Source organism: Epinephelus fuscoguttatus, linkage group LG14 (genome assembly GCF_011397635.1).
Source record: "Epinephelus fuscoguttatus linkage group LG14, E.fuscoguttatus.final_Chr_v1".
Taxonomy (NCBI): domain Eukaryota; kingdom Metazoa; phylum Chordata; class Actinopteri; order Perciformes; family Serranidae; genus Epinephelus; species Epinephelus fuscoguttatus.
The window spans coordinates 4143477-4215565 of record NC_064765.1 but is presented as its reverse complement, the minus strand read 5'-3'; the positions used below and the strand labels follow the sequence as shown (position 1 = coordinate 4215565).

At 39.6% G+C, this 72089-nt stretch overlaps 1 long non-coding RNA gene across 1 annotated transcript; it reads left to right on the top strand.

Moving 5' to 3' along the window:
• The first annotated feature begins 19124 nt into the window (after window positions 1-19124).
• LOC125900898 (uncharacterized) lies at window positions 19125-25309 on the top strand. Its single transcript, XR_007450896.1, has 3 exons — window positions 19125-19183; window positions 19960-20021; window positions 24447-25309. It is a non-coding gene; the product is annotated as an uncharacterized LOC125900898 (long non-coding RNA).
• The last annotated feature ends 46780 nt before the right edge of the window (window positions 25310-72089 follow it).

Sequence of the window (72089 nt, the reverse complement as noted above, 5' to 3'; positions counted from 1 at the left end):
AATTTTTGTGGCTAACCTGAACTATTTGCAAACATTCCCCACACTTGTTTTAGCTGCTAACCTGAGCTAACATTCTACCAAACTGTTTAACTGCTTACCTGAGCTATGAGCTAACAGTCCACTAAACTTGTTTAGCTGCTAACCTGAGATATTAGCATATGTTCCACCAACCTGTTTTAGCTGTTAATTTATTGTCTATCTCTTTATAAGTTGGAAAATGACCGAAATAAGCTAAATTAACTGTTTTAGCTGCTAACTTGATCTTTTAGCTAATGTATTGACGAGTCTTGCACACCGGAGTCTTGATTCAGAGTGTTTTTATTCGTGGTTTTTTCCACATATATCACTAGGATGGCTCGACAACCTTACGCTACTGCCACCTACTGGTGCAGTGGTATAACAACATGAACCGATACGGCATGTATTTCTCATATCAATACAGCTAACCTGCCACCAAACTGTTCTAGCTGCTAACCTGATGTTTTAGCTAACATTTCACCAAATGTGTTAGCTGCTAACCTGATCTTTTAGCTAACATTCCACCACAGTGTGTTAGCTGCTAACCTGATCTTTTAGCTAACATTTCATCAAACTTTGTTAGCTGCTTACCTGATCTTTTAGCTAACATTTCACAAACTGTGTTAGCTGCTAACCTGATCTTTTAGCTAACATCCCACCAAACTGTTTTAGCTGCTAACCTGATCTTTTAGCTAACATTCCATCAAACTGTTTTAGCTGCTATCCTGATCTTTTAGCTAACATTCCACCAAACTATTTTAGCTGCTAACCTCAGCTATTAGCTCACATTTCACCAAACTGGGTTAGCTGCTAACCTAATCTCTTAGCTAACATTACACCAAACTATTTTAGCTGCTAACCTGAGCTATTAGCTCACATTTCACCAAACTGGGTTAGCTGCTAACCTTCTTTTAAAAATCTTTTTTAAATGCTAAAAAACATTAACCTTCTGCTTATTTATTGTCAACCTATTGAGTATTAGAGTTTGAAAATGACTAAACTAAACTGAACTAAACTACACTAAAGCTAGCAGTCAACATTCCTGAGCAGTGTTGCCAATTTCTTTTCCAATAAATATAGCTAGCACTCGCTTTGAAAGGTAACAAAATATCAGCATCATTTTTTAAAAAAAATAAAACAGATAACATGCAATGAACCATAGCCCTGTCTTTTTTTCTTAACCCAAAATTTCCGCCTTTACTCTGCATACTATATATACAATAACATAAAATCCGTGAGCAACACACTCAATTATAAACAAAACATTATACTGTAAGTCTATGTATATATATTTCTCATTTCCTTTTACATGCTCTTTACAATCTTTTTTTTTTTCCACATTTCCTCAATCAGTCTTTTTGGTTTCTCTATCTGCCTCTTAGGGCATTCTCTCAGTGTAGTATCACTGCTCTTGGTTTCTTTCATGCCTGTTTCCTCAGACAGGATTATCACATCCGGTTGTTTTGTCACATTTGGTTGTTTTGTCATGTTCAGTTGTTCGCTTTGTCCTTGAGCTGCCATGTCCTTGGTGTTATTATCCATACTCTCGATATTCCTCTGAGGCACCTTGAGCAGGTGTCTCCTGTTTCGCCTTAGTGTCAGCCCATGCTCTGTGATGACCTCATATGACCATGGTGTTGTCTCTTTAATCACTTTAGCCAGTGGTCCCCACTGTCCATCACATCTGACCCGCACAATTTCCTCTTGGGCTGGGGTTTCAGTGGCACTGCTGTTCTGTTGTAAGCGTTGATCTGACACTCTTTAGGAATGCTTGACACACTGTGCTTCATCCTCAGTTTTGCTGCTGGTCCTCAGCTTTGTTTTCATGAGCATCTCTGCTGGTGAAAGTCCATTCTCCAGTGGTGAGGCTCGGTAGTTAAGAAAAGCCAGATACGGGTCCTCACAGTTTTCTATGGCTTTGGCTCCGCCTTCCCGTTTGATTGCAGGTAAAGGGGGCTTGAAGTTATGTGTTCAAGACCATAAGTCTCTGCAAACTCCTTGTAACTCTGGCTGCTGAATTGAGGCCCATTGTTACTTATCACAGTGGATGCAACCCCATGTCGTGCGATTATGGCCTTCGTGTGTGCAATTACATGTTCTGCCGTCGTGGTGGACAGCTGACAGAATTCTGGGTAATTGCTGTGGTAATCAGTCACAAGTAGGTAATCCTTGCCTTTCAGCTGAAATAAGTCCATTCCAACCTTTTCCCATGGCTCTTGTGGTTTATTAGGTGGCGCCACTGGCTCCTTAGGCTGTTGATATTGATGTTGCTGGCAGACCTCGCAGCATTGCACCAATGTCTGAATGGATGTCAATGTCTCTATGCATGTTCGGCCAATACAGAATATCACATGCACGTCTCTTACACTTTTCAATACCCAAATGTCCCTCGTGCACTAACTTCAGTATCTGTGATTTCATGGAGGTGGGGACTACTATCAGTGTGCCCTTTAACAGAACCCCGTCCACCACAGATAACTCATCCTTAAAGTGCTGGTATGGCTTGACTAGTTTCACTTTGCCAGGTAAGCTAATCTGTTTGATCACACTCTTAAGTGTTTCATCCTCCTGAGTTTCCTTAGCTATTTCTGTCCATTTTGCTTTTGACACTGGCATTTGTGTTCTGACATAATCCACATGGATTTGCACATCATCCTCAGTAGTACTTTTGTCATGCTGTAAACTGGCCCTGCTTAATGTATCAGCTACTATTAAGTGTTTGCCAGGTGTGAACTCGAGCTTCAAGTTGTACTTTTGGAGACGTAGCATTAGACGCTGTATACGCGGTGGCGCATCTCCTAGTGGTTTCTGAGATATGGCTATTAGAGATTTGTGATCTGTCTCTAAAATAGCTGACCTCCCATATACGTACTCATGAAACTTCTCACAGTCGTACACTGCCCCTAGTGTCTCCTTTTCTATTTGTGCATAATTCCACTCCGCTGATGTCATAGTGTGGGAGACATATGCTTTAACCACTCCCACTCATTCACATGCTCTGTGGTCCACTGCCACACTGTGTCTGTCTCTAGCAGGCTTCTCAATGCCCTCATGTTTGATGATAAGTTAGGAATAAATTTCCCTAGGTAGTTTACTAAACCTAAGGCTCTTTGCAGGTCCTTCTTGTCTTCTGGTATGGGCATTTTTGCTGTAGCTTGGATGTTCTCTGGGTCCGGCTACACCCCACCTTCTGATAGATTTTCCCCCAGGTAAGTGATGTCACTCACACCAAATTGGCACTTCTTTTTGTTCAGTTTTAAACCTGCTTCTTGTGCTTTGTTGAGCACTTTTTGAAGCCTGACATCATGTTCCTGTTTCGTGCGACCCCAGATTACCACATCATCATTGAATACACCAACCCCTTCTATTCCATCAAACAGCTGCTGTATAGTTTTGTGGAATACTTCGGGGGCAGAACTTATACCAAAAGGTAGTCTTAAGAAACGATCCCTCCCGAATGGTGTATTGAATGTGCATAACTTGGCACTCTCTTCATCTAGCACTATTTGGTAGAAACCAGATGAGGCATCGAGTTTGGAAAAGTAGCATGCTCCACTCATAGCACTGGTTATGTCTGATTTGGTTGGTAACCTGTAATGCTCACGCTGAATCCCTTTATTTAAATCCTTGGGATCTATGCACAATCTTAGATCACCATCTGACTTTTCTAGTATGACTAGGGAATTAACCCATTCTGCTGGCTCATCAATCTTCCTGACAATGTTTTCTTCTATCAGGGTATCTAGCTTTAACCCAGTTATTGGCTTCTGCTGTCTGCTTTTGTGTCAGTTTCTCTGTGTTAATGACATGGACTCTTTTATTAGTCCTAATGCTATGCAGGCTTTCAACCCCAGTAGTGCTTGCCTTTTCCCATCTACAAGGAACAAAAAGTACATTCATATTCTTACCATTGCAAGATAGGTTAGCTCTACACACTCCCTTTGTAGGTATAGGCTTATCATCATAAGTTCTTAGATTTATCTTTTTAATCACGCACTTTGGGCTTTTTTCTCAGTCTGTAAAAGTCTTTCATTGGCAGGATATTTACCTGTGCCCGTGTGTCCAGTTTCAGTGAAACATCTGTGCCGTTCACATCCACATGTGCTATCCATTCGTCCTCTGTAGTGCTCTCAGCATCATTCACCAGGTCGACGTAGATTGGAGGCTCCTCTTCCTCTTTGTCACTCTCTTTATCCATTAGCTCGACTGTATCCACGAAGAACGGTGTCTCATCCTCAGCACGGCTGCTGTCACTCTTGTTCTCCACAAGCTGCACTTTCTTCTTTATGAAGCAACATTTGGTGAAGTGATTTTTACCTCTGCACTTTCTGCAGTCCTTCCCGAAGGCTGGGCACTGTTTAGGCGTGTGCCTGTTGCCACATCGATTGCAGCCCGCGCTCTCTTGCTGTTGAAGCTTTCTCTTTCCTTTCAGCTGCACAGCATCCACCTCAGCTGTTTCGGGCGCGGCGCCGTTGTCAAAAGTCTTTATTTGCATCCTTGTGCTTTCAAACATTTGGCAAATTTTTATTGCCTTCTCTCACGTCTAACGTCCGTGTCTTTAAGAAGTTGCATCCTCATGTTCTTGTCCCTCACTCTAATCACTATTTGATCTCTGATCAGGGATTCACATAATGTCCCGAAGTTACACGAATGACTTTTTAGCCCTAAGTCCATGACATACTGTTCAACTGACTCCGACTCCTTTTGAAAACATACCTTTCGTAGATCATTTTTCCTCGGTGTGCAGTACTGGTCAAATTTCGTTATTACAGCCTCATAGTTGTCTTTTTCCGCGTCCACAAAATCAAACGTGTTGTACACATCCAGTGCAGCGAGTCCTGCTACCGTTAGCAACAATGCTATTTTCCACTTTTCTTCGTCATCTTTTAGACCGATAGCAAGAGTATACAGTTCAAAACTTTGCTTGAAAGCTTTCCAGTTTTCATCGACATTCCCAGTCAACTTTAACTCGTCTGGCTGACGAAGGGAGTTCATTTTCTCTTGGTACCATGTATTGACAAGACTTGCACACTGGAGTCTTGATTTAGAGTGTTTTTATTTGTGGCTCTTTCCACATACAGTATATCACTAGGATGGCTCGACAACCTTACGCTACTGCCACCTACTGGTGCAGCGGTATGCATGTACTTGTCATATCAATACAGCTAACATGCCACCAAACTGTTTTAGCTGCTTACCTGATCTTTTAGCTAACGTTTCATGAAACGTGTTAGCTGCTAACCTGATCTTTTAGCTAACATTCCACAACGCTGTGTTAGCTGCTAACCTGATCTTTTAGCTAACATTCCACCACACTGTGTTAGCTGCTAACCTGATCTCTTACCTAACATTCCACCAAACTGTTTTAGCTGCTTACCTGATCTCTTAACTAACATTCCACCACACCGTGTTAGCTGCTTACCTGATCTTTTAGCTAACATTCCACCAAACTGTGTTAGCTGCTAACCTGATCTCTTAGCTAACATTCCACCACACTGTGTTAGCTGCTTACCTGATCTCTTTGCTAACATTCCACCACACTGTGTTAGCTGCTAGTCTGATCTCTTAGCTAACATTCCACCAGACCATGTTAGCTGCTTACCTGATCTTTTAGCTAACATTCCACCACACTGTGTTAGCTGCTAACCTGATCTTTTAGCTAACATTTCACCACACTGTGTTAGCTGCTAACCTGATCTTTTAGCTAACATTTCACCACACTGTGTTAGCTGCTAACCTGATCTTTTAGCTAACATTCCACCACACTGTGTTAGCTGCTTACCTGATCTTTTAGCTAACATTTCACCAAACTCTGTTAGCTGCTAACGTGAACTTTTAGCTAACATTCCACCACACTGTGTTAGCTGCTAACTTGATCTTTTAGCTAACGTTTTACCAAACTGTGTTAGCTGCTAACCTGATCTTTTAGCTAACATTCCACCAAACTGTTTTAGCTGCTATGCTGATCTTTTAGCTAACATTCCACCAAACTGTTTTAGCTGCTATCCTGATCTTTCAGCTAACATTACACCAAACTATTTTAGCTGCTAACCTGAGCTATTAGCTCACATTTCACCAAACTGTGTTAGCTGCTAACCTTCTTTTTAAAAATCTTTTTTTTTAAATGCTAAAAAACATTAACCTACTGCTTATTTATTGTCAACCTATTGAGTATTAGAGTTTTATAAGTTTGAAAATGACTAAACTAAACTGAACTAAACTAAACTAAAGCTAGCAGTCAACATTCCTGAGCAGTGTTGCCACTTTCTTTTCCAATAAATATAGCTAGCACTTGCTTTAAAAGGTAACAAAATATCAGCATCATCTGCCATCAGTATTTTATGTCAAACTGACATTGGCATTAGTTATGTCCAGACATTGAATTTCAGTCCCCCGAGGTCACAACCTAAATTTAGCCAAATATCAGTGACTAACAATGCTGGTGGCCCGCTGGGTGAAATGTTTACTTTGGGTTTACCAGTCAAATTGGTCAGATATTTTTGGGGGGTGCCCCAGTATCCCTCCAGGTCAAGAGCGTAAGGCTGAGTCACAAAGACCGGCCTGTCTGTCACTATTAATAAAGCGTTAAAAAAATGCCAATTAGTTAATAAATAAATGCTCAAATCTTTCAGACATGAAATATAAACTATTATAAAACCATCAGTAGCCTGTCTGCCACATTAGATTTGTCCATCATCCATTACCTACCAACTGGATCTACACTGTGTTTTTCCATAATGGAGAGAACATTCATTTCTTGTTTGATTTAAAACGAGACGCTGAAATAATCTGACCACAGAATCAACACCAGATTAACATCCAGAGAGTTTTCAAACAGAAAAGTCAGACAGAGGATCAGCAGTAAAGCAGCCGGTCGATGTGACACAGAAACCAACAGCAGATATAATGAGGTGTAATATAAATCTGCCAACACACACCAGCAGCCTCTGCTTGCTCTATAGTACTGGCTGACTGTGTGTGTGTATGCGTGTGTGTGTGTGTTTGTGTCCCTGTGTTGTCGTTGTGTTTGCCGACTGTATGGCTAAACAAGGCCTGGTGTGTTTAAGTGTGTATTTTTAGCTAAGCAGGGCTCAGTGTGTATCCTGTGACCAATATGGTGGAGTACACCAAACACATACACAGAGATACAAACACACACACGCAGATATTTACAACAGTTAAACAGTTTTTACACATTTAAAAACACATTTTGTCTTAAGATCCAAAATAATCTGTAAACTTTAAGCCTATAAGTAAAGCCTATAAGTAGTAGGGAGTTTATTTTTAAATTAATAGTCAGATTATGGATTTATTTTACGCTTTAAAACATCCTTCCCTTGCAAAAAAAGCACATGATGGCTGTCATGTAGCTCCAAATTTGTTGATTTCTAATTATTTATTTAGACAAACTGAAGGATTAAGTAGCTTGTTCCTGTATGAGCTGAGAAAATTCCACTCCACTTGTGATTTTTGGATATTACAAAATGTAAAACATCACATTCACACATGCTGAAACAGCAGTTTCATATTAAAATCATACATAAAACGACATTAAATTATCATTAACAGACAAATGTGGTTTATCACACATGTAAAACAGCCTTTCACATGTGTTGGATTCACACACAGGCTTTATGTGGTCTGGGACATTTTATATGAAATATGTTTCACATGAAAACATGAATTTCACATGTGCTTGTTTTATAGGGGAAATTTAAAATGTCTTATATTATAGATTTCCATATGTAAAATGTAGAGTTTTATGGTTTTATTATATAACCATGTAAATATAGTTCCAAATATATGTTTTATATTATATTTTATAGTATTTATCTATTTGTAATGATTTTCTATTACTATTTTATTATTTATTTTTGTCAGTATTATATTTATTTATCCATTTTTTACTATTTTATTAACACAAAACATAGCAAAATGAAACAAATAAAATGAAGAAACAAACAAACATTGTTTTTAGACATTCCGCATTTAAATGATTAAATTTCACGTCCTTTTATTTTAAAATAGATTTCTAAACTATATATTTCTATAGCTTTTGCCAATTGAGCTCCAAAATTAAATTTGTAATTGGTATTAAAATGGGGAATGACAATAGGAATGAAAAACATTGCAGAAAAATACTAAATAAATGAATAAATAAAATGAGGCTATATAAGTGTAATTTTTAAGAGCAGGATTGTAAAGAGCAGTGTGCATATCTGTCTGTTTTATATTCTATAAAGCAAATATAAATATAATATATAAATATAAAACTAACACTACAGTGAAAGTAAAATGTGCGTCTGTGATTTCTCTGCACCGACACCATAAACTTTGCTCCTGTAAATGGAAACAGCAGGTAAAACATTTCAAACTCCATCAGCAGCTCACGGACGCCGCAGGTGCATGAAGCCATTTCATTAAAGGGACATTTCGCTTTATTTCCGCCCCTCCTGCTGTTGGGCTCCCCTGTGTGTCAGCAGCAAAGAAAAGAGAAGAGGGTGGTCCTCTGCAGGCGCCGACACTTCTCCTCCTATAGACTTCCTGTTGTAGATTCTTTACTGTAATTGAGTGTAATTATAACAGTGTGAACACATCGTGAATGGAGTCGTTGGTAATGTATAAAACATGTGCTCTATTCAGCAGCATATCACTTTTACAGATATGCGGCCTATAAATGCTGTGACACATCAGGCCATCAACACTTTGATTACTCTGTACTTTATATCATGTAGAAAGATTTAATTGCTTTATTCATTTTGTTTCTGTTTCTGTTTCTGTATTCAATCAATCAATCAATCAACCAATCAATCAATTTTATTTATAAAGCCCAATATCACAAATCACAATTTGCCTCCCAGGGCTTTACAGCATACGACATCGCTCTGTCCTTTGGACCCTCACAGCTGATAAGGGAAAAACTCCCCAAAAAAACCTTTAACGGGGAAACATAACATTCATAACAAGTAATCAATATAATATGAGGCTATTGATCTATGGAGACAAAAATCATATGTAGCAGCTACAACAGTCTGAAGAGGAGGGAAACAGATAAAGGACAAAATATAAAATAAGAAATGTGTATATTACAATATTCAGGCAGTAAACATGAATTCAACCACGGCTCCTACTTTTTCAAATCAGTGTTGTGTTGTAACCTCAACAGCAGCTACAGCCTTATTTCCATAGTTAAATAATAATATTGTTTGACTTAGAATATTTTATAAAACTAATATTTATAAAATAGGATTAATGTCTAATATTTGATGTTGGTCAACAGCCTGTAATTAATGACAGCCTTATTGCATAAAAAATAAAGTGATGACAAAACAGTAAACAGGAAACAGTGACAGATAATTGAGAAGATTAATAAATGTATAAATAAATAAATAAATAAATTACCAGTAGAAGCTTTTGGATTATTTATCCAAACAATCCAAATACCCATAATTTAATTTTACATGAATTAATAACCAAACACTGACAGAACCATTCAGCAGTTTAATTTTACACAGTGATGTGTTTTACCTAAAAAATGTGGCAATTTTCACACATATTCACACAGAATTTTAATTGATATTAAGTAATTATCACCCTACAGAAATTTATTTAACTGTCATATATGTAAATATATATAAAAAACCATATATGTGACAGAGGGAGTAATTTGTTTAATGGCCAGTTAAAGTGTATAAAGTATAAAGTGTATTAAAGTGTGTATATATATATATATATATATATACACTTTAATACACTTATATATATATAAATACTGTCAAAATACATAATAAAAATATATATAAAAACATCAATATCAAAAACATACATCACATATATATTGACAAAGATACAATTTATATAAATATACAGTTTAACTATTTCTGTGATATACCTTTAAAATTCCCTTTTCTACCTTTATTCTTCATCTTTTTTTAAGCTTTTTTCTTTTTAAACTTATGACCAGAATTTTGTAGTTTTATTAAGTAGAAATTGACAATAATGGCATGTTTACAGAGGCCTTCATTTTGTTTCTTATTTTCTTTTATAATTCAAGTTTTTATTGGTTTGAAAGGCTCGCTACATGGCATACACATATTATTTCACGGGCATACAACAATACAAGGCCCGTGTTTTTTATAATATGGAGGTGGGCTGCAGTACATAAAGAAAAATTAATAATAAAGTCTTTATATGTCACACACATGTCCGCATACATCACTCCACAGGGTCACACAATCACAGAGCAGTATGTTGTAATACTGTTTAAAATGTCTTAAATTAATCTGTGTAGTTTCAAATTTTCAAGCTGCCACTACTTTAAGAGCTGCAGAATTTTAGTTGCATCATTAAGTCGAGACAGAGATCCTGTATCTTGCAAATAACTGGACCAATCAAGCCCTCAGAAAGATATTTGCTTTTATATTCTTCCTTGAAAACCATTTTGCTGAAGCTTTTAATCTGCTGGTAATTAACTTAAAATATTACGACTAAGCTGATGGTGTCATTTTATTTGATAGCTGATATCATCCAGCTCTGATATGAAACCGAACCATCCACAGCTGCAGGAAAAACAGCTGGCAAACTGTTGGATTTTGTTTATCAAATATATATATGGAGCAGGTACATTTAAAACTGGTTGTGACGGGACATTTTGGTGACCGTTGCAGCGCCTGAACTTCTTAATTCACAACTGAAATCCTGTCTCTTCTGACGAGCAGCAGCGTTTCCCTCTGCCAGCCTTTGTCTGCGGTCTATTTTCCCTCTCCTGCCTCTCTGTGGGGGAGGAGGGGGGAGGATGGAGATGGAGGAGGGTGATGGGTGGTGGTTTGTTGCCCTCAATATGTTGTGATGGAAGACTTGGTTCTCCAGAAGGAGCGTCCGCCTGGCCAGACAGGGACCATCATTGATCTGTTTGGCATCAGGCGTCTCCACAGTGCTGATCAGGCTGCAGAGAGTCGGGCTCTGTTCACACTGCAGCTGACAGTCCACACACACACACACACACACACACACACACACACACACACACACACACACACACACTCGCCTCTCTGCTGCTCATCATGCCCACATTTAATGTTGATCTGCTGCGTGTGAACAGCAAAAAGCTGCACAGAGTGTATGGAAGTGACGGTTACACGGAGAGGTGTCCTGATATATGAAAACAGAGAGGATGATGGGAAGCAGAGCGCTGTTTGCTTTCCAACAAGTCCTCCAAACTAAACCATCAAATACACAGTCTGGCTTCCAAAGTGACCCACAGGAGCGTTTTCTGACAGAAAGCTGCAAAAACATAACTGCAGTTTGGCTCCTTTTCCAACACCACTGAGGCAGAGACGACTTCAGAACTTCAACACCATGGCAACAAGCGTGTCCCAGCCGTGTGCAACACTTTTAAGTGTTCCCTGGAAACAGTTTCAGTTGTTGTGTGGTGCAGCACGTTTCTGTTTTGCTTTCTGTATTTGCAGCTTTGTGTTGTAAATTGGTGAAGATGTTGTCTTAATTTGCAGTGTGCTGAGCCCTCAGGGCCACCGTAGTTTTGGGATTTGCCACCTGTATGGTTTTGGTACCTAAAACTACTTTGTTCATGGAGTTTGTAACCACTGATGCTTTTACTAGTGTGTCCCTGTTTTGTTTGTATGAAATGTGCTGATACTTTTATGCTGTTCCACTGAGCCACAGGTGGTGGCGATAACATGCTAAGACAACCTGGTCTCACTCTGAAGTCGTCGAAATCTGATCCTTGGGCAGTGACTTGCGGAGTCAGACACTGACGAAAAAACTGTCCTTTAATGTAGGCATGAAATGTGGCCACTCGCCATTGTAGTTAAATGCAGTCAGCAGCGTCAGGGGAAACATGGCAGGACAAGGGCAAAAGTTTAGGCGGCGAAAGTCTGATTAGGGCAGGAGCGGTGGTGATGGGTCCAACAACCACCGACTGTCACCCGGGAGGCCAGTGTTAATGGCGTGTAACATTATAAAGCCAAACCCTTTTTTCCTAAACCTAACCATGTTTGTTGTTGAAGGAAAAAAAAACTTCAATTCATGGTGTTGCACCAACGTAGTGCTTTTATTTTGAAAGAGACTGTATGCAAACTGTACACTTCCTGTGGAAACAGAAGTGTATTTTGAAAACAGACAACGCATGTAACAGGCTGCAGTTGACGCGGCGTCCCAGAATGTCAACAACCAACAAATTTTAATGACGGACGATAGTTTCAGACTCAGTGTGCAAACGTGATTGACACAACGTGAAGTCGTATTTATTTTTAAAAGGGTTTTTCTCGAGAGACGTGTGATTGGAACTGTGTAAACTCTGAGACATTTTAATGATGTCCCCACCATGTTTTTTCTCTAAACCTAACGTCTGTAACTGTATGTTAATTAGGTAACTTTACCTTAAGGACTAAACATCATTTGTGAGGTGCTAGTTTATAGGATATCATACAGACTTTACTGTGTGCTTTTTCGTCGGATATCATATGAACTGTTCTATGAGGCTACACTGCTATACGACACTGTGAAAGGAGCCATTCTGTATAATTAGTACTTTTACTTTTCATACTGTAAGTAGATTTTGTTGATAACACTTCTGTACTTTTACGTCAGTAACATTTTGAGTTCAAGACTTTTACTTGTAATTTAACTTGGAGTACTTTTAGAAAAACTTAGAAAAAAGTATCTGAGCACTTCTACCACCACTGTACAGCCTTCTTCTTTTTAGGCCATCGGCTCGGCCTGGTTTTACTCCCAGGCTGTCGAAATATGCCGCATGGGCAGTGACACCCTTTAGCGTCTGTTTGAGGCGTACCAGGGGTCACATTTATAAACATTCTCTGAGGCCTGGAAGAGGTGTACGCCACTTTCCATGTGACAGTTGTGATGCACAAAAACAGACTTGATGGGAGAAACTTTAACCCATGCTTACAAACATTTTGGAGACGGGACATTGATGACGCAGATGGTGAGGTGGAACCTTGGTTGAATAGTTTTTGGGGCACACCATTTTTGGCTTTTGTTCGTACATACATTTTTAGTATGGATCCTACACACTGTTTTATAAACAAGACGCTTCTAACCAACTCCAATAAAGACCCATCCGTTTCATTATTAGTTGAGCAATGAGCAACGACTGTAGGATACATAGTGAAAAGGTCGACCTTGGGCAGCAGGAAGGAAGGTGGATGGCCCCAGCAAGCACAGGACATTGACTCAGGAGACCGGTGTTCATGTCCCATATGAAACTTAAACTCAACGTTGAATTATAAAAATATACAACCCAAAAGGCTGTAAATATACAATACTTCATGTTGTGTTGAAGTCAGTTGTGTAAGAAGATGGAACGAAATCCACCCCATTGTTTTCTATGTGGCTGACGCCAGGAAACGTAATGTGTCACTCTTAACAAAAGAAGCAATTTAATCAAATTTCCCACTGAGCAACGTGGCCAATCTGAAGTATTGCCATTTTCAGTATCTGTAGTTTTCACAGCAACAGGGTCTAAACTATTGCAGTTTTCTTTTCCTGTGTCCAGGTGCAATTACGAGCTGAATCAGAAGTCACGGCAAAAACTTCTTTTGTTGTTCTCAAACTAAAACGTCCAAACCTGTGTATAAAAAATGTTAGTGCTTCACTTGGAGGGAACAAATGCTTTTTCAGACATGGCTTCCAAACAAGTCTCTGGTGATATTACTGTGCTCTTCTTTGTAAAGATAAATGTTTCTGACAGTTCAGACCTGCAGCGATGACGGCTGTTTTGTCTCAGTTTAATGCTGCTTCCTGCGATTGTATTTATTTGTTGTGTTGAATTGTTTTAGCTCCAGTTTGAAGTAGTTCATGTTCAAACAGAAATATCAAAGGACAGAAACTCCAAAATCATGTATTTAGCAGTAAAAATCAGACAGTCTGTGGTCTGACAAATCACCAGAGGTGGGACCAAGTCATAGTTTTGCAAGTCCCAAATCAAGACTGACAAAAGTCCCTAGTTAAGTGCTGAGTCCTAACCTTGAGTTTTGAGTGCTACACAAGTCATAATGCACTCATCACCAAATTCAATGCCATCTTACCAACAGAGTAATATCTAATATATGTAATTAAAAAAAAAAAAAAGATTGCCTTAAGAAAAATAACAATTTTGTCAAAAAGTTACCTAGCTGTTAAGCTAATGTTAGCTAAGCATTAGCTTGCTAACCATGGTAATATTTGCTTCAACTTACCTTTCTTTGTGCAACTTAAATGTCAAACAAAATTAGACGTTGCTGCGTCTCCATCTGTAATTTACTGAGCCGACATGTTTTGCATACTTTTATTTGTTTTTCGTCCTCCACGTAGTTTTTGTGTGCAAAATAACTAACGTTTGATGTCATTTTTTTTCCAACTGTTGCTCAGTAATGTAATGTTAGTTCTTTATGGTTCGTTCCTGCAACTTGACTGGATATTGATTGGTTCAAACAAACTGGATCTGGGGAATTTAGTTTGGACTTGCTGGGAATGAATATCGTAGATTTAGGAAATTTATTTGTGGTGCATTTTTGGGACAAAGTGGTTTACAAGACAAACTCCAAGTTGAGTTGCAAGTCGATTTTGTCAAGTCTCAAGTCATCAAATTCGTGACTTGAGTCTGATTCGAGTCCAAGTCACGTGACTTGAATCCACACCGTAAATGACTTTTTGAACATGAGACAAGAAAGGCTGGGGATGTGTTGTCTGGGAAATGTTAATTGGGGATGAATACACTCCAAATATATGATCAACCAAAAACTCATAAAACCTAAAACTGGGATCCTATGATCTAAAACAATACAGACAAAATCATAGATATCAAAAGTAGAAAGGTATCTCTCTGTACAAAATCACAACCAATGACTCAGTTCTTCAGGGGTGGAGGAAGAAATTAGATCCTTTACTAAAACAAGAGTACTAATACCACGCGATAAACATACTCTGTTACAGTAAAAGACCTGCACTGAAAATGTTCCTTCTGTAAAAGTATGTAACTATAATCAGTACATTGTAGTTAAAGTGTTAAAAAGATCAAACTGTCCCCTGTGACTGTTGTTCTATTGAATATGATGTCATTGGATGATTCTGACTCATGTATTAATGTAAAATCAGGATTTTATTGTTGTAGTTGGTTGAACTGGAGCTCATTTTGAATTAAGTAATTATTATTTTCATCATGGATTAATCTGCTAATTATTTTCTCATTCAATGGACTGATTGTTTGGGTTAGGGTTATATAATAATAATAAACATTATTAAGAGAAAGGGTTTGTAAAGCTGGAACATGAAAAATGGCATCAACCACCGAAATATGCTTTTCTATTAATCGACTAATCGTTTCAGCAAAAATCTTTGTAAGTAACAAAAACTGCCAGATTAATGTGGCGGAGTAGAAGTACAAAGTATGAAAAAACTTAAGTACCTCAAATTTGTACTTGAGTAAATATACTTACATTGCACTACTGCCCATAGGTGTGTTTTCTGTAAATCTAAATATAAATTCCCTGGTCTGGTCTGATCTGGTTCAGTTCCCAAGTCCTGGTTCCTGGAGGTCTGTCTGTGACCGCAGATGACCATGTTTCACCTCCCTGAACTGCCCACCTGGCTCCTTCTGCAGGAGGCCTGGATTTACCGACCATTAAGCTATCAGGAGCTTTTGTTTTGAAAATATTTCTGTGGCTCTTTTTCCTAATTGCCTGTCAAAATCGACTTAACCATCGTCGGTGTGCAGAAAGGAGAGCCGCATATGCCGTTCATTAATTCATACCAGCTTCTATTCAGCTTGGATTTGGGTTTCACAACCTGCGGATAAAAATACGCCAACATGTTCACATGAGCGCTGAATGATTTAAGGGGGAAAAAATCTGCTGTTTTAAAATCACACTCGACTTGTAGGGCGATTTATTTTATTATTTTTACACTGCAGTCAATCAGCTGTAACGCTGCTGCTGCTGCTGCTGCTGCTGGTGGTTATGAAACAGCTCCTCATCAGTTAAAAATCAATCACACACAAAAGCCTTCAGAATATAAAACGGGTTTGGTGTGAACGTAGAATCCAAAAGTTGTGTTTTATCTCCTGAAGGAAACAAATTTAACAACTGCAGTCTTTTTCTGGGTCATTCTTATTTTTACCTAGTTGACTCATGACACAGTCACAGTGTCATAATAATCATGCTAATCATGCTAACAGGCTAATTTCTAAAAGTATGTGCTAAGTTCAGAATGCTTTTTTTTGCCAAGTGGGCAGGTTTGTGGTTTCCTGTCTCTGTCTGTAAGATGATCAGCTGGAGATGGACCTCGCTGGGCCTGCAGAGGAGGGGACCAACGGGATCTCTGTCTCTTCGTCCATTAAATAAAACCATTAGACACAGATCTTCTCTGAAACAAAGCAGCGCTCAAGGATCAATGCTTCTGCAAGTGAAAGAACAATCTGTAAATAAAAAGCTAATGTTTGTTTTCAGAATAAGAATCAGCGTTATTGGCAAAGTAAGCGTGTACACATCCGAGGAATCTGACTCTGACAACACAATGGAATTTGTCGACAGTCAGAAGACAGACAGATGGTGAGTATATTGTTGTTACATGTGACCCTGCATGTGTAAAGAGGTTGTAACAATTGTTTTAAATTAGGTGTTTATCATGTCTGTCTTTTCAGCACACTCTCACTCCGACCTCGTCACATGTCCACGTTTGGTCCTGGACTTCCCACATGCAGATACGACGTGCAAGGTACCCTGGGTGCACTGGATGTTGGCGTTCTGGGACGCCGTGTCAAGTTCTGCCTGTTGCGTTCATTGTCTTACACTTGCGTTTTCACAGGAAATTCACCTTTTACATACAGTCTCTTTCAAAATAAAAGCACTACGTTGGTAAAACAAAGTGAATTTTGCAGCTGGGCGCCCTTAAACTTTAACGGCTAACATATCACGCCAATGTTAAAGACGACTTTTTTGTCATTGCTGGATTTCGACGACTTCGGAGTGAGACCAAGTTGTTTTTTTCAAGAATTTTTAGGACATTTAAGGAGAAAAACTTTGGCCTGCATCTTTATGATGCATTACTGGAACACAGGTACATTTGTGTAATGAATGTTTTCTTTTGCTTGATGACCAACTTGTGTTTGTATTTTACAGGAAGTAGTGTGAGTGTCTCTGCAGACTACAAAGGAGGAAACAACAAAAAAGTTATAGAGTGCTCCAGGGATGATGTGTTTCTGCAGGCTAACGTGATTAGCCAGTGCTTGGTTTGTCCATTCTGGTTTACTCTAGAAACATGGTGGGGAACATGACAATTTTCAGAAACCTGCCAGGCTTTGAGGCCAATTTTCGTAGTGGCAAAACCGTGCTACTGCAATTTCCGGGGTCTGTCATGTGATGCCCTGTTACCCAAAAAGACTTTTCCTGGCCACAAAACAAAGTGTTTAGGTTTAGGAAAAAAGAATAGAGTTTGGCTTTAGATTCTAACAGAATGCAAACACCGCTCTCCCAGGTGAAAGTTGGAGTTTGTTGGACCCATCCAGCAACTCTCCCGTCCACCCTACTCAGACTTATGCCCCCTTAACTTTCATTCTTGTCCCGCTGCGTTGCCCCCTGACGTCGCTGGGCGCTGTTAACTATAACGGCAACTGGCCATGTATCATGCCAACATTAAAGGATGCCATTTTTCATTGGTTTCTGACGCTGCAGGTCACTGCCCTAGCGCTGGATTTGGACGACTTTGGAGTGAGACCGTGCTCCTAAAGTAGCCACAGCATGCAGTGCAGCTGAATTAGCTAAAGCTAAAGAAGCACCAGGGTGTTAATAACTAGAGCTAAGGTAACTAAAAGACCCTAGCTAGCTAAAGCTAAATTAGTGAAAGGGTATTAGGTAGCTAAGCTAAAATAGCTAAGGACATTAGCTATGTAATGTAAAGTCGAGAGGCCTGGTAGTTAAACCTAAGTAGCTAAATGATGTTTGACAGCTAAGGTTGGAGCAGATAGTGGACACCAGATGCTAAAGGACATCAAGTGGCTAAAGCTTAAGAAGCTAAAGGATATTAGGTAGCCAGAGCTAAAGCAGCTAAAGGACGTCGGGTGTTTAACGCTGAAATACATGACAAACAGTAAAATGTGAATCATCAGCAGCAGTTTTGCAGGTTTCTGCTCGAGTTAACCGGAGCTGAAAGAGGAGGCAGCTCAGAGTATCAGTGTCACTCTGCCTGGAGCAGCTCTCTTCATCCGGCCCCTGTGCTCTGACATACTGGGACCAGTGCCAGCGCTGGAGGACATGCTGGTTTTAGCAGCTGGAAGATGTCCTGACAAGTATGTACAGCAGCGGGGAAACAAGCCGACAAGATGACGGCCTGTCAGATGGTGAGTTTTTAGGGGAGGGGATGGAGACGGTTAGATTTAGGCCCCGTCCACGTGACCTTTTGACCGCTCTACGAAATCTGCCCGCCCACGCTAGAATGCAAGAACGACTTCAGTAGGTGGCGATAACAGCTACGTCAGCTGGTGTCAAATATAAGATAAGAAGAATCTGAGCACACGTATAGTGATCTTATTTTCTTACCAAACAATGGTAGCTAATTATTTCTCTCTGCTACTTGACCTGAGGTGCCATGAAGTGCATGTTGCTGACCTACCTTTGTAGTAGTTTGACTTCAGTTAAAGATCTGAGTACGTCTCTCAACAAGTCAGAGAATAAGCAGAGGCGTTTACCCAAAATATTGAGAGCCTTAAGACTCAACTGTTATTATTGTTATTAGTGTAGAAACATTATTATGTGATGGATTCTCAGATTTCTGTATCAGCAGGGAGGAGGCTGCAACATGCCTGAACAGAAATGTCATTTGTTAAACACTTCAGCGAACATATCACGTAACACACACACACACACACACACACACACACACCTGCATCCCAGGTTAGGGAGCTGTATGGTTCTGTGTGTCACTTCATTTTCAATTAATTAATTGAAAATGAAGTGACTAATTATCCAAACCTGCTCTACCTCTCACTTACTGTTCAGTTTTACTCCCCTCCGCCTCTCCCACCCTGTCCCTCTTTGTGTGGTGGACTGACTGGATTACTTTCGGTGTCGGAGCAGAAACGAGGCGTCATGTCACGGATTAACTCCCGAACTGACACTGTTTAGTCAATCAGAGAAGAAGATGAAGAAGAAAGGTGTGGTGCTTTATGTCATGTGTTTTAATGAGGGACTGTTCCTTATTTATGAGAGGGGAGAGGGTGGTGGAGAAAGGGGGGGGGGGGAAGCATGCTTTAAGGCATGCTTTAAATTATCATTGGATTTCCAAATTTTCAATGTGTTTGACGAACAAAACCCATCAGGTGCACGTTCAGTCTCAAATGATTTGCACTGTTTTGCTGCAGCTTCTGGGTTGAACGACACGTTTCCTCAAAATGGTGTGAAACGATGTGCAGCACAGTTTGAGGTGTGTTTTCTCTCATTTGGTGGGTGTGTCAGAGGTGTTGCTCAATCAGCAGCGACATGTATATAAATAAAATGTCTTTTTTGTTGTTTAGAATTTACAGTTACTTTGTCAGTGTGAACATACGTTTATTTATTAAGTTTTACTCCTTATTTTTCAGAATTTATGCATCAACATCTCTCAGATTTTACATTTTATCAGGGAAATACGTCAAATTACAGAAACCAACTATTGTCTATTATAATGCCAATATAATGTTCAGAGTTCAGGAGAATTATATAATATTTTACAGCATGTCTGACAGATCATACTGTATGTCCTTCAAACACTGTGTAACCTGTCGTGTAACATCTGTGGAAAGTGACACCTCAGCTTTGTTCATCTTTTAATATTTAGTGAGCAACAGAGTTGATTGGCTCCACTTTCATCAGATAACAATAATGAGACTATTTGGTTAAGAGTTCATTTTCTTTCATTTTGATTTAATTTTAGATCTCTTTTTTCTTAAAGGACACACCGCGCTTTGGAAAGCAGAGCTAAATGGTAAACAAACATGGCAGCACACCGGTAAGGTAAGACAACACGTTTACATGTCGTTTTCTATATGTTCTCTGACATTTATCCTAACGATATGAGGCGGTCTTTGTGGAAAAAAAGCTTGTTTAGTGGACTAACTTTGCACTTGAAGGTTGCCCGTTCACTTACGTTTTAACAGGTCTGACGCTACTATGCGCCCCGGCTGTATCTAGGCTAACGGCTAACATGCTAACTATTATTTTTATGTCACTAGTCACTTGAAACAAATTTAGGAGGATAGGAGACAGGTTGAAATAAACCGAAATTTCCCTTTAACAGCACTCAGGAAATGCGGCGGGACAAGAACGAAAATATAGATAGGGAAAATCCAAATGGGATGAGTAGGTAAGGTGGGTCCAACAAACCCAGACTTTCACCCGGGAGAGCCGTATTTGCGTAGCTACAGGGAGGGTAAAAAACATAAAAATAAAATACCCAACACAAAAGAAACAAACAAAAAATGAAGTCACACTCCAGCCACCACCTCCTCTGATTAATAAAGATCAGGAGCAGGTTGCACAAAACACCTTAAGTTAAGGTTTTTCTTAAAGTCCTAGTTAAGGTTTCCCTCAAAACAAAATCGGTTGCACGAAACACCCTTAAGTCTTCTCTTTAAGGTTTCCTTATGTTCACTTAAGTATTAATGGTTCTCTCTTTGTCTAATTCTTGTACTAAAGGAATCTCCACAGTGACAAAAGACCTTAGCAACCAAAGTAGAGTAAAAATAGAAAACTTAAGGTCCCTCTGACTCTGTCTTAACTGCACCATGACCGAAAAAAACGAACACACCCTGAGGAGAGTGTTCAGCGACCAGGAGAACCCACAGATACACTTTTGGTTTTACACTTTCTTTCGTTTCATTTTCGTTGCTTCTTCCTGCAGTCGTTTTCTGTTTTCTGGTGTTTGAGGATTAAATTTACTTTGTAGTTTGAGCGTTCTATGATTGTATTCCTCCAGAAGTTTAATCTTCCCCTCCTCTGACATACGTGATTTTCTTGTCTTCTTTTCTTCTGCCATTTCTTCACTATCTGCCTGTAAGCCGACTTGGTGAGGCAATAACAGGCGTCACAAGCGTGAGTCTAAACAAACAAACAAATACACACACAAACAATCTCTCTCTGTAAAATCTCTTTCAACACAGTGATTGGGATCAAGGGATTCTGTGCAACTGTGTAAGTCCCTCAGCTAAGGAGAAATTAAGCCTTAAGGGTCACATTTAAGGTGTTTTGTGCAACTGGTCCCAGTCCCTCATGAGTCCACAATGTTGCTGCCTGTCAAAAATAACCCGGTTTCCATGGCATCAGCTTGATCATTGATTATAGCCTCTGTGTTTAAACAAGCTGCTGCGATGGACAGAAAGTGCTTCATAGTAGATATGAGACAAAAGTCTAAATTGGGCGACAGAAGCGTCTCTTGAATAACCTGTGCTGTCCTGCTGATGTTAGCATTTAGCTGAGAACTAGCTGTGCTCATGTAGCTGCAGCTGCACAGAGCTGCTGTCATGACTGTAGACCTTTTAATATGATGATACAAAACTCCTGAGAGATTCACATGATGTCTGTTATTTGTGATCATCTGATATCACTTTACTCGTCTGGTTTTTCACATGTTCATGTTGTAACTCGCTGCCGCCATTGTTAACGCCGAGCATTTGATTCCTCCTCTATCATGGAGCGGCTTCCTCTCTAATCCCGGGGTCACACTATCTGTGGGATTATCTTCACATGCTGCACACAGTATTATCCTGGGCTTTTGTTGCACTTGTTCTATTTTCATACACTTTATTATTGTTTGTACACGCTGCATTATCTTCAACACTCTCTGTTTGCACTGTACTCGGGTCTTATCAGTATCCAGTTCTCCACCGCTGCACACCGTCCCAGTTTGGGATAAGATGAACCTGTAGTGATTCCCAGAGGAGAAGTTCAGATGTTGCAGCAGCACAAGAACACAAATATGTAAGAATATTAAAATAAAAGATAAACAGCTGGTAGGTATGAGGTTTGAGTCATAGCAGAGGTTTTAGCATCATGTTAACAGTGTACACCAGAATAATATTTACTGTGATCAGGTAATGATACTCAGTATGAGGTATGATATATAGCATAAGTTATAGTATAACATTACAGCAGTCAAACAGTATATCAGATGTAATATAGTGTGTTACAGCACAGTACAGTAAAGTGTAATATACAAATACAATAGAATTTAAAGCCTTTATTGTCATTGTACAGAACATAAGCCGTGTTTTACATCAGTGCATAAAAAACATGGAAAAACACGACAAAACAAAACAACTTTAGCGAACAACCATCCAAGGTCACGTCACATGTTCTAAAAATTTAATAACTAAAACAAATACATACAGCGCAACTTGCACTCTGAGTATTTATTGCACCAGAATAAACGTAATTTATCATTTATGACAACATTTTTTTTCTCAATAAGGCTGGGACGGCAATGCTGTAAAAATGTGTAACCTATACACACACACACACACACACACACACACAAAATTTGATTAATAAAAAAAAAAAAAAGCATTCCATCAACTAAAGTGCGTCATACATCCACGACCTGGTGCCTTCTCCTAAATTTTGGGGAGCCTTGATATTGTTGGCTAGTAAGCAGTGGAGTTTCCCTCCCTCGAAACAGAAACGTAATAGTAGGTGGACAGATTTCTTTGCTTTCACCGTCAACGCTGCAACGTTTAAGTACCAAATAACCATAAATAGCTCACTGCAGAGGAGCCACCTTGTGCTAAAATATATTAATGAATGCTAATGTAGAACTGTTAGTGATACAAACAGGCAGATTAAACCTTAAAGGCTGTGTTACTTTTATTATAAAGCACAAATATGCATTAAGGTGGATCAAAGTCTTGACTATTAAACCTTGTAATGTTATTTTTTTATAGCATGATGGATGTCAGAGGTGAGATCTGACAGAATTGACATAAAGTTATATATTTATTAACGTCACAGCAGCTGTAATGAGGAGTGATTCAGCCATTTTATTTTTCAGAGCTGCTGAGAGTTTCTTAACGTTAAGCAAGAACAAGAACAACAACAAAAGACTCATTTCTAAACCATAATTCTTTTTAGTTTGGATTTAGACAGGCTACGAAGTTGACCTGTCATGGCTGAGACACTCCTGATAGCAATATTGTTTAATGATTTTATTAAAAAAAAAAAATAGAAATCTGATCAGTACTTGAGCAACTTTATTGCCTTTTTGGAAACCAGGAAATGAGACAGGAGTGTTTGGGATATAGCTAACGTCTTTTATTCCTGATTAAATTATGTTTTTGTAGAAATCTTACGGAACTGACAAAAATCTGGGACAACATTTTCATAAAGGCTATATTTTAAAACAAAGCCGATTATATCAGTACATTTTGACACAGATGTTATCAGTACATTATTTAGTTTTAGATTTTAAAGGCTTTTAACAAATTTTTAATAGTTTAAAGTTGTGAATCTTTGTCTGGGACGAGGCTGTTTTCCGACACAAGGCAACTTTGGAAGTTAAGAAATGGAAGCAGATCAAATTATTTTTTAAACAATATTTATTCTGTAGAAATAAATCCGTTGAAAAATAATGTTTCACCCCACAAACAGAATTAGTCTGTTGATAAGTTATAATTTTAAAGATTTTACACTTTAGATTTGACTGAAATAATTTTTGTTGCAGTTTCTTCCAACAATGGTTTTCTTTTTTTCTGGTATTTGGGGATTAAATTTAGTTCGTATTTTGTACTTTCTATGATCGTATACCTCCAGAAGTTTCATCGTGTCCTATCCTGACTAATATGATTCTTTGTCTTCTGCCATTTTTTCACTGTTTAACTATAAGCCGACTTTGTGAGATGATAACAGGCGTCACAAGAGTCCAAACAAACAAAGTCAACTTTAATGGTAGGACATGATTTCTCAAGAATGGGTAAATTATTACATTAGTAGTGTGAATTATTGCTTTAGAATATACGTAATTATCGCACAACATCATGTAGTCTTGCCCAAAAAAGTTATCGTGTGGCAAGACGTCTTTTAAAGCTTGTTGGAGTTAAGCATTCTTATGGCACAGGAAAGAAACTGTTCTTCAGTTTAGTGGTGTGTGTGTATGTGCTATATTGTAATACATTTATAATAACAATATAGTATATTGAGAAATAGATGCTAAATATAATATATATAGATTTATATCAAAGTGTATAAATAAATGGGTCCAGCAGTGAGTCAGTGACGAGGGCTGTGACATGAGTCCCCTCAGGAGTCATAAAACTTTTATCTAATCTCATCTAATCCTCTTTTTTGATGAGCCATCTTGTTGTGTTTTCATGACTGAGATGTTCTCTCCTTCTTCTTCTTCTTCTTCTTCTTCTTCTCCCTCCCGTGCCTTCCTTCCTGCCTGTCTGTCAGCCGACGGAGAGGCGACAGCAAGTCTCCACGCCGTAAACCGATCTGCCTCGGAGAGAGCGCGAGGCAGAGCGGGAGAGGATTCCTGATATGGATCTACCTCAGAAAACTCAGCCAAACAAAGCCTCACCTGTTTTCACCGCCCTGCCTTGTTCCTCCTCCACCACCTCCTCCACCTCCTCCTCCTCCTCCTCCACCACCGCCGCTGCTGCTGCACCACCACACTCTGAATCCACTTTGTCAGTTTGTGCATTTTCTCTCTGGTTTTGTTTCCGTCGGGGATTGTGGAAGCTTTGATACACAGAAATACCTGTTAGTAGTTGTCGATCCTTTTTTTTCCCTCCCAAATACCTCCACCCTCCCCTTCGCCTCCACCGGAACAGAAAATTACCCCATTTACCCTCTTCCATTTTGGGTGTCCCAAATCGGGGCCCCCGGGGCAGATCCCAGACATAAAAGTTAGCATTGAGGAGCCGAGTGTCCGATATCAGTTAATGTGAGATACAACTAATTAGTCCATTATCGGGCCCCTGCTCTCACCGGCTCATAAATTGGAGCCACTCAAAGGTCGTTTATTATTTATCAGAGTGGGTGAGGGAGGGGGCAGGAGAGGGGGTAGGAGGAGGAGGAGGAGGAGGAGGGGGTTGATGCTGGTGCTTCGGTTTGCTTGTTCAACATATCAAGATTAGTTTCAACTAGCCCTGTTGGATGGCTGCAGCCTGCAAACACCACACACATGCACGCACATTTTATCACACACACACACACACACACACACACACAAACACGCTTCTTGTGGCTGCCCGGCTGCAGGAGGCCGACACAGATTTGATTCAGAGCAAACTTTGTGTTCAGTTTGTGTCACAGCAGAAAATTCAACGTGAAAGTTCACTGAGAGGTCGGTGTACAAATGTTATGGATGAATTATTAATGTGTCATAAATGTTGTATAAACAGCTTGTGGAGCATGCGTCTGTTTTGTTAGAAACAAACAAACAAACAAACAAACAAACAAACAGCAGAGGAAAAGGGAAAACTTTGAAAATACTTAATTGCAAGTAAAAGTCCTGCATTTCATGTAAAATTAAAAAAAAGTATCATTAGTAAAATGTACTTCTGGTGCAGTGTAATTCCTGGGAATGATAGCTGATAGTTAAGTCTCATTCCCAGTGCTTTGGGTTGGTGGTTTGAGCAGACTATGAATCCCAAAGTTATTGGTATTGGTCGACTTGGGAATTAGTTCAACTGTCTCTCTCCAGAATTATCAACACATTCTCACTGTGACCTCGTCACATATTGACGTTTGGTCATGGACTTGATACAACGTCCACGGTACCCTGGGTGTGTTGGTTGTTGACATTCTGGGACGCCGTGTCAACTTCAGCCTGTTACATGCATTGTCTGTTTTCAAAATACACTTCTGTTTTCACAGGAAATGTACAGTTTACATACATTGTCTTACAAAATAAAAGCACTACGTTGCATGATGTTTTTTCCCTTCAACAGCCAACAGACATAGTTACATTTCGCCAACACACGCACGTGGTTGGGTTTAGGAAAAAAGAATCAGGGTTTGGCTTTACAATCTTACAGCAAGTGAACACCGGCCTCCTGGGTGAAAGTCATTGGTTGTTGGACCCATCCACCACTCCTCAAGTCCACCTTACTTGGACTTCCGTGGTCTTAACTTTTGTTGTTGTCCCGCTGTGTTTCCCCCTGACACCGCAGGGCGCCATTAATAGCAATAATGGTGATCAGCCGCATATCATGCAGACGTGAAAGGACAGCTTTTTACGTCTGACGCTGGAAGTGACTGAAGAAGCGTCAGTTTTCGACGACTTTGGAGTGAGACCGGGTTTGAATTATACTAAACCTTTAAAGCTGAATGAAACTGAATTTTATGTGGTGTTACACATAACAACTGCAGTGTTTTGATGTCATCATATTTCTCTGTAACAAAAAACATCGTCGTCAAAAACATCATAAACAAACATCATTGTACAGTATGTCTTCAAGAACGTCATAAAAAATATAGTATATTATGTTGTCAAAATCTGTCAAAACGACATAAAAACATGATTGTATAGTATGTTGTAAAACATGTCAAAAAAGGGTCATAGTATAGGACGTCATCAAAAAAGTTGTAAAAAATGTCATAATATATATATATGTCGTAAAAATCGTAACATCATAGTGTAGAATGTCCTCAAAAATGTCAGAAATTTTATAGTACGTCCTAAAAACATAAAAAAAACCCATCATGTTTAGTATGCCGTAAATACATGATAAAAATCATCATACTATAGTATGACGTCAAAAACGTCAAAAAAATCGTCACGGTATAGTATGTCATTAAAAATGTCATAAAAACGTCACACTGTAGTATGTCATCAAAACATTATGAAACACGTCATAGTATAAAATGACGCAAAAAAGTATGTTGTCAAAATCGTCATGAAAACGTCATGTATGTCGTAAAAACCTGATTAAAAAACGTCATAGTGTATTATGTCATCAAAACATCATTAAGAACGTCGTAGTATAGTATGTATTCAAAATGTCATAAAAACGTCATAATATAGTATGTTGTCAAAATCGTCATAAAATCATCATACTATGGGGTGTCAGTGGCTGAGTGGTAGAGCAGGCGCCCCATGTACAAGGCTATTGCGGCAGCGGCCGGGGCTCGAATCCAGCCTGTAGCCCTTTGCTGCATGTCATCCCTTATCCCCCCCCCCAACCCCCCCCCCCATGCTTACCTGTCCTGTCCATTAAAGGCAAAATGGCCCAAAAAATATCTTAAAAAAAAACAAACATCATCATAGTATAGTATGTCGTCAAAGTCGTCAAAAAATCATCATAGTATAGTATGTCGTCAAAAATGTTAAAAAATCATCATAGTATAGTACGTCATTAAAATCGTAATTAAATCATCATAGTATAGTATGTCATCAAAAATGTCAAAAAATCATCATAGTATAGTACGTCATTAAAAAATCATCATAGTATAGCATGTCGTCAAAAACGTAAAAAAATCCTTACAGTATAGCATGTCGACAAAAGCTTCAAAAAAATCATCATAGTATAGCATGTTGTTAAAAACATCAAAAAGTCATTATAGTATAGTATGTCACCATTATCATCATAAAAACGTCATAGTTTAGTATGTCGTCAAATACTTCAAAAAATCAAAACAGTATAGTATGTCATGAAAAATGTTAAAAAATCATAGTATAGCATGTCGACAAAAACGTCAAAAAATCATCACAGTATAGTATGTCGTCAAAAATGTCAAAAAATCATCATAGTATAATACGTCATCAAAAATCATCAAAAAATCATCATAGTATAGTATGTCGTCAAAACTGTAAAAAAAATCATGATAGTATAGTATGTTGTCAAAAATGTTAAAAAATCATCATAGTATAGTATGTCATTAAAATCATCATTAAATCATCATAGTATAGTATGTCATCAAAAACGTCAAAAAATCGTCATAGTATAGCATGTCGACAAAAGCTTCAACAAATCATCATAGTATAGTATGTTGTTAAAAACATCAAAAAGTCATTATAGTATAGTATGTCACCATTATCATCATAAAACCGTCATAGTTTAGTATGTCGTCAAAAACTTCAAAAAAATCATCATAGTATAGTATGTTGTCAACAACGTCAAAAAATCATCATAATATAGTATGTCATCAAAAATGTTAAAAAAATCATCATAGTATAGTATGTCATCAAAAACGTCAAAAAATCGTCTTAGTATAGCATGTCGACAAAAGCTTCAAAAAATCATCATAGAATAGTATGTTGTTAAAAACATCAAAAAGTCATTATAGTAAAGTATGTCACCATTATCATCATAAAACCGTCATAGTTTAGTATGTCGTCAAAAACTTCAAAAAATCATAACAGTATAGTATGTCGTCAAAAATGTTAAGAAATCATCAAAGTATAGTATGTCGTCAAAAACTTCAAAAAATCATAACAGTATAGTATGTTGTCAAAAATGTTAAGAAATCATCATAGTATAGTATGTCGTCAAAAATGTTAAAAAATCATAGTATAGTATGTCATTAAAATCATCATTAAATCATCATAGTATAGTATGTCATCAAAAACGTCAAAAAATCGTCATAGTATAGCATGTCGACAAAAGCTTCAACAAATCATCATAGTATAGTATGTTGTTAAAAACATCAAAAAGTCATTATAGTATAGTATGTCACCATTATCATCATAAAACCGTCATAGTTTAGTATGTCGTCAAAAACTTAAAAAAAATCATCATAGTATAGTATGTTGTCAACAACGTCAAAAAATCATCATAATATAGTATGTCATCAAAAATGTTAAAAAAAATCATCATTAAATCATCATAGTATAGTATGTCATCAAAAACGTCAAAAAATCGTCATAGTATAGCATGTCGACAAAAGCTTCAAAAAATCATCATAGAATAGTATGTTGTTAAAAACATCAAAAAGTCATTATAGTATAGTATGTCACCATTATCATCATAAAACTGTCATAGTTTAGTATGTCGTCAAAAACTTCAAAAAATCGTCATAGTATAGCATGTCGACCAAAGCTTCAAAAAATCATCATAGTATAGTATGTTGTTAAAAACATCAAAAGTCATTATAGTATAGTATGTCACCATTATCATCATAAAACCGTCATAGTTTAGTATGTCGTCAAAAACTTCAAAAAATCATAACAGTATAGTATGTCGTCAAAAATGTTAAGAAATCATCATAGTACAGTATGTCGTCAAAAAATGGTCATAGTATAGCATGTCGACACAAACGTCAAAAAATCTTCATCGTATAGTATGTCATTAAAAACATCAAAAAGTCATTATAGTAAAGTATGCCATCATCATAAAAACGTCATAGTTTAGTATGTCGTCAAAAACTTCAAAAAATCATAACAGTATAGTATGTTGTCAAAAATGTTAAGAAATCATCATAGTATAGTATGTCGTCAAAAACGTCAAAAAATCGTCATAGTATAGTATGTCGACACAAACGTCAAGAAATCATCATAGTATAGTATGTCGTTAAAAACATCAAAAAGTCATTATAGTAAAGTATGTCATCATTATCATCATAAAACCGTCATAGTTTAGTATGTCGTCAAAAACTTCAAAAAATTATAACAGTATAGTATGTCGTCAAAAATGTTAAGAAATCATCATAGTATAGTATGTCGTGAAAAATGTCAAATAATCGTCATAGTATAGTATGTCGTCAAAAATGTTAAGAAATCATCATACTACAGTATGTCGTCAAAAAATGGTCATAGTATAGCATGTCGACACAAACATCAAGAAATCATCATAGTATAGTATGTCATTAAAAACATCAAAAAGTCATTATAGTAAAGTATGTCATCATTATCATCATAAAAACGTCATAGTTTAGTATGTCGTCAAAAACTTCAAAAATCATAACAGTATAGTATGTTGTCAAAAATGTTAAGAAATCATCATAGTATAGTATGTCGTCAAAAATGTCAAAAAATCATCATAGTATAGTATGTCGTCAAAAATGTTAAAAAATCATAGTATAGTATGTCATTAAAATCATCATTAAATCATCATAGTATAGTATGTCATCAAAAACGTCAAAAAATCGTCATAGTATAGCATGTCGACAAAAGCTTCAACAAATCATCATAGTATAGTATGTTGTTAAAAACATCAAAAAGTCATTATAGTATAGTATGTCACCATTATCATCATAAAACCGTCATAGTTTAGTATGTCGTCAAATACTTCAAAAAATCAAAACAGTATAGTATGTCATGAAAAATGTTAAAAAATCATAGTATAGCATGTCGACAACAACGTCAAAAAATCATCACAGTATAGTATGTCGTCAAAAATGTTAAAAAAATCATCATTAAATCATCATAGTATAGTATGTCATCAAAAACGTCAAAAAATCGTCATAGTATAGCATGTCGACCAAAGCTTCAAAAAATCATCATAGAATAGTATGTTGTTAAAAACATCAAAAAGTCATTATAGTATAGTATGTCACCATTATCATCATAAAACTGTCATAGTTTAGTATGTCGTCAAAAACTTCAAAAAATCGTCATAGTATAGCATGTCGACCAAAGCTTCAAAAAATCATCATAGTATAGTATGTTGTTAAAAACATCAAAAAGTCATTATAGTATAGTATGTCACCATTATCATCATAAAACCGTCATAGTTTAGTATGTCGTCAAAAACTTCAAAAAATCATAACAGTATAGTATGTCGTCAAAAATGTTAAGAAATCATCATAGTATAGTATGTCGTCAAAAATGTTAAGAAATCATCATAGTACAGTATGTCGTCAAAAAATGGTCATAGTATAGCATGTCGACACAAACGTCAAAAAATCTTCATCGTATAGTATGTCATTAAAAACATCAAAAAGTCATTATAGTAAAGTATGCCATCATCATAAAAACGTCATAGTTTAGTATGTCGTCAAAAACTTCAAAAAATCATAACAGTATAGTATGTTGTCAAAAATGTTAAGAAATCATCATAGTATAGTATGTTGTCAAAAACGTCAAAAAATCGTCATAGTATAGTATGTCGACACAAACGTCAAGAAATCATCATAGTATAGTATGTCGTTAAAAACATCAAAAAGTCATTATAGTAAAGTATGTCATCATTATCATCATAAAAACGTCATAGTTTAGTATGTCGTCAAAAACTTCAAAAAATCATTATAGTATAGTGTCGTCAAAAATGTCAAAAAATCATCATAGTATAGTATGTCATCAGAAACATCATTATAGTATAGTATGTCATCATTATCATCATCATAAAAACGTCATAGTTTAGTATGTTGTTTAAAAATATCTGCTTGTTTAAGTAGGAAATAACACAATCACATTGAAGTGCGTCCCAATCAGAACTTTATTAGAAACATGACAATAAAGACACAATGTCATATCTCAATGAAAACATGAATCAGTCTTTTTCCTGTGGGACATTCAGTGTTCAACAACAGTCAACAACAACCAAGACTGCATATAACGTCATGGGACGAGTTCTCTTCACACTCTTATTCAAGAATTGTAATGTAAGGAGAATCATGAACAAACATCACTGTGATCACAAAATTAATAGCATCTCTCAGAATCAACTGGAGAATCTTCCAGTAAATTTGATTAGTGATTAATGCTGAGTACAAATGCTGAAACATGTTGATCATCACAAAACACCAACAACAACATGAAGGTTAAAAAATAAACACTGTGATGCTTCAAAATCAGTCCAAGTTTCCACAAGACATTTGTTTCTTTGATGTGTTTTTTTATGTTTGCTTGTCATGATTACAGCTGTTCAGAAGAGATTATTGGAACTTATATCACTCACTGCGGCTGACTGAGGGATGAAATAATCATGTAGAAGACACTGAAAGAATATAATAATTATTGTTTCAAGATTTTAAGAACATCAGAAACAAACGTGTCACAGCAGCAGGCCTCAGTCTTCACACAAGGACAAGCTAACAGAATGTTTAACATGTATCACAATTGGTTCTTCTGATCCTGCTGCTGATTGGCTGAGGCTTGGAGGTTGTCATGGGAACCAAATGCAAAACAAAATAATAAACACAGAGTGGACAGGTGAGGGGTCAGGTGAGGTTGAGACCAGTTTCTTCAGGTGATCCATAAACACCTGCATGGCATCTCATGGCAACACATAATGTAGAAAAAATTCTCATAGCAACATGTGTATTTCGATCACCTGTCTTAGCAACACAAAACATATCGTAGCAACACAGTTATTCCATTGGTCAAAGTTTAACATGTCCCCAGGTGCACGTTGTTGTGGGTCTGGGAGAGGTTCACTTTGGAGAAGAGGAAGCAAGACTGGAAAATGTCATCGTCATCATCATCACCACCGTCGTCGTCGTCGTCATCATCATCATCATCATCATCATTGGCAGCAGTAGTGTCCTAAAAGAATCATTAAGTTATAATACAGAATGTATTAAAATGTCATGAAACAAGTCATAGTATAGTATGTCGTCCAATCATCAAAAAAAATCATACAATAGTATGTCGTCAAAAATGATATAAAACCATCATAGTATAGATATTGTCAAAAATGTGAAAAATTTGTCATAGTATAGTATGTCGTCAAAAAATGTCATAAATATGTCATAGTATAGTATGTCGTGAAAAATTTGTCATAGTATAATATGTCGTGATAAATATGTCATAGTATAGTATGTCGTGAAAAATTTGTCATAGTATAGTATGTCGTGAAAAATGTGAAAAATTTGTCATAGTATAATATGTCGTGAAAAATGTGATAAATATGTCATAGTATAGTATGTCGTGAAAAATTTGTCATAGTATAGTATGTCGTGAAAACGTCTTGAAAAACAACATAGTAGTATGTTGTCAAAAATGTTATGGAAAACATAGTATAGTATGTCATCAAAAATATGTTAAATTTGCAATAGTATAGTATGTCGTGAAAAATGTGAAAAATTTGTCATCGTATTTTATGTAGTCAAAACATCATGAAAAACGTCATAGTAGTATGTCGTCAAAAATGTTATGGAAAACATCATAGTATAGTATGTCATCAAAAACATCACAGTGCAGTATGCCATCAAAAGCGTCAGAAAAACGTACTAGTATAAAATGTCGTAAAAAAAAATGTGAAAAAAATTGTCATAGTATAATATGTTGTCAAAAATGTCATAAAAATGTCATAGTATGCTATGTTGTCAAAAATGTGAAAAATTTGTTATAGTATAGTATGTAGTCAAAATGTCAGAAAAATGTCATAGTATAGTGTGTCATCAAAAATGTTATGGAAAACATCATAGTATAGTATGTCATCAAAAATGTGTTAAATTTGGCATAGTATAGTATGTAGTCAAAATGTCATAGTATAGTATGTCATCAAAAATGTCAGAAAAATGTCATAGTATGCTATGTCGTTAAAAATTTGTCATGGTATAGCTAGTATGTCATCAAAGATATTATAAAAATCATCATAGTATAGTATGTCGTCAAATTGTGAAAAATTTGTCATAGTATAGTATGTAGTCAAAATCTCAGAAAAACGTCACAGTGCAGTATGCCATCAAAAGTGTCAGAAAAATGTACTAGTATAAAATGTTGTCAAAAATGGTATAAAAAAACATCATAGCATAGTATGTCGTCAAAAACGTGAAAAATTTGTTATAGTATAGTATGTCGTCAAAACATCACGAAAAACGTCATAGTATAGTGTGTCGTCAAAAATGTTATGAAAAATGTCATAGTATAGTCTACCGTCAAAAATGTTACGGAAAACATCATAGTATAGTATGTCATCAAAAATGTGTTAAATTTGCCATAGTATAGTATGTAGTCAAAACTTCATGAAAAACGTCATAGTATAGTATGTCATCAAAAATGTCAGAAAAATGTCATAGTATGCTATGTTGTTAAAAATTTGTCATGGTATAGCTAGTATGTCATCAAAGATATTATAAATAACGTCATTGTATAGTATGTCGTCAAAAATGTCAAAAATTTGTCATAGTATAATATGTTGTCATAAACGTCAAAAAAACCATCAAAGTTTAGTATGTCGTCAATAACGTCATTATAAATGTCAAAGTATAGTATGTCATCGAATCTTTGTAAAATAGTAATTGTATACTACATCTTGAACTTTCAGTCATAGTGTAGTATGTCACAAAAATTTAATCTTTAATCTCATAATATAATTAACCACAAAAACGTAAAACACAATCATAGCAAGTAAAGTCAGTCCAAAAGGAAAATCACAGCAAAAATCATTGTTTAGTATGACCGAAGAATTTCATTATAAAGGTATAAAGTAGTACGCCATAAAAAGTTCATTCATTCATTCATCTTCTAACCACTTCATCCTCTTGAGGGTCGCAGGGGTGCTGGAGCCTATCCCAGCTGACACTGGGAGAGAGGCAGGGTTCACCCTGGACAGGTCGCCAGACTATCACAGGGCTGACACATAGAGACAGACAACCATTCACACTCACATTCACACCTACGGACAATTAACCTGCATGTCTTTGGACTGTGGGAGGAAGCCGGAGTGCTCGGAGAGAACCCACGCTGACACGGGGAGAACATGCAAACTCCACACAGAAGGGCTCCCACGCCCGGGATCGAACCGGCAACCCTCTTGCTGTGAGGCGAGAGTGCTAACCACCACACCACCGTGCCGCCCGCCATAAAACGTTAACATAAGAATAATGCCAAAAAATGCAAAAAGGTCATATCATAGTCTGTCACAACAATTTTGTAGCAACATGGGTTGTAACAACCCAACACATTTCTGATGCCAAAAACTCAGCAACACAGGGTGAATGTAATGGTCAAAGTCTCACCTGTCCTCAGGTGTGCATGCTGTCATGGGTCTGGGAGTCGTTCATTTTGGAGAGCAGGAAGCAACACTAGAAAACACCAAACACATCATCATCATCATCATCGTCAACATCATCATCATCAAACAACGAACTCCCTCACTGTGTGTCTGTGTATTTGTGTATTTCTATCATGAACCTTACTAAGACAACAATAAACACAGTCACATCTCTTCTTTAAAATGTTTGATAAGTAGTTTTGCTTTACTGCACAAAAACTTCGAGCTCACAATTCACAGCTCTGCATGCACCAGTGCACGAAACTTGGTACAGCTGCCAACTCACACATTGATCATCAAGTAAACTCACGCAACTGACACACACACAGAGATCCATTATTTAACACAGTGCAAAACAAATTTAGAACTCATAACCTTGTGACGTTTAACCCTTTTAAACCAGTCCCTTTTAAAATTGGGACGCCTTTCAACAGCCTTGGAAAGTTCAGCATGAATTTCTTTTAAAAAAAATAATATCAATTATTTAATATTATTGTAAAATATATTTAGCTACATGTTTAAACAAAAATACAGAAATAGTAAATATATGTTTATTTTTTTTTTGCACTTTTTCAGGTCATTTGCTTGTTTTTTTTTTTTTAACTTCTCTTTTTCTGCTTATTTTCAGGGAATTTTCTTTAACTTTAACTTATTTCTTTGTATTTCTTCTTACTTCTTGGCCACTTCTTGTTAAATTGCTGATTTCCTTTTTTCCATGTTTTTGAAAGAAAGCTGCCACATCTTGCAAAAGTTTGTTTTAAGTTGGATATTTGAGAGACATTCAGTCCGGACTCAGTGGCATCTTCTTAGACGGTTTGCCGATCCCCACTACATGTGCTTTGTGGACATGGAGAAGTCCTTCTAAAAGTGCTGTAATGCTGTGTTCACACCAGGTGTGAATAACACAATTTGCGTGAGAGCATTACATGTAAAGTCAACGTAAAGATGCGATTAGACGCGAATTCCTGCTGGTTGGCGTGATGGACGTGACACGAATGACACGAAATACGCAAATTAAGTGAATAGCGTGATTTTGTGTCATACACTTTTTCGCTAGAGTTGTTAAATCTGAACTTCAGTGACCGATTTGTGCCGACATGTACCAGCCGAAGTTCATTCATTGATTCAGTGACTTCACCCAAGTATGACGAGTTATTTGCGGGTATGAAGCAAGTCAACACAAAATATTCTTGTGTTCAAACTCTAGGAATACGCGACACGAATAACATGGTGTGAACACAACATAAGGGCTACTGTGGGATTAAGAGGTACTGGGGCTGTTGCTATGAGTCATCTTGTCCTTGTATAACCAATGTACAAGCTGTGTCTATTTACTTGGTACAAAGTCAAATACATTTTTGGTGGGTGTCGGCCTCTGCCAGGGTTGTGCTTTGTCACTGATTATGTTTTTGATGTGGACCGGATCTCAGGATGCAGCCAGGAAGAGGAGAGTGTCTGGACTGGGGATGTCAGAATAACGTCTCTACTCTATGCAGATGATGTGGTTCTGATCGCTTCATCGTGCACTCTGGCATGCATTGGGGGCTATTTTGAAGCTATGTGTGAAGAGGTTGGGATGTAGTGTCAGTACATACAAGTCTTAGGCCATGGGCCAAGGTCTTTTTCACGAGTGAGGGTAACATGGAGTGTGAGATGGACAGGAGGACTGGTGCAGCATCAGCAGTGTTTTTGGCGCTGTGCCGGTCTGTTAAAATAAAGAATGTGGAAGGCGAAGCTCTTGATTTGCCATTAAGACCTATGCTCATGAACTTTGAGAAGTGACCAAAAGAATGAAACAGTAAAGCACAGGACCGTTGTGTTAGACTGCAGTAGTTTTAGCTAGGTACCTAATAAAGTGGTAACTGACTTGGTTGTAGTTCTGTCTCTGTGTTTGTCGTCATGTTGTGACATGTTGTGTTGAAGTGTGAAGCAGACAAAATGTTGGTTGTCCTCTTACTTTTTCCTCCTCAGTGATTCAGCACTCTGTCAGCGTCTCAAACAAACACCGACAGCAGTTTGTCTGTCCGGGCCAATTATTCCTGTGTTCATCCTCGGTCTCAGACAACAGGTCTGTATTTGAGTTGGAGCAGGTATCACACCGCCGGGATCGTGTTACACAGCTGAGAGATTTATTGCTGGGCGAGGGAACGTGTCGTACTGCCATCGCCATCATCGTTGTTGCCTCCAGTTTTTCATCTGGGTGAGAAGAGGAGAGAGAGAGGCAGGGAAGGAATTAAAATATCCGGTGAATCTTGAAAGGCCTCTGCGACATTGTTCCTTCCAAAAATAAAATTTGGACCCTTGAAGGGAATAAAAACTGAGGACTTGTGTTTCAGTATTAACGTTAAAGTGAAGGACTCAACATCTAATTAACAGAGATGAGAATTTCCCAAACAATGAAATGGAAAACTAATTTTTGGTATTAAAATTAAGCTTAAACTCTGTTGCAACTTAAATAATAAAGAGCACTTTTTTTTTCTTTAATTTGACTGATATTCTAAATTTTTGTTGATGCAACTTATTCTGAGGCACAGCGCCAGGCTGAGATGGACACATGCACAAACAGGACCTACTGCATACATGCATTAAATGGAGAGATGTCAGAGTGAGGGGAATGCCCATGAACAGGTGCTCTGAGCAGTTGGGGGTTCGGTGCCTTGCTCAAGGGAGCCTTGGCAGTGCCAAGGAGGCAAACTGGCACCTCTCCAGCTACCAGTGTATGATTTAATTGATTTTTTAAAAAAACAAATTGTGTGTAAATTGTTCTGTTTTTTTGTCACTAAAGCTGCACTGTCATGATTCAGAAATTTGTCTTAATTAAGAAACTTTCTTTGATGTGATTTTGTGTACTGTACTTTGTGATCTTCCATTAAATCAATTAAATTCTAAATAACTTATTTAATTTAATATATTATATCAATGTATCATTAAATCTTTTTCAAGAATAAATTGTTCTCTTTATTATTAATTTCATTAAGAATTTTTCTGAAATGATATTTATCTTCTATTCATTTAATTGAATTAAAATATTTTTTTAATTTATTCATTTGTTATTTCAGCGTAATATTGAATTTTACATTTTAAAAATACATTGTTTTTAAAATAATTTTCACTCAGATTTTTTTCCACACTTTTTATTTAAATTGAAAAAGATGTCCTGATTGGGAAACTTTGATGTGATTTTATTATCTTCTATTAAATGACTTAAATTTTAAACAATGTTTTTAATTTATACAGTGTATTATTAAATCAAACTATTTAAAAGGATAAAATGTTTTTTTTCCATTTTCTTCATTGATATTTTTACTTTTTATTTATTTATTTATTTTTACCTTTTTGTCACTTACTAAACTCTTTTTATCAGTTTTCAATTTTATTTATAAAGCCCAATATCACAAATCACAATTTGCCTCACAGGGCTTTACAGCATACGACATCCCTCTGTCCTTTGGACCCTCACAGCGGATCAGGAAAAACTCCCCAAAAAAAACCCTTTAATGGGGAAAAAAACGGTAGAAACCTCAGGAAGAGCAACTGAGGAGGGATCCCTCTTCCAGGACGGACAGACGTGCAATAGATGTCATACAGAACAGATCAACATAATAAATTAACAGTAAACCATTATTTTTATTTAAAATAAAAAGTTATCCATATTGGGAATTTTGTTCATTTAACAAGAGAAAGAGCAATGAAAAAAGAAAAAGTAACAAATAAACTAAAACATGTTGGGAAAAGAGATCCTCCAGCAGTCAGATAATGAATCCAGCTGTATGTGTAAAAGATGAATATTGCAGTCCAGTTGTATGCAGTGGTCATCGACACATTAAATCCAGTTTAACATGTGGACGTGTCGTCTTTTTCACATCTGTGTTCCTACAGAAAGAGAAGCTCAATGTGAGAAACTGTCACGTCCAGCTGCTGCTGCTGCTGCTGCTGCTGGTTTTATTAAATGTATCACATCTCTGCAGAAAGCCACATTAACATGAAGTCATTATTATGATGTGATGGCATTTTCACATCTTTGTGTTCCTGTAAAGCCACAAACACAGAGAAACCACCGAGGCAGCGTCTCCTGGAGGAGTTCAAACCTAATTCATTAACGCCCCGAAACGACCTCCAAACCTCCGACCAGCACTGAGAGGATATTTCCACAACATTTAACATTTACTAGCTAACAGTTATTACTTCCCATGCTGGCTTAAGTGGGATTTATACATCTGTGTCCAAGTAGAGCTTATACTCTTTGCCGTACCCTATGCTGTACCCTCTGCCATAGCCTACACCGTAGCCTGACGTACACCTCCCCAAAAACATGTAACTACACGTTGCGGCGACGCAGACCTCCTGTCTGTTTCTGTAAGTTGAAACCATTTCCCTCAGTGGAAACAAAACATTTATTTGATTTAACTTCACAGATAAGAAACAATAAATTGTGAAGACAATAAAGCCTCCACAAAAATAACATTTTGAGTCTTGTGTGTGATTTATCCTGGCTTCATATGAGCAGAGGAGTCACTAGGCTAATTTATACAATGTAAAATGCCATAGGCTTGTGCTAATAACGTTAGCATGTTGTATTTGTTTGGAAAACGTGTTTAGTATAAGACAGTTGTTTTGTCAGTGAACCTTGTGAGCTGTAATGGAGCTGAATTTTGTAACGTTACCTTTGTTAAATGTTGCTGTTGTCCCTGGCTTCATATGAGCAGAGGAAAAGTCTGCTAGCTGCTAGGCTAATTTATACAATGTAAAATGCCATAGACTTGTGCTAAAAACATTAGCATGTTGTATTTGTGGGGAAAATGTGAAGCTGATTTGTGTACTTGTGTTTGACACTGTCTCTATTAAGCCATGTTTAATGTGTGTTTAATGTGTGTTTTGAATCAACTAAACTTTACAGCACTTCACAGAAACCCCAGCGCAGACTAGTGTTTTGGAGGTGTAACTGCAGAGTGACACAGACACACCACCACACAAGTATAAATGCTCACAATGGTGTAGGCCATGTGTGTAGAGCTGATGCATAAGCATAAATCCCTCTTAAAAGGTGAGAACACTCATTCCCAGTGAGGTGGCGTGAAATTCCTGCCTTAAGAGGGAGTGTAAAAGGTGCTTCACAATAAATCTACATCTCTCAGTGTGTTTTAACAACATGTTTAACTCCCAACAGCATCAGTGTGTTTACCCACAAACCCCTGCTCCACTAAAACAATCCCACGACGAGAGACTTCAACTAGATTTGTATTGTCTTTGTTCCCTCCCTCAACTGCAATACACACACACACACACACACACACACACACACACTGTGCAGCGAGTTACCTCACCCATGCTGTGTATTTACCTCAGTAATCAGAGTCCATGCAAGTGTTGAGTCTTTACGTTGTGAAGGTGCTATTTCATTTACATTTACACACACACACACGCACATACACAAACACAGCAGGAGTCTGTGTGAAGAGATGACGAGAGGAAAACACGTTTACTGTCAGAAACAACATTTCTTATTTATTTGTTTTGCATTTTAATTTTTTCTTGTCTCTCTTCAGATTTTTTCTGATGTGGAATCACACATCACATAATTCATCTGTTAGGGTAACAGCTCTCTGTCATTCAGACATTAGTGTTTGTTACAGCTGTATTCAGCAAGGGACTGTTTGTTAGTTATGAGAGGGGAGGAGCTGGTGCAAAAATGGGGGGTGTATCAAATACATTTTTAAGCACTAGGGAGGAACTTATGTTTTTAATTGGGGTTAGGGGAGGGGCATACAAATATAAATGGTTGTATTTTGTATTTATTTTATTGACGATTTTTAATCCTTTAAAACTTGAACAAATTTGCTTGATTTCCTTTAAAAACACAGGAGGAAGGCAACGGTCGAGTCTCTATTGCTTCCGGAACGCCAGCATGCTGTCTAACGCCAAGTTCAGACCAAAGATTCGCAATAAGACGAGTTGAAACAGGAAGTGACCACCATGAGATGGCGTATCATCTCTAGTCAACGACTCTCTGTGCTTCTGATCTGTAACATTGACAGGAAGTGACCGCCATGGATGGCGCATCATCTCTAGTCAACAACTCTCTGTGCTTCTGATCTGTAACATTGACAGGAAGTGACCACCATGAGACGGCGTATCATCTCTAGTCAACGACTCTCTGTGCTTCTGATCTGTAACGCTGACAGGAAGTGACCACCATGAGACGGCGTATCATCTCTAGTCAACGACTCTCTGTGCTTCTGATCTGTAACATTGACAGGAAGTGACCACCATGAGACGGCGTATCATCTCTAGTCAACGACTCTCTGTGCTTCTGATCTGTAACATTGACAGGAAGTGACCGCCATGGATGGCGCATCATCTCTAGTCAACAACTCTCTGTGCTTCTGATCTGTAACGCTGACAGGAAGTGACCACTATGAGACGGCGTATCATCTCTAGTCAACAACTCTCTGTGCTTCTGATCTGTAACGTTGACAGGAAGTGACCACCATGAGACGGCGTATCATCTCTAGTCAACGACTCTCTGTGCTTCTGATCTGTAACGTTGACAGGAAGTGACCACCATGAGACGGCGCATCATCTCTAGTCAACGACTCTCTGTGCTTCTGATCTGTAACGCTGACAGGAAGTGACCACCATGAGACGGCGCATCATCTCTAGTCAACAACTCTCTGTGCTTCTGATCTGTAACGTTGACAGGAAGTGACCGCCATGAGACGGCGCATCATCTCTAGTCAACAACTCTCTGTGCTTCTGATCTGTAACGCTGACAGGAAGTGACCGCCATGAGACGGCGCATCATCTCTAGTCAACGACTCTCTGTGCTTCTGATCTGTAACGTAATCTAAAGCCAAACCCTGTTTTTTTTTACTGAACTTAACCACGTGTGATTGTTGTTGAAGGGAAAAAAACGTCAATTCGCGGTGTTGTACCGATGTGTTAACAGAAGACAATGCATGTAACAGGCAGAGCTTGACAGGATGTCCCAGAACGTCAACAACCAATGCACCCAGGGTACCTTGCATGTCGTATGTGGATGTGGAAAGTCCATGACCAATGTCAATGAGACGAGGTCAGACTGAGAATGTGTTGTATATTAATCCCTCCAAAGTACTTAGAAGACAAAGAGATGAAAAAGGCACAATGAAAATGTGGCTCCAATAACCAAATGGCTAAAACATAAAACTGAAATGAAGTCTGTCACGTACCAGCTGTAAACTTTGTCCCGTCTTTGTCAGGTTGTGTTGATGTCTCACTCTGGACCAAAGTGTCAGAGCCATCAGAGCTGGCAGGGTAAAAACCTGTTATCGGCCTCATATATCAGTGTAATCCTGTGTGTGTGCGGCTGTCTGTCATTGTCACAGTGTGAGAAAGCGTCCTCCTGTTTGTGTCTAGGTGTCATTACAACAAGACAACAGCACGTTAATAAAGAGAATGACTGCAGTGTGTGTGCTTTTGTTTTCCATGCTAATCAGCCAGCTGATGCTGCTGCTCTCTGCTTTGTTCAGCTGAAACAAACAGAGCAGCATCACTGTCAGCATCACGCTCAGAGCTGACATCTTTCCTCAAATCAATATTATTGTATTATTGTTTTCATACGCCTTTGTTTATCCAGTAAAGGTTGGGCTGAGACTGGGAGCTGCCCAGTACAACCAGCCTGATGCTGAAGCAGCTCCGCTGGATCAGGAAGTCAACAAACCCAAAGTTTGACTCGTAAAGGAAGGTGACGGGTTGTAATTATGTCAGCCAGTTTTAACTTTAGTTATGGCTCTGAGACCAAAAGTCCATGAAAGTTTTAGTCATACTTATCAACTTCATCCCTTTTATTTTTAGTCAATGAAAACATTTGAAAGTACATTTACTCAAGTAATGTATTTGTACAAATTCGAGGTAGCTGTTTGAGTATTTCCATTTTCTGCTACGTAATAGTTGTACTACGTGACATCTCAGAGGTAAATATTGTACCTTTTACTCCACTACGTCTGTCCGATACTTTTTAGATGACTGTTTTTAAATCCCCTTCCTGTCCAGTGAAAACACCTTGAGTTGAGCTTATCCTTAAAGTCTGAGCCAAGGTTTCCTTAAAACTATTACCACCTCATGGTTGTATGCCTCCACGAACAAGGTAAGTTACAGTTACAGTCTCCATCCATGTCAGTGAAAACATGGATGCTTCATAGAGCTTAGATTCTCTAAGCTCCAAAAAATATGCCCTATTCATTCAGTGTTTATCCAACACGCTCAATACATGGACATGCAATGACAAATTGTCATTAACTTATTACGTTATAAAAAACGATTAAAATATGGACTTACCCATGTTTAAAATGACCTGTTGAAGTGAAAAAACGAGTACTGACGGGAACAGATGAGTGGAGTCGATGTTTAACCGGTGTGGAGAGCGCAGGAGAAATGCGCTGCCTATGTGGACAGTCAAGCACCTGCGAGTACACTCGCAGGACTTCCGCCGCACTAACGCGCTCGGTGTGTCCTTAGTGTTAATTATAACAGCCAACTTATTGAAAAATGTCGGGTTATAATCGGGCTCAGGCCCATAATTACAGTTAATTGGACGGGTCAGGCCGGTCCCGGACATAACGTGCACAGACTCAGGCCAGGTCGGGCTGAATTTTTTGGGCCCGATCTAAGCTCTAATGCTTCACACACAGAAGATCTATGCAATCAGTATCCGACCAAATGTCTCCCCTTCTGTTCCTGAGATATGACGCTGAGTAATGGACAGAAGTGTTTTATGCAGAACATGATGATGTCACAGTGAAGTTGACCTTTGACTTTTTGGAGGTGTTCTGTAGGTATTGTGTTCACAAGAATGAGATGTGACATGATCAGTTCATCGTTGAGTGCAAGGGAAGGTTTGTGCGAAATTCGAAGATATTCCCTCAAGACATTCGTGAGATACCACATTAACGAGAATGAGATTGACGCAAGCTCAAATTGCCCTTTGACAACCAAAACCTAATCAGAACATCACTGAGTCCAAGGGAACGTTTGTGCCAAATTTGAAGAAATTTCCTGAAGGTAGTCTTAAAGGGATAGTGCACCCAAAAATGAAAATTCAGCCATTATCTACTCACCCATATGCCGAGGGAGGCTCAGGTGAAGTTTTAGAGTCCTCACATCACTTGCAGAGATCCAAGGGGAGAGGAGGTAGCAACACAACTCCACCTAATGGAGGCTGACGGTGCCCCAGATTCAAACGTCCAAGAACACATAATTGAAACCACCAAATATCTCCATACTGCTCGTCCGTAGTGATCCAAGTGTCCTGAAGCCCCGACACTCCCCCCTCGGATCTCTGCGAGTGTTGTGAGGACTCTTTTTTGGGTGCACTGTCCCTTTAAGATACAAACATGGCTAGATGAACGGATGGACAACCCAAAAACATAATGCCTTAGGCTACGGCCGGCGTGGAGTCGTGAAAACATCACCTATTAAAACACTGACAGTTTGGAACATTTCACTGCACAATGAACACTTTTACTTTACATTCTGTTTAATATACTTACATATGTTTACTTAAGCAACATTTTGAAAGCAGGGCTTATTACTTCTAGTGGAGTATTTCCACAGTGTGGTATTAGTACTTTGACTTCAGTAAAGGATCTGAAATCTTCTTCCACCACTGATGAAAACTGGTACTTTAAATCGCCCATAAAATGCTGCTGGATTTAATGCATCCATCTGTCTGTCCATCACATTGGTTCAGAGTTCAGATATCTCAACAACTGCTGTTTTCACAGGAAATCTAAATACACTGAGTTCAGTCTGATCCTTCTCTATTCTGGTCTTTCTAGTTTCTTCTACTGTATTTATCGTGTGTGTATGTGTGTGTCAGTCTGAGCTCTGGGCTTTCTGTTTTCCCAACAGCCTCACTGAGTTTACAGACACAAAGACTTCTGCATCATATCCCCTCAGCTCCTGGTGTCTCTGGGGTTTATGTGTTCTTCATATTAAACATCAAATCACTGTTTCTTTGTGTGTCGACTTTGTGTGTGTGTTGGTGTGTCAGCGATCAGGGGAATTCAGCAACTCTCCAACAGTCTGTCACTGTTTATCTCTTTGTCTCTTTGTTTATGTCCTCTTTCCCTTTTCCTCATTTCCTCCACAAAATATCTAAATATCTGATCCAACATTTAGTCCAGTTATATTTTTGGGCCGCTTAAAGGATAAGATTAATAGAAAGAAAGAAAATAAATAATCTCGGTAATTTCATATAACTGCTGGTCACTGTAGAATCGCCTAATATAGCCTCAAACACCAACGTCTATGTCTGCTCTGATGTAAGCTGCAGGCCTGGCTCACTGACTTAATATGTACTATGTACTAAGGCTAAAACATCAAAGAATAATAGACCAATCCAGGGATTAAACACCAAAGAATACTGAACTTAACCAGGGCAAAAATGCCAAAGAACACCTGACCAATCCAGGTCTAAAACACCAAATAAAACTGGACCACACAAGGGCTAACATGCCAAGAAAAGTAGGACTAAACCTTTGCTTAAACACTAAAGAAAACAGAAATAAACTAGGGCTAAAACACATTAGAATACTGTACTAAACCAAGGTTGAAACACCAAAAAGCAGTGGACCCAAACCAGGGCTAAAACACCAAAGAGTATTGTAACAAACTAGAAAACACCATGAGATATTAGATCAAACTAGGAGTAAAAGACAGAAGAATACTATACTAAACCAGGGTTAAAAAAACAACAAAAAACATTGGACCAAAGTTGGGCTAAAATAAGAGAGATCAGGCTAAAACACAACAGAACATTCACACAGGGATGAAACATCAGAGAGTATTGGGCCTAAGAATGTTGGACTGAACCAGAGCTAAAACACAAGAAAATATTTGACCAAACAAGAACCAAAACATTGTAAAACATTGGACCAAACCAGGGATAAAACACCAAAGAATACTGGACTAAACCAGAGCAAAATGCCAAAGAACACCAGCCAAAACTAAGGGTAAAACGCCAAACAATGCTGGTCCAATACAAGGCTGAAATGTCAAAGAAAACTGGACCAAACAAAGGCTGAAAGACCTAGGAATATTGGACCAACCCAGGGCTACAACACCACAGAACATTGCACCAACCTAGGGCTAAAACACCCAACAACAGTGGACCAAACAAGGGCTAGCATGCCAAGAAAAGTAGGACAAAATATGTGCTAAAACACCAAAGAATAGTAGAATAACCTTGGGATAAAACACCATTAAATACAGGAGTAAACTAGGCCTAAAATACAGAAGAACACTGTACTAAACCAGAGTTAAAACAACAATCCAGGGATAAAACACCAAAGACCACTGGACTAAACAAGGGCAAAAATGCAAAAGACCACCATATCAAACTGAGGTTAAGACTCCAAAGAATATTGGACCAAACCAGGTCTAAAACACCAAAGAATGCTGGACCAATCCAGGGCTACAACACCAAAGACCATTGTACCAAACCAGGGCTAAGACATCAATGAATGCTGGACTGAACAAGACTTAAACACCAAAGAATACTGTTCCAATCCAGGGCTAAAACACCAATGAATATTGGATCAAACTAAGGCTAAACACCTAAGAATATTGGGCCAAACCAGGGCTAAAACGCCAAGAAACGCAGGACTAAAATTGTTCTAAAACACCCAAGAACACTACAGTAAACTAGGGCTAAAACACCAAAGAATACTATACTAAACCAGAGTTAAAACATGAAGAGCATTCAACTAAGCCAGGGATAACTCTTGTACTTAACACTCTCTGTTGTGTAAGACTGTGGTATAAAAGCTGTCAAAGCTCTGTCAGCACTTGTAAGCACACAGACATAATGGTGTTTATTTCCAAATGAAACACTAACAACACGTAGGACCTTTCAGACAGTAATTATTATTATGCTGTATGTCAGACCTGGTCGGATCGGGAATTTATAAAGTTCCTCATCAACTAGAAATTCCAGTTAACACAGACAGCGGCAAACATAACTAAAGTATTATATTACTCTGCTGTGATGGATCATGTTACTGCGTGTTTAAGTTAGGAGTTTGTTGTTGAAGTAAAAGGTGGTGAGTGATTTCCTCTTCAGAAATATGACCCATGAAACCAAACAAGAGACACGGAAGAAACAAACAGGTGACTGTGTTTTTATTCTTTCTTTGGTGACTTGTGGACAGAAAACCATCTAGAATCACTGATTTAGCATCAGTTCTAAAAATAAAGACGCCAGACTGCATCTGTTAGCTTAAATGTGTTTCTGACACCATTCACCCTGCGCTCAGTCACTCTGTCTGATGCCCTCCTTATCCTCAGACGGTGGAAACATTTCAAAACACCACAGAATATATTGGACCAAAAAAACATAAAACACCAGAGAGTATTAGGGGTAAAATACCACAAAATATTGGACGAAAAAAGAATGAAACATCCAAGAGGATATGGGTTAAAATACCAATGAATATGAAATCAAACTTGGGCTACAATAGGAGAGATCAGGCTGAAACACCACAGACTATTCTTTTTTTTAAGATATTTTTTGGGCAGTTTTGCCTTTAACTGATAGAGAGGGATTGACATGCAGCAAAGGGCCACAAGCTGGAGTTGAACCCAGGCCGCTGCGGCAACAGCCTTGTACATGGGGCACCTGCTCTACCCACTAAGCCACCGACGCCCCACCTCAGATTATTCAAGCAGGGATTGGAACATTGGAGAGTACTGGGCTTAAGAATGTTGGACTGAACCAGAGCTAAAACACAAGAAGATATTTGACCAAACAAGAACTAAAACACTATCAAATATTGGACCAAACTAGGGCTAACACACCTGGGAAAAGTGGACCAAAAGAGCTAAAACACCAAAGAATATTGAACTAAACTAGGACTACAATAGAAGTGATTTCTAAACCAAACCAGGGCCTGAATACCAGAAAATACTGGACAAGACCAGGGATAAACTGCCAAAGAATTAAAGGCCAAACCAGGCTTAAAACAAAAGAAAATATTTGACCAAAGTAAGGCTAAAATCCCAAGGCACATCGTACTAAACCATGGTTTAGATTGAAGTGATTACTGAACCACTATAGGGCTGAATACAGGAGAATACTGGACCAAACCAGGACCAAAACACCAGAGAATATTGGACCAAACTAGGACTACAATGGAAGTAATTACTGAGCCAAACCAAGGTTAAAATACCAGAGAATATTGGAACAAACAGGGATAAACCACAGAAGAATAAAGGACCAAACCAGGGCTAGGACAAAAGAAAATATCTTACCAAACTAAGGCTAAAATACCAAGGAACAATGGACCAAACCAGGGCTAAAACAACAAAAAAATTAGCACTAGCTGACTTTAGCAAAACTTCGCTCTACTGTTCAAAATTTGTCTTTCATGCTCGGTACTTTCACCCTTTACAGAGTCTTGTGTGATTATTGTAACTGAAAATAAGAGATATTTCAGCTTTAAGGTTTTCACTGACTGACTTTCTCAATTCTTTCAATCTGACAAAGCTAAACTAGCTGTTTCCTCGCCGTTTCCCGTCTTTGTGCTTGGCTAAGCTTAACACATCCTTGACCCTTTTCTCTACACTGAATGTACAGATCTGAAACATCTGACTCAAACAACAGCAAACAACAAGATCTCACACACTTCTTTTATTTTCTGTCACACTCGTCAATCATAACTCTAACATAAAAACGAGATACCAAACAACAAATGGCCGTCTGTGCCGTCACAGCAGCAGAACAGGAAGAAGAATGTGTGGAGTGTTTGAATCTGTGATGTGTGTGCAAGTGAAGTGAATCATTGTGTACATGTGAAGTGAAAGTGTATACACGCATCTGTGCCTTTGTGTCTTTGTGTGGCGAGTGTGTGTGTTAATCACTGTCAGACTACCATCAGGCCAGGTGGTGTTGTCTTTAAATCCAAGTCCCAGCTGTACCTGCTCCACCTAATAACTGTGTGTGTGTGTGTGTGTGTGTGTGTGTGGTGAGATCGTCTTGGGATGTGGTTGATGATCCAATTCACCGGAGGCGAAGGAGGAGGCGGCGGTGGCGTTTCCCACTCCCCCCAAATCACACCTCCACACCCTCAATACCCTCAACGCCGTATTAAATCTTGCCACTGTTGTTTGTGTGTGTGTGTGTGTGTGTGTGTGTGTGTGTGAATTTTCACAGACCGCCATTTCCCCCCGTGAGCTCGTCTTTTCTTGTTTCTCGTTCTTTCTCCTCTCTTGTCCTTCATCCTTACTTTTTTTGTCTCTGTTTTTTCCCATGATGCCTTTGGAAGTAACACAAACACACACACACACACACACACACACATACACACTTGCGCTGTGTGTGTGTGTGTGTGTTTAGACAACATGCTATTGTTGAGACCGGCGAGAGACAGAAAGAGAAGGAGACTTTCACACAAAGACCCAGACAAGACAGCGCTGATGTAGCGGAAAAAATTATATGTGTGTGTTTGTTTGTGTGTGTTTGTGTTTGTTTGTGTGTGTGTTTGTTGGGCGACTGTTGAGTGACGACTGCTGGGAGGCAGGAGGTGGAGAGAGATAAAAAGAGATACACTGCAGAAATCTGCTTTTTGTCTGTAATCGAGTCCGTTAACGCTTCAGTTTCAGCTCTGTCTAAATACAATGATCACTGGTCCATATGTGATTCCAGGAAGTGATTAGTGTATGTGATCGTTCCGTCTGTCCACACTGGAGGAAGAGACGCCCTCATCACAGGACTACACTGTAAAAAGATCCAGGACAAAATCCTCAGTCCTTGTTCTGTCTATAAATATGTTCATCTGAAGATAATGAAGCTTCAGCAGTCTGAGCAACAGAAATAAAGTCGGGAGGTTGGACTTTCTTGTTCTTCACTCAAAGCATCTGAAGTCCTGCTGTTGAACAAGCACCAAAAGCTTTATCAGGCATGTCAAACTACTTTGACGTCACACCGCTCTGACGCACCAACTTCGGCAACCCTTTCTCATTCTAAAGTCGTCATATAACGTCACTTGGGCAGTGACTTCTGCAGCAGACACTGAAAAGATCTGTCCTTTCATCAGCATCGTCCAAAGCCAGGCGCTGTAAGAGGTCGTACACATGCTGCATCTTTAACCTCCTGGAAAATGCAAGGTCGGGCGCCGAGCGCTACTCTTCTGCCTTTGTTGCACGAACTTTCAAGAGTACGGTGGCAGTTTGCATCTGTAGTTGCTAAGCAACCTTAACAAGCATCGTATTGTAGCCTATTTACCTGAAATCCTGAGTGCAGAGCTGATCTTCCTCAAGGCGCTGGAAGAGTGTGAGCCTATCCTCCATGGGACAGATATAAAGCTCTGGCAGCCCTGCACCAAAACAATACAATTTTTTCGTATTTAACACAGACCGTATTAACGAAAATAGGGAAAAGGTATCTTGTGATTGGCTGTTGCTGGTCACATGACATGCAGTGTGCACCTCTGCCTTTTTTTTTTTTTTTTTACTATTTATTTATTAGCTCATTTTGCACTGTCAAGGACTGCACTGAAATTTCGTTGTACCTGTTACAATGACAATAAAGACATTCTGATTCTGATTCTCTGATCTCAGTTTATCTCAGGGTGCAGCCATGGCACCCTGAAAAATAAGCATTCAGGAACGTGTGCATGCCTCGGTGACATCGCTCTGGCGTTTAAGCGCACCTGTTGCAATCTGAAGGCCCAAAACATGTGGCATGACTACGGCCCGATAACCACTGACTTTAACTTGGGAGGCTGGTGTTCACTTCCTGTGTGAATGTAAAGCGGAATCCTGTTTTTTTAACTTATGATTATCTCGTGGTGTTTAAAACTGACGCCATCCGGCAGACAGAGAAAGCCACAACAGCTTCAAACTTCGTTCAGCATTTGAAGTTGAACAGAGAACAGTACGCCAAGGCTAATACAACATAGTTAGCAAGCTAATGCTTAGCTAACGTTAGCTTAACAGCTAAGTAACTTTTTAAGAAAGTTGTTTTGACAAATAAATACTCAAGTTTAGGATTTGGGACTTGCAAAACAATGACTTGGTCCCACCTCTGTAAACATGTGGCCAGATGTGATCAGGGATCTGGAGGCTGCGTCTTGCTCTGGGTCTTGCTTCATCATCATCACGTCATGGTCCAGTGACAGGTGGTGCCTCTTTTTCTTTCAGGCAGCTGGAAACTTGGTATCTGCAATAAAGCTCTGATTAGGCCCAAAAATTTGGTCCGACCCAACATGACCCCACAAAGTTTCTGTCAAAGTCCGACCTGACAACGCTGGTAAAACACCACAAATTTATATTTATTTCATTAGGCAACAAATGCATGTTGTTAGGTTTAGAAAAAACATCAAGGTTTGGCTACATTCACACAAGAAACAAACACCAGGCTCGTGGGTGAAAGTCCAGTGTTGTTGGACCCACACAAGACCCCTCCCACCCACCTTATAGAGACTTTCCAAGAGCTTCAATTATGTTGTTGTCCAGTGGCGTTTCAATCTGACGGCGTCCAGTGGCGTTTCTTACTGTTAGGAAACGATGCCTGTTTTTTGTCGGTGTCTGACACGTAAATCTATGACTAAGCGGTGGAGCAGTATCAGTACTTAAGAATAAGAACGAGTTTGGTTTTTTGTGCATTTACTGAATGACAGTGTTGTGTATCTCAGACTGTTCTCGTCCTGGCGGATGATCAATGACTATGAATGATCGGTGACTAATTGGCGCAGTAATACTGAAACTGTGATGCGGTCACAGCTGTGTGTTTACTGAGCTTCGAACGCGGCACAGCCAATCACAATGAAGGACCGGAACTATCCTTCTTATAAATCAAACTGCTCAACAGTTTACACACAGACACAGAGACGCCAATCAACTCCTCTCTACCCTCCATCATCCAGTCACTGGTTTCCATGGTAACAGTATCCAGGCTGACAACAGGCAACTGATGTGGTGGTGGTGGCGCTGATGGGGGGTACTCAGGCAGGCAGGGGCCAAACTCTCATTTAGCCGCGCACACACACACACACACACACACACACACACACACACACAGGGATAAACAACAACAGAAACACAAACACATAAACTTGATCTTGAAAATAAACAAAATATAAACACACGCACACACGTGTGTTAGTCTGCTGTCTGACTCTCTGACTCACTGTCTCTCTCGACCTGATTATTATTGTATGTGTGTTTGTGTTTCAGTGTGTGTGTGTGTGTGTGTGTGTGTGTTTGACGTCCTACACCAGCAGACAGGGAGAAGCTGTTGCTGTCATTTCAACTAAACAAAGAAAAGGCTGCCGGCTCTGAGGCGCACGCACACACACACACACACACACACACACTGACAAGACTTGGCAGAGAGGAAACCAGCTGGTGGATGTACAGGGAGCAGAGTGTGTGTTTGGTGTGTGTATCACAGTGTGTATTAGTGTGTACTGAAAGCCTGTGTATGTGTGTGTGAGTGTGTGTGTTTTCTCAGGTGGGTCTGTAGGTAAGGACCGAGGCTGTGCAGCTCATGCAGGTTGGGAGATGGTTACCATGGTTACTGCTGTGGTGATGATGATGATGCAGTACAGATGCAGGGCAGACAGAGTAACTTCTACTCACTCACATCAAAGCTACCGCACTAAAGTGTTTTTACAGTGTTGGTGTTCTTACACAGCCTACAAGATGCACCTGAATTCACCTAAAACGCTGATCCAAGTCAAACCCATCGTCAACTGAAAGCTGTTCTTGTTCCATTTATTAGTTCACGTACATTCATGGTCTCATTTGAAAGGTAACGCGGGGGTTTTTTTTCCACTGTAAGTGCTTCTGTCTTTCAGTTATAGAAGTTTCAATATGCTAAAATAAAAGATTATTTTTAATCTTCACCTGAATATTTTCTTGAAAAAAGATGCTGCAGATGACTAGAACTGGGAGGTGTTAGCTAGAAAACACAATGGAGCCATATTATGAAGCCTCACATAGTCAGAATCGGGTGAGGTGGCCCAGTAACTTGTTCTTTAAATACGCTTAATGTACAGCAAATTTCAGTGACCTACGTCCCTTCAGCTCAGGTCCTGGTTGGCTATCAAGGCCACAGCAACAGCACTGGAAGCTCCTATTGGCTCAAGTGAGGTGTCAATGGAAAGGCCAGGAGCTCGTCTCCATTTTGGGATCCTAGCCGGTCGGTTTGCTTACAAGCAGAACGTTTGAATGTTTGAAGCAATGCAATGGCAGTTTGTGGATATATTATATTCTTATGGTTTGTGGATATATATTCTTCGCATGGATATTTTTTTGAAAAAAGACATAGCAGATGACTAGAACTGGGAGTTACTAGCTGGAAAACACAACCAGGCCATATCACGAAGCCTCACATAGTCCGAATTTAAAGTAGATAACAATATCACAGAAAGTTACATGTTTTTCTGAAGTTTTGTCCAGGCGCTTTTTGAAGAAAAGAGTTGCAAAGCAGTGTACTAAATATGTGATTATGAGTGAGAAACTAATTAACACAGACTGAAATGCTTATTTAGGAGCTGCCAGCCATCTAACCTGACACACAGAGGAAACGGGACACATTCAAGTTGGGCGGTGAGTCATACAGTTTGTTTGATTCACTGATGCTTCACGATGCAGAAAATGCTGACATTTGTCTCGGCTTCTAGTTGGGAATGATGTTGATCTTGTGGACGTGACCACTTAGCTATGCTAACTGCAACATAACAATATAACGTTATAAGCATCTTCTGCTGATGTTGTGGTCTGACAGCTTGATGGAGATGGTGATAGAGCACACATTAGGTGTGGAGAAGTGTTTTTTGTGGTTTGTCTGCTGCAGCAAGTGAACATTGAATGTAATGTTTGTCAAGTTCAGGCAGCTCTTCACATTCAGCTGTCGTTCGACTCTGTGTGAACAGGTCTTATCGCTATATTCGGTCTTATTGGCTCAAAAAGCATCAGCAACTAGTTTTTAACTTTGTCCGTGGTTCGTTGAATCTCATCAAAAGTCTCAAAACTCCAAGCTATCAGCACTTATTAAGCTAAAACATGAGTTGAAGTAGTCTGAATAGCAGTGTTATACTCAGCGGTCTTAGTAAACAACTTACCCAGTGATGTCACCAGCTAGCTTGTTATAGGATGGCTACGCCCTGCAAGCAAAAAGATGAAAAATACTGGAGGACATCAAGTTTGATTCAGGCCTGAGGTAAAAACCAAATGAACCAAAGCCATGTTGTTCAGCGTTTCATCTCCACTTTCAGAAGATGAAAGCTGTTATAATCCTCAGGAGCCGTAAAACGAGCTTTGCAACTCTCTTGGTGCATGAGGTTGGCTGCCGGGCTGTCTGTTGGAGCTGGATGAAAAAAATGATTTGGTGACTGATTTGTTAATAAATTACTTTTTACAAGTAATATTCATACTAGCTTTAATAAACCATTTGATCTCCCAACTTTCTGTTGGAAAACGTGGGACTGCCCCCTCTGGATTGGGAGAGAGTTGCTGCCTCAAGCAAAGGAGCTCAAGTATCTCGGGGTCTTGTTCACAAGTCAAGGTAGAATGGAGTGTGAGATGGATCGGCGATTTAGTGTGGCGTCGGCAGTGATGCAGGTGCTGTGCTGGACTGTCGTGTTGAAGAGGGAGCTGAGCCAGAAGGCAAAGCTTTCGATTCCAACCCTCATCTATGGTCATGAGCTCTGGGTAGTGACCAAAAGAATGAGATTGTAGGTACAAGCAGGTGAAATGAGTTTCCCCTGTAGGGTGTCTGGGCTCAGCCTTAGAGATACGGTGAGGAGCCTAGACATCTGGAGGGAGCTCAGAGTAGAGCCTCTGCTCCTTCTTGTTGAAAGGGGTCAGTTGAGGTGGTTTGGGCATCTGATTAGGGTGCCCCAGGTGCCCCCTGGACATTCCTGGTTTCATCATTGGCATCATTATCCTTTACATTCCTGGTTTATCCTCACAAACTCCTCCCGTCAGAGGTATCCAGGGCATGTCCCACTGGTAGGAGGCCCCAGCGTAGATCCAGAACATGCTGGAGGGATTATATATCTCATCAAGCCTGGGAACGCCTCGCAAGAGTTTTGTGCAAAAGGAATTAAAGGCCTGTTTCATAATGACAGCTGTCATAAATAGAGGTAGAGTTCAGTATTGAAGCAAATAAAAGCCTGGGATGTTAATGTAAGTTTTACAGTGACAAGGTATTTTTCATTTATATGGAGAACATGAATAGCTGTATTTCTCTCTGCTCATGTCCATGTAAAAGCACGTATCATTATCCTTTACATTCCTGGTTTATCCTCACGAACTCCTAAAATGTGCTCTTCTGGAGTCAGAGTGTAAATTAAATTCTTCACTTAACTTCAGATGAAAATCTCTCAGTGGGCGTTCGGTCTGATAGTTTCACCTGCTCGAAGACATTTTGACCTTTCAGCTTATCAATCATCAGCTGCACGTTCTGGACAAACTGCACACGATTCAGTTGGTAAATGTGACGGTAAACTGCAAAAAAAAAGAAAAGAAAAAAAAAAAGAGTTTTAACCCTCCTTCTAACCGCCACCCCGCCACAATAAAACACCTCCTTTTGTTTCCCAAGCTTTGCTCTCAGAGATGCAGCCAAACAGTGGAAGCAGCGACACAAACTGTTTGTGTGGCTGCAAGAAAACGGCGTCCCATCAAGGCCAAATAGCAGCGCTATCATCATCACCATCATCATCATCATCATCATGCTGCTATTACTATCACGATCACTCCGCTCTCTCTGCAACACGACGCCTACTTAGGATGCACTTCTGGGGTTTGGATGTCTCTCTGTCTGGCACCCATTTCCCCTCCTGTGTGAAGGCACTGACACCTGGAGAGATTGAACATCCCGTCACACAGAAGCTCCTTTTGTCAGACTAAATATGTTTCGCTATTTGCCGCCGCCATTAGAGAGCAGATTTTTTTTTTTAGCATTGTTATGCTCAGAGTATTCATATCACTCTCTCTTTTTCTGTCTGTCGGCTGCAGCGAGGTGGCGGTGGTGGTGGTGGAGGGGGTGGAGGTTGGTGGGGGCACGGCGGCAGAAGGGCGACGCATTAGCGGCGTTTTAGATGCGTCCGGGCTGACAGCAGATATTAGCGGCGGGGGGATTTTCTCCTGTGTGCCTTTTGTCAGAGAGCTGTCAGTCTATCAGCTCGCTGAAGTTCTGCAGGCTGTTAACTGGGTTTGCTGAAATTGGCTTGTGAGTATTAGGACAATAGCAACAGCAGCGGGGACGTGAGGGGGGGCTGTCAGGGTGAGTTAAGTGGGTATATTTTGGAGGAAATATATATATGAGTGTGTGTGTGTGTGTGTGTGTACAGTGACAGAAAGAGTCTGTTCTGCAGTGGAAGTCGTGATTCTTTACTGAGATCTAATGAGCCAAAGGTCTCTGATGTTTTTTTACACTGCAGCATTTGATCTGTTTCCGCTCTGCACAGATTCACACTCCTATAAAACTGTCAGACTCACCATGGACAGTTTAAGAAAAAAATGCGATTAACAATTCATACATTACCCCAAAGAAGGAAAGGACATGACGTCAGTGACAAAGTTTGAATTTACATTAGAGACAGACTCTGGCGTCAGTTCTATTGGAGTCTTTGGAGCGGGCTCAGCAAATCACACTACAACCCATCATATCTTTGTTGTTTCACCTGTGACTGAAAATTTCTTCCACCAGATTAATAAACACACATTATGTGATGTTAACTGACTTTTTTTTCTTTATCAAAATGTGTCAAAAACATGTTTTTGTGAGGTCACAATGACCTTGACATTTGACCACCAAAATCAATTCATCGTTAAAGGGATAGTTCAGGTTTTTGGACATGAAGTTGTGTGAAACGCTGACCATCTGTAGCTCTGATGTGACAGTGTCACTACTGTCAACGAGCCTCCTGCTCTGAGAAATGGCCCGTAGCTTACCGGAGAAAAAGTAGTTCTGGAGATGTACGGGGGACACGTAACCAAAAGGTTTTAAGCTACAAAAAAGTATGCATGTGTTTTGTTAGACTATTTCAATAATTTTAAAACATCCCCGCATTACGTCAGACCTTGCTATCAACTGGGACTATTTTCTGGCTAGTATCACTCCGCCGTGCAGGCCCGCAAGACAGCACGCCAACAGGAATCAATTAGACAGTTCATCACCACACCGTGCAGGTGCGCAGGATAGCAACGGCTAACGAAAACTTTATTGGCTGTTTCCAACAGAGAACCAGTAGGCTATTATTAGTGAGGAAGAAGATGTACTAGCCCTATATATACCTACTACTACAGGGCGAACACCGGCTCAGGCTCACAACACACCCTCGTCAGCTGCTGCAGGTAAACAGAGGAATACCAACATGGTGCCAACTTGTGATTTCCCCAGCTGTGGGAATAAAAACATCGCCGTTCCCAATTCCAAGTTTTCGTTAGCCGTTGCTATCCTGCACACCTGCATGATACTGGCCAGAAAATAGTTCCAATTGATAGCAAGGTCTGACGTAATGCGGGGATGTTTTAAAATTATTGAAATAGTCTAACAAAACACATGCATACTTTTTTATAGCTTAAAACCTTTTGGTTACGTGTCCCTCTTATATCTTAAGAACTACTTTTTCTCCGGTAAGCTACGGGCCATTTCTCAGAGCAGGAGGCTTGTTGAGAGTAGTGACACCGTCACATCAGAGCTACAGATGGTCAGCGTTTCACACAACTTCATGTCCAAAAACCTGAACTATCACTTTAAGGGCCAAATTTGAAAAGAATCCCTCAGTGTGTTCTTGAGATATCACGTTCATGAGAATGAGACAGATGAGGTCACAGAACTCTTGACATTTGATCTTTGACCACCAAAATCTAATCAGTTCATCCTCGAGTCCAAGTGCACGTTTTTGCCAAATTTGAAGAAATTCCCTCAAGGCCCTCTTGAGATATTTTGTTCACGACAATGAGATGGAGGCAAGGTCACAGAGGCCTTGACCTTTGACCATCAAATTCTTATCAGTTCATCATTAAGTCCAAGTGGATGTTTGTGCCAAATTTGAAGAAATTGCCTAACGCTGTTCTTGAGATATCGCATTCACAACAATGAGACAGACAACCCGAAAACACTAAATTCAGATTAGGTCACAGAGATTTTGACCTTTGACCACCAAAATTGAATCAGTTCATCTTTGAGTCCAAGTGGATGTTTGTGCCAAATTTGAAGAAATTGCCTGAAGGTGTTCTTGAGATATCACGTTCACAACAATGAGACAGACAACCCAGAAGCTCAATGCTTTCGGCCATGGCTATCACCAGCGTGGAAGCAAAACAGAATCTGTTAACACCTTACTTTAAAGCTGCAGTTGGTGAGACTGAGAGATGAGGGACTTTGCTTCCTTCTCCTTTCAGTTCTGCCTCCAAAGCCCCTCCCCTGCAGATGAGTACGTCATGCATGTACAGGATAGTAACTACGGCAACTGAAGAGGCCTGGGAAACAACATGGAGGACACACTGATAAGAACGAAATACAAACAACATAGCTACAGCTAACATGTTTTATGGTAACTGTTGCCTTTTGCAACACATTAACCCCAACTGCTGTTAGCACGTAGTATTGCAGGCTACAATGTTCTTGTTTATAAAGCGTTGCTAACGTGTATGTTAGATGTGACATTAGAGGCAGACGCTGTTGTGTTCCGCGTTATGCCCGTCATGCCAGTATGGCACTGGTTCCAGATCTCCATCAAAGAAAAAGCTGAAATAACAGCGGTTAAATGAAACCACAAATGAATTCATGAATATGACATAACTGAGTCTCAGCGGAGCTACTGGACGTCTCATCATCTTTTCACGTCCACTCGAGAACATTCACATTGCATTCGTTTGTAGAAACACTGATTTACATTTTACACAAGTTCTTTTCTTTCTTTGGAGATTTGGTTAAAATTTGCACAACATTTACATGGAAGCAGCAGCTGTGTCCCAGCTCAGAGGACTCAGAGGAACATGACGGCCGAACCTGCTCTTCCTCCCTGAATGAGACCAGCACTTCTGTTATCACAATGGTTATTTATTTAGTGGTTAATTTAACTGCAGCAGTGTGAACTAACTTTGAACTTTGAACTCTCTTTATTTGCAGGCTTTTGTCATTTTGTGTTATTAAGATGAGCTCCACCTCCACCAGCTGCAACATTAATGCATCAATAATTATAATCTGACAATAAAATGTATTTTATTCTGTAATGGGACATTCTGCAAGTATTTTTTGATGATATTACTTTTGTACTTTTGCTTTAGCAAGATTCAGAATGCAGGACTTACCATACAGAATATTTTTACTCTGTGGTATCACTACTTTCACTGAAGTAAAGATCTGACTACTTCTTCCTCCAAAGCCTTTAAATAATACATCATGCATTATTTGTGGGTTAACAAGGCTAAGAAGTACATCAGCATAGTGCAAGACAAGTTTACAAACTTCACCTTAGGTGATCAAGATAACTGGGGTGGACAAAACCAAATCAAAACCAAGTCGAAACCAAATTGAAACCAACTGGAAACCAAATCAAAAACCAGATCAAAACCAAATCAAACCAACTGGAAACCAATTAAAACCAAATCGAAACCAAATAAAAAATAAATCAAACCAAATTAAAACCAAATCGAAACCAGAAGAACCAAAAGAACACACCGAAGCAGCGGCCCACTCGTGGCTACACAACAATCCCGTGTGGTTATCCCCCTGATTACTTGTCTGAAAACTGCTGGGGAAGCTCTCACAGCAGCAGATCCTCACCACATGCCGTTACCTGAACACGTCCCAGACACTGAACTCTCACCAGGGTACGCGGGTAACTTCAGTCAGCATGAGGCGCCTGTTTCCACACTAGACAACGACACAGACCGGCGCACATCTACACTGGGATCTACTCACAGCAACAACGTGTTTACCTGCCGCACACAACGCACCAGCTCGACATGGAGGGGCCAAAGACGACTGGAAAACAACCACAGCACTCCAGCAGGTGCCCTTTATCACCTCATTACTGCCAGTGCACCAGATACAGGTCCGAACTTTCCCACAGCGTCAGTTCCACTTGGCTACAATAGTATCAGCAGGATTATAGAATATTAAGTACAGTATTTGTCTCTGAGATGAGTCGAAGTATCAAGTACAGAAAATGGAAATACTCAGAGCCATGAAGTCGTACCTCAGCACTTGTGTGAATGTACCGCCAGTTCAAACCCTGAACTGAGTCACAGAGAGAGCGAGGAGCGAGGTCAGGCCAGCTCTGATGTATGATCCTCTAATGAGCTGACCAATTGGCTGCCGACGGAGAAGACGAATATGGCTGACGCACACACACACACACACACCCGTCGTCCCCGGTGTGTGATCCATTGTGTGTGTGCTGAGTGATTCGGTGAAGGTTTGGTCCTAAACACTGCGGCCGATAGATCAGACGGAGCTGAAGTTTGACTCCAAACACTCGGAGGGATCAGTCGGAGGTCGACCCGCTCTCTGCTCCAAAACTTTAATGATACGAGCCAGAGGAGAAGAAGAAGAAGAGTGATTACCAACAGACAGACAAACTGTGTCTCATTTAGATCTGGTGATAAATATTAAGACCGATCTATCAGCTGAGGGGGTTCATGTTCTGTCTTACAACTACAACACACACATTCTGAGAAAATGTAAGAGCCAAGTGTGAGAACAACTAATATTCACACCACCGCCACAATAAACTACTGCTGAGCTGCAGCTTTAAAGCTTCCTAACAAACAACACGTAAACAAACACAAAGTGAGAACACAGGAAAAACATCCTGATACTACACAAAGAACTTTCCTCCAACTCTATCCCTGAAAACAACTAACTGTGGACGACTCACTGTCATCCAACACGCTCAGATATACTGAAAAATGCACCATCATTTAAAATAGAGTTGGCAAAGATCCTGATCTTCTGGGGCAGCCAAGAGACAAAGTTATTCAACTGCTCCCAGGAGTGGATAGTGACTCGTTACAACTAACACACATGATTAGCAAAGTTCATTTTTTGAAGGAACACATACTTCTCATGTTTTATTCATCTGAACTTCTACTCTTTAAACAAGTGTATTTTTGAGCCAGTAATGAACGTTTTACTTCTAAACATTTGCCATTTATACCTTTAACACAACTCATCTGCTTTGAATACAGTGACTGATTGTAGGGAGGAGAGTGTGTGAGGAGCACTTCTACTGCAGGTAAGAGCTCTAGATTCTCTGCTTGAGCTCAGCTTTTGGGCCCAGCCTGTTCGGTTTGGGCAGGACCTGTCTGTAATTTCTCATTTTTGTCCTGGGCTAGAATCGAGTTGGGTTCTCACCAATTTATCAGTGATTTTTTTGACTGGCTTTTCATTCTTGTGTCGTCAAATACTTGGTCAGTGATGTGTGCATCAGACACTGACGAGAAAAGCTCTCCTTTCCCGGTGATACGGTGCTGGGTGGTATTAGTTTGAAACAACGGCAGAATCTGATTACAGATTTAAAATCCTTCACAACAAAAGTCAAATGCTGGCTAAAAGCAAAACAGAGCTGTACACACTCTTGGCTAACTGTGCTCAAACTTTTAAGGGGCATTAGTGTATATGTATTGGATATATCTTGGTATATATACTCAGGAAATCAAGACGATTCATCCTCTGTTGATCATGAATGTTTGCTCCATTCAGTTATCCAGAGCAGCGCACTCTGGACACTCTGTCTGTGGAGACGGAGCAGCAGAGCGCCGAGCGGAGTGAATGAGTGATTAACTTAACCGTTGGTTCATTCATGTAGAAATATAACGCTGCGTTTCTTCCACCAACAGGGCTCTCATTTTAGTGTAGAGCGTCAGACTGAATTTACCAACGCACCATGTCAGGTCACTCACTCTCCGGGACCGCCAGTGTTACTTGAATAAGTAAACACTGACCAACGGGACCAGACTGGCCGACCCGTATGCTCTCACTCAGTGGATGGATGATGTCACAGGAAGCCAATCTTACAAAGGAGGACCACACTTGTTTGTTTTGCTAACGTTAGCTAATGTGCTAAAAAGTTAGCGTTGCAGAGAAATCCAATCTTCCTCTTAATCCCTCCCCAGTTTCTGATGAGGTGGACATGATAACCCTTAATACACATAACCTTATTCATCCCTACAACAGGAAATACTTTTTCCCTAACCTGATATGAAGTGTGCGCTGCACATGTGAGCATTTTTGATGATGGCCTCCGTCCAGTCCTTTGGTCTTATCACATTTAACCATAGTTGTCTTTGTTTTTGTTGACGGGCAGTGGCGGCTGGTTTTGAGCCATGACTCCTTCTATTCTGGCTCCCAATAACACAACAAGACAAACACATTTTAACACTCCTATGGAGCCTACAGCCCTGTGGGGGAGAGGCAGGTTTTGCCTCCAGGTAGTGAAATAATGTCATCATCAGCCCTAAAAAGGTCTACTGGCTTTAATTTACTATTTGTCGAGATACAAAAATCTGATGTTTCTGAAGACATGAGGAGGAAAGTATTGCCTGGACTCTGTTTCTATATATATGACTTTCTGCGATCATTCCCGAGTTCACCCTGCCAAGTTTTAATTCTTAATAAAGTGAGAACTCTGTGTTGTAAAAAGGCCTTGTGTCTCCATCGAGGCATGAAATTAAATCAAATTAAATCAGGAAGTGTCATCGTGGTCCTGAGACATTTTCCTCTTCTCACAGTGATGAGATAAAGATCTCCTAATCTCTGGGCTCCGCAGTGTTAACAGCGCTGTGACATGATTAGCACTCGTCATACTGAATGCTAAAGTGTTAGCACCAAAGTTTACTCAACATACAGAACCAGAACAAGAACACCCAAACAGGAAGTTGACGATCTGCTAAATTAAAAGCTTTGTGTGTTCTTTGTATCCTGTCACTAAACCTGACGAATCTTCAGAGTAAAATCTGTTTGTGTCAGCGGGGACGGACGGACGGAGTGCAAATCTAAAATTTACACACAGACAGAAGTCACATGAATACATTAACACTGCCGACACACACCGTGTCACCCTGCCCCCAAGGGTGTGTGTGTCAGTGTGTGTGTGTCTGATATTTACCCACATTTTAATACTGAAACAGACACATCGAGTTCGTGCGACCATGTGTGTGTCAGTGCATATATAAGAGTGTGAATGTGTAAAAAAACATGAATATATACATCAATGTATGTCGCTGTAGGTGAACACACACACACACACACACACACACACACACACACACACACTGATGTGGTTGAATGATGTTGAGAGGCTCTAATGGATTTTTGATTACAAAGTATTCGCACTTGCTGACTATTTAGAGAAAGCTTGGGATAAACGAAGAAAAGTAACATATATGTAAAAATATCTATTTTGGTTTTGTTGTGGAGAAAGAACTATTATTTTTGTTTGTTTTTGTTTCGTTTTTCTGGTGTAAATTGTGTAGCCCCCAAATTAAGTGGATGTGACTTTGTAAACTGATGACTTTCTTTTTCTGGTGTCTTATAATCCTGTAAGGGATGGGTCTTTGGACATGACACGAAAATAAAACTCATTCATTCATTCATTCTTTCATTCATTCACACACTGCATGTGATTACAAGCTGGATGTGCAAAGTCTCTGAGGTAACCTGCCTCTGTATCCCATAATCCCTCTGGAAAGTAATAATAAAACTGTGTAGAAATATTCAGTAAAAGTATTCAAAAAGATAGGCGAGAGATTTCTTTGCTTGGACGACCCATTCTCCTTCCAAAGTCGTCAGATACCGCCACTTGATCTCCGATTTCAGTTTCAGACGCCAAACAAAAAAGGCATTCTTTCATGGTGGTATGAAACACTGCTGGACGACATCAGTTTGAAATGCTGTGGTGAAAAGTCCATATAGGGTAGGCAGGAGGCACGTTGGATGAGTCCGATAAACCCGGACTTTCACTCACTGTTCACTTCCTGTATGAATGTTGAGACAAACTGTTACGTCGGTCACCGAAAGTCAGTGGTTGTTGGACCCATCCACCACCTCTTCCACCTGCCCTACTTGGACTTCTGTTGCGTTAACCTCTGTTGTTGTCCCACCGCGTTTCACCCTGATGCCATCAAGCGCCCTTAAATAATTACAGTGACCAGCCACGTATCTTACCGACACAATAGTCTGACATCAAAAGTCAGTGACCGGATTTGGACGACTTCAGAGGGAGACCGGGTTGTGTAAAAGTACTCTTTTACTGTTACTAGTAAAAGTCCTGTATTGAAAATGTTACTCACGTAAAAGTATGTAAGTACAATTAGCAAAATGTATTTAAGTATTGAAAGTAAAGTACTCAATGCAGAAAATGTAATTATGTAAATTAAAATTATCAAAGAGAAAAGCAGTAAATCTTCACATTTGAAAAGCTGGAACCATGAAATGTTTTGGTGTCAAAAATGACATGTGATCAAAAAAGTTGCTCATTAATTTTCTAATTAATCGACTGATCTTTGTAGCTGCATCGTTAAATTTTCATATGGTTTGTGGGCAAAAGGTTTAACTTGTAAAATCACTCGTAACTAAATAAATAATCATAGTGGAGTAAAAAGTGTTTCCCGCTGAAGAGTCGTGAAGGAGAAGTAGAAAATGACACGAAATTAAAAAACTCTAGTAAAGTGAAAGTAGCTCAAATGTATACTTTAGTACTTGAATAAATGTACTCAGTTACATTCCAGCAGACACACACACACACACACACACACACACACACACAAAAGAAGAGGTGAAACTAACGGCAGCCTGGAGGGACAGAAATCGATCTAAAGACTAACGGATGATGCAAACTGATAAAGACGTCCTGCAGGTCTCTGATGTTTGATAAAAACAGTGTGTTGAACAAACAGTCGTCTGTGTGAACGTTCACCAGCATCTTCTATGCAAAGCAGCCAATTACTGGCGGTTAGTGCGGCAAAGGTGAGACGAACGTGTCACATGGCGTGGATGTGTGGCATTGTGCGTCTGATCCGCCGCGTTTAAGACGGCCTCATTATCCGTTTGAAAGGACAGCGACCGGCTCGGAGAGACAGGGAGAAGGAAAAAGAGAGTTAATTTGCACTCTTAATTCGCCCCTTCGTCTTTTCTTTCTCTGTCTCTGTTTTCGGGTGAGAAAGCGAGCGAGGGGTCCGGGGCCCCTCCGTATAAGTGACCGTGATTGTGTCCGTGGCCTCTCTCTTTCAGACGTCTCCTCCACCATTAATTGGTGCTGCCGGTGAATCAAGTCTGTTCTGAGTGTGTGTGTCGAAGAGGTAATTGCTGTGAGCTTTAGAGGGCCAAAGTGTTGGTTTAAGGGCCCCTGACCCTTGACCTCCTGGCTAAAAGTCCCCCCTCCTTACTTCTTTCTTTCTCTCCACCTTGTGTGTGTGTGAATGTGTGTGTGAGTGTGTGTTTTGTCCCCTTTGTCTGCTGGTGAGGAGGTGAAGACGCACGAGGAGAAAGTTTAATGAAGGAAGAAGTTTTCCAGGAAAATTACGGAAATATGAGCAAATTTACCAAAAAGAACAAAAATCACTGTATTAAGTTTAAATCATCTGTGCAGTGTGTAAATAGATTAAGTTGATAACATGGTCAAACGTATGTGGACACCTGATCGTTCCCCTCTTGTTTCAGTCGTCCACCAGATGTCTGTATTTCTGGTGCTCAGTGGGAGTCAGATATTTTACAAGTGGGATTTATACGATAGCGGTAAACCATACACACGTCGCCTACGCTGTTGTGAGCATTTATACTTGTGCGGTGGTGTGTCTGTGTCACTCTGCAGTTACACCTCCAAAACACTATTCAGCTGCGGGGTTTCGGTGAAGTGCTGTAAAGTTTAGTTGATTCAAACACACATTAAACTCACATTAAACATGTCTTAATAGAGACAGTTTCAAACACAAGTACACAAATCAGCTTCACTATAACTCGCAGCATTCACAGACAAACACTTGTCTTTATCTGGACACATTTTCCCCGCAAATACAACATGCTAATGTTTTTAGCACAAGCCTATGGCATTTTACATTGTATAAATTAGCCTAGCAGCTAGCAGACTTTTCCTCTACTCATATGAAGCCAGGGACAACAGCAACATTTAAGAAAGGTAACGGCACAAAATTCAGCTCCATTACAACTCACAAGGTTCACTGACAAAACAACTGTCTTATACTAAACACGTTTTCCAAACAAATACAACATGCTAACGTTATTAGCACAAGCCTATGGCATTTTACATTGTATAAATTAGCCTAGCAACAAGTGGAGATTTCCTCTGCTCATATGAAGCCAGGATAAATCACACACACGACTTCAAATGCTATTTTTGTGGAGGCTTTATTGTCTTCATAATTTATTGTTTCTTATCTGTGAAATTAAAGTAAATAAAAGCTTTGTTTCCACTGAGGGAAATGGTGTCAGCTTACAGAGACAGACAGGAGGTCTGCGTCGCTGTGACGAGTGGTTAGATTTCTGGGGAGGTGCATGCATGCTAGGTATAGGTATAAATCCCACATCATAGACGAGTCATTGATGTAGACACATGCTCAGTGCCTTTATCTATGATTAAGGCACTGAGCATGTACACACATGCTCAGTGCCTTAATCATAGATACTTTCAATAATTAGGCCAGTGCCAAAAATACAGGCACAAGTTTACCCAATCATATACAGCCTATTGCAATAACTCCCATTTTATGTAAAACCATGGAACAAATTCCTGGCAGCCACCTGAACAACACTGTGGCCACTCTGCTAGATCCACTCCAGTTTGTATATAAGAGCAACAGAGGCACAGATGAAGCTGTGCTGACTCTGGGTTTTATTCGTGGATTTTCGCTCAGCTTTTGACTCAGTGAAGACAAAAATACTCCTGAAAAGGCTGATTGATCTTAACATTAACACAGGGTTAATTCTCTGGATTAGACTGACTGATGAGGTGGACATGATAACCCTTAATACACATAACCTTATTCATCCCTACAACAGGAAATACTTTTTCCCTAACCTGATATGAAGTGTGCGCTGCACATGTGAGCATTTTTGATGATGGCCTCCGTCCAGTCCTTTGGTCTTATCACATTTAACCATAGTTGTCTTTGTTGTTGTTGACGGGCAGTGGCGGCTGGTTTTGAGCCATGACTCCTTCTATTCTGGCTCCCAGTAACACAACAAGACAAACACATTTTAACACTCCTGTGGAGCCTACAGCCCTGTGGGGGAGAGGCAGCTGCACCTCCAGGTGACACCGTATTTTATTTTTCCTGAGGTAAAAAGATTCTTCCATCACGTCTGATATCATTTGTGTATAAAACACACAAACAGAAACACACTGTGAACAAAAACACTCAAAGACAAAGTTTCTACTTTAAACAGAAACAGCTAAGTGTGTGTGTATTAATCTGTGCCAGTCTGTGTCTCTGTTTGTGTATGTCTTTCACTGCGGGTGTGTTTTTATAAGCTGTGTATATCCATGTGTGTGTGTGTGTGTGTGTGTGTGTGTGTGTGTGTGTGTGTGTGTGTGTGTTTGCCCACAGCAGTGTGTCTGTGTCCAAACTGTCGGCTGATAAAGTTAATCTCTGTTTAAACCATCACTTGGCAGCCGTGTCAGAGGCACTCAGGTCTGTGACTGGAGTACACGACAGTATCGAAGTACTGCAGTCAATAGAAGACACGATCAGGACACGAGTCAAAGACAAGTCCAAGTTACACAAGTCCTAGTTCAGTTAAATCATGCAAGACAAGACCGAGTTAAGCTTTTTAAAACAGGTTTAAGCTATCAAAGACAAGTTCAAGTTAAGTTTAGGACGTGTAACAGTTATTTGAAACAAGTCTAAGTGAAGTTTTATGTTATTGATGACATGTCCAAATTAAGTTTCAAGTTATTCAAGACAAGTCCAAGTTAAATGTTAAGTTAATCCAAAAACGCCAGGTCGAGTTTAAAGGTATTTAAGGCAAGTCCAAGTTAACTTTTACGTTTTTGAAGACATGTCCAAGTTACGTTTCAAGTTATTGAAGACATGTTCGAGTTAAGTTTCAGATTTTTCAAGACAGGTCCAAGTTCTTCGAGACAAGCCCAAGTTAGGTTTCAAGTTAGTTGAGACAAGTTCAAGTTAAGTTTAAAGTTATGCGAGACGAGTCATAGATATTCGAGACCATTCCAAGAGAGACAAGTTTTTATTTTGCCCAAGTTAAGACTCCAATTGCTCTGAGTCCATCTTGGTTTAACTTCAGTAACACGTCCAAGTAAGGTTTCAAGTTAGTTGAGACAAGTTAGAGTTAAGTTTAAAGTTACTGAAACCGGTCACAGATATTCGAGACCATTCCAAGAAAGACAAGTTTTTATTTTGCCCAAGTTAAGACTCCAATTGCTCCTCATGAGTCCATCTTGAGTTAACTTCAGTAACATGTCCAAGTTAGGTTTTGAGTCATTCAAGACTGAAGTCAATGGGGCGTCAGTGGCTTGGTGGATAGGGCAGGCGCCCCATGTGTAAGGCTGTTGCCGCAGCGGCCCGGGTTCGAGTCCGGCCTGTGGCCCTTTGCTGCGTGTCATCCCCTCTCTCTCTCCCCCTTTCACACTTAGCTGTCCTGTCCATTAAAAGGAAAATGTCCCCCAAAAAACAGACTGAAGTCATTTCAGAAGTTCACAGCTCTTGTTCGACAAGTCAGTCAAGTCAGTTTTCAAATGACTTGAGACTCGACTGTCAGTGAAGACAGTGAGAGGATGTTTGAAAAACAGCAAATGCTTTTTTCAGCTAAACTCCGTTTGGCCTCTCAGGTGTTGATGATCACTCAGAGTGCATCATGGGAAGAAATCATGACAGTTTTGATCATCACTGTCTCCCTCAGTTTGACCTCCGTCCTGTCTGTCTGTCCACCCCTCTGCCCGTCTCTCTGTCTCCACCGTGGTAGAAATATCATCATATTAAATATTTACCTCCACACTGAAGCTTTAATCTGTTTTTGTTCGTCTCCCATTTTGGCGATAAGCTCCGGCTGCTCTTCAAGGTACAGAGAGTTTGGCGACACTAATCCTCAGCACCTGGCTGATCTGACACCAACATGACCTGAGAGACACAAAAACACCTGACGGTTCACACTGCGGGGAACAGAAATGAAAATATGAACTTAATACAGAGCTGTAGATGTGCTGCAGCCGTGTGAAAGGAACGAGTATGACGTTATTGTACATGAGTGCAGCTGCCGCTCTGCAGTCACACAGAAAAACAAACACAATCAGGATCTGAAGTTTCTATTGTGTTTGGTATTTCTCTGTAACATTACATCTTAATCATTAAATAAGCAAAGTTAAAGTTCAGGAAAAAAAACATTCATGTTACAGCTTGAGCTGACTCAGTCATGCCAGTTACACAACATCTTCATCCTAAAGTTTGCTAACGTTAGCCACCATTAGCTCATGGTCATACCAAACCAAGTAACTGTCGACCAATGATTGTTTTGTTGTTTGTTGTTGCAGAAAATTTGGTTATATTTTCCTCCTAAAGTTCACAGACTCACTTTAAGTTGCATTCAGGTTTTATTTTTACGTATCGCGACTTCCCCGGTGTTAAAACAAGGTTCAAATATGTGTCAGGAAACTAAAACAACAACAACAAAAACAAAAAACACCAGTAGTTCTGAAGTGTTACTGGTCTCCAGCCAGACTGAAAAAACTCGGTGTGATTCAAAGTGGTGAGTGCTGGAAATGTGAAGGTTCTATAGGTACCGTGCAGCATCTTATGTGGGAGTGTCCCTGTGCGTCCCCATTTCGGACCTGAGTGGTCGGGGCAGTCTAGGAGTGGTTGGAACAGCCTGTGCCAAGAACGTTATGTTTCTGCCTTCTTTGAGACAAATCTGTTTCTACCAGCATACCACAGTTTGGATTGGCTCCTGCAGGCTTCCTTAATGCAGCCAAGATAATACTGAGCGACTGGAGAAAGACAAGCACACCTTGTTTGAAGGACTGGATGATGCGAAAATACAGATTTATAAACCTCCTGACCTGCGAACTGCACGCATCACAGCAAAGCAACTGTCAGGACTGAGGACGGAGACGAGCACGGTGGTGCTTTCCAAGGTTTGAGTGTGTGTGTGTGTTCAGAGGGGGACAGAAGGTGAATGTGGACAGTTTCACACAGTGCTGTCTCGTGGCATAGGCAGTGTAGGTGAATGCTAAGGGCGCCGTCATCCACAGGGGGCGCCACAAATAGAGGGAGAAATAAAAATGTAAATGTTTTCTTTTACTATTTTTACTAAAGGTCACAATAACTGTTACACTTTACCTGCTCTGTGGGGGAGATGGGCGAGTTATCTGACGTTACACGAACCCCAAAACACGTTGTATCGTTATCATGTCAAAACGACAAAAGCTCTCTGGTGCCCACTCAACTACCATGACACTACTGACAAAAGTGGATGTGGAGAGAAAGAGCATGAAATCAACAGGAGGAGAGCTTGTTAAGTTAACTAGTGATGGGCAAAGCAGTTCTTTAGATGTTACTGAATCTCTAGAATCAGTTCATGAAAAAGATTTGTTCAAAAGATTCGTTCACCGAATCGTTCTTAGCGGGAGGAGCCCCGACTGTGTACTGCGTAGTCCAACTCACTGGACTGACACACGGCTGAGCTGCGGCTGCGTCTGCCCTGCACTGGTGAGTCTCATTACTGTCCAGCCTCACGTTTTAAGTTTCTTTATCTGGAAACTAAGTCTGTTAAAACACTGGGGAGGTGTGTGATTGTGTTCATGTGGCTTGACTCCTGGCTACATTAGCTGTTAGCTTGGAGAAAACGGTCTCTATGAAAGTGTATCACTGAGAAGAAGATTTGAATTACTCAGGGATCGAGGTTACGTCGTTCACTGAATGATTCGTTCACCGAGTGATTCATCACGTGGTAGGCAGTCCCTCCCTGCACCCTGGCTGCCTTGCGACTCGCGAGTGATTCATTGTTTGCATGGACCGAATCGGCAGTTCAACTCCCAGCCTGCATGCTCACTGCTGAACTCAACTGAACTGAGAAGTGAACGAATCAATCAATTCAGCACGTTCGCTCAGCAGATAAGTTCTTTTGAATGATTCGTTCGTGTAGGACACAACGATAAAGTTAACTGTTAGCAGTTAGCAGCTAGTTATTGTTCCCTCTAAGCAGCGTTCAAGCTCTATTCAGTAAAAATGAGTATTATATATGAGTATTATAAAATTCTCATGATATGTTCGATGTAATCTTGTGAAATGCAGTTTTTGGTGAGAAACTTGAATAAAAACGTGGTAGAGTCCCCACTGATCTAATACCATGTTTTTAACGCTCGAACCACCATTATATTTATTAACGTGATCAATCACTAATTATTAGATGGTACGATTCCCATTAATTTAACAGATGTGAACTGAAGTGTTAGAGGAGTTTACATTCTAAAAGGCCATGATGCTTTTTATATATTATATATTGTAATATAAATCCTATAATATGACACAACTGTAGAACTGAAGAAAATGTAATAACCAATTCCTTTTCACAGACACATCAGCACAAAATGTGTATAAAAGTGCAGATTCTGTTCGTACCTAAGAACAAATCCCAGATAAGAAAACATTGGCGAATGTCAGAATCTTCTTGAAAAATGCGTACGTGAGTCTTAAGAAGAATTTTGTTTTTAATGGTCAGTGAATGAGGAAGGCCCCTTCTTCTTCTGATGTCACAACTATCCCAATTTACATCGTCTGCGCTGCTGGTTTATGTAAATATAAGCAGTTCATATCATGTGGACAGGTGAAGAAGACGAAGACGAAGATGAAGAAGTGTGACAGTGATCTGCAGCAGGGGACGATCGATCAGCGGACTGCAGCCGCCTCGTCTCATCTTACCTGACAGGAAGTGAGACAGATGACCCAAACTTTCCCACCGACCTGATGTTTACAGAGCAGGGGGGTCCCGGGGGCACGCTGGTGGGAAAGGTGAAGGCAGAGGAGAGGTTAGAGAGGCAGCAGGTCGCTGGTCTGAGCCATTAATAAAGGAGGGAATCACCTGAAGACATGTGCCGTCACACCGCACAGAGAGGAGCAGGTATGTCTGAGGAGTGAAATGTTGGACGTTTGTATTTTTGTTTTCACTGATTTTCATGTTGGAAATACATCCGCTCCTCTGATTTCCTGAATCAAGCGAGATGGCATAAATGTTGCCTCACAG